The sequence below is a fragment of the Mobula birostris genome, chromosome 4 (assembly GCF_030028105.1).
Source record: "Mobula birostris isolate sMobBir1 chromosome 4, sMobBir1.hap1, whole genome shotgun sequence".
NCBI classification, from domain to species: domain Eukaryota; kingdom Metazoa; phylum Chordata; class Chondrichthyes; order Myliobatiformes; family Myliobatidae; genus Mobula; species Mobula birostris.
This window is the reverse complement of record NC_092373.1, coordinates 10141008-10213096: the sequence shown is the minus strand read 5'-3', so window position 1 is coordinate 10213096 and position 72089 is coordinate 10141008. Positions and strand designations below refer to the sequence as shown.

General features: G+C 43.9%; 2 protein-coding genes across 2 annotated transcripts; both read left to right on the top strand.

The window, feature by feature from the left end:
• The first annotated feature begins 14125 nt into the window (after nucleotides 1-14125).
• On the top strand, nucleotides 14126-36959 carry LOC140195837 (extracellular calcium-sensing receptor-like). Its single transcript, XM_072254474.1, has 5 exons — nucleotides 14126-14395; nucleotides 22917-23750; nucleotides 30112-30328; nucleotides 35816-35959; nucleotides 36052-36959. Exons 1-5 carry the CDS (start codon nucleotides 14138-14140, stop codon nucleotides 36957-36959), a joined length of 2361 nt encoding a protein of 786 aa, XP_072110575.1. The 5' UTR covers nucleotides 14126-14137.
• An 8988-nt stretch (nucleotides 36960-45947) lies between these two features.
• On the top strand, nucleotides 45948-70108 carry LOC140195836 (extracellular calcium-sensing receptor-like). The gene is made up of 6 exons (XM_072254472.1): nucleotides 45948-46060; nucleotides 54605-54896; nucleotides 56458-57291; nucleotides 65140-65367; nucleotides 68991-69114; nucleotides 69201-70108. The coding sequence occupies exons 2-6, from the start codon at nucleotides 54639-54641 to the stop codon at nucleotides 70106-70108; spliced, it is 2352 nt and encodes a 783-aa protein (XP_072110573.1). The 5' UTR covers nucleotides 45948-46060; nucleotides 54605-54638.
• The last annotated feature ends 1981 nt before the right edge of the window (nucleotides 70109-72089 follow it).

Below are 72089 nucleotides of genomic sequence, written 5' to 3'. Positions count from 1 at the left end.
TTCCGAGTACTGATAAGGAAGATACGGCGAGTTTGCATTTTAAGAATTTCAAAGTTCTATGTATTAAATTGCTCCAGAAGGCTAAGACGTGCTAAATCGGGGATAATACTGTGCACTAGTGCATATCAGAGATTTTTTTGAAGGGACAATTGGGTCTGTCCCTCGGTTCGCAAGCTTCAACTGGTACTGTGTAGACTAAGCTATGGACTACAGCTCTACCTCGTCTATATCAGTGCGGTGGCTGAAGGGAAGCAAATTTTATACTGCCAAATCTGATGCTGAATCAAGTGTATGGTTGGGTTGTCAGTAGGGAGCAGCTTCTCAAGACTGTTTGAGGCTCTGACAAGGTGAGTTCATAGGTACTGAAGTACCGGATGGAAAATAATGTTAAAAAGTGAAGAAACACACACAAAAATGTGCTGGTGAAGGCAGCAGGCCAGGCAGCATCTATAGGAAGAGGTACAGTCGACGTTTCTAGCCGAGACCCTTCGTCAGGACTAAATGAAACACCTATGCTGCGTCCGCCAGAGAAAGCAGGATCTCCCAGTGGCCATACATTTTAATTCCACGTCCCATTCCCATTCTTATATGTCTATCCATGGCTTCCTCTACTGTAAAGATGAAGCCACACTCAGGTTGGAGGAACAACAGCTTATATTTCGTCTGGGTAGCCTCCAACCTGATGGCATGACCATTGACTTCTCTGACTTCTGTTATTGCCCCACCTCCACTTCGTACCCTATCCCTTATTTATTTGTTTGTTTGTTTTTTGTTTGTTTTTCTTTCCCCCTTTTTCTCTCTTTTTTCTCCCTCTGTCTCACTCACTACAACTCCTTGCCCATCCTTTAGATTTCCCCACACCTTCCCCCTTTCTTTCTTCCTAGGCCTCTCGTCCCATGATCCTTCCCTTCTCCGGCCTCGTATCCCTTTTGCCAATCAACTTTCCAGCTCTTAGCTCCATCCCTTCCCCTCCTGTCTTCTCCTATCAGTTCGGATCTCACCCTTCCGCTCCCACTCTCAAATTTCTTACTATTTCTTCTTTCAGTTAGTCCTGACGAAGGGTCTCGGCCCGAAACGTCGACTGTACCTCTTCCTATAGATGCTACGTGGCCTGCTGCGTTCACCAGCATTTTTGTGTGTGTTGCTTGAATTTTCAGCATCTGCAGATTTCCTCGTTTTGCTTTAGAAACTGAATAGTCATAATCATAGTCATCGTCATACTTTATTGATCCCGAGGGAAGACACCAGTTTCAAAGAAGATGGAAGATTTGATTATTAGAGTCACATTCACAAAATGCTTCGGAACTCTATAGGTCAGGCAGCATCTAGAGAAATTGTAAAGAGACGACTTTTGGGCCGGGACCTTTCATCAAGACTGGAAAGAAAGGGAAAAGAAGCCAGAATAAGCAGATGGGTGAGGGGAAGGCGTGCAACCTAGAAGTTTATATGTAGGCCAGCTGGATAGGGAGGTGACAGGTGGAAAGAGTAAAGGGCTGTATAGCAAAGAATTTGGTAGGAGTGGCGAGACGACAATGGGAGAAAAAGAAAGAGGAGAAGCACCAGGGAATATCATAGCTAAGTAAGGCCAAGAGTAGAAGTGGGGAGGGCGGAGTGTAGATACTAGATGGGAAAGTGGAATGGACGTTGGAAGAATCGATGCTCATGGAAGCAACCCAGAAGAAATACGAAGTGTTTCTCCTCCGGTTTGAGGCTGATCCAATCATGACACCTTTGGAGCAACTGGACCGAAATATCATAAGGAGAATGTGGACTGGATTTTAAATAGTTGGCCACTGGACAATCATGCTTTTTGTGCATGAAGAGAAGGTGTTCCTCAAAGCGGACACAGACCTATCTATCGTCTCACCGAATGTAAAAGACATCCATAAGTCGATAAGAGCATAAAGCATTGGAGTTGTATTGGGCGATTCAGCACACCGAGTCTGCTCTGACCTTCCATCAATGTTGATCCCGGATTCCATTCAAACCCCTACACCTGCCTTCTTGTCAATACGCTGAAGCAGGAACCCAATCACAGAACACGTACTGTGCGGACTAAGATATTTACTGAGTAGCAAGTCCGTGGGTGTGGGGGTGGGGGGCGGTTGCGGATGGGGGAGGGCAACAGAGTCCGCGTCAAAGTTCAGGCGGAGATCAAAATTTCCAGCGAAATCCAAAAACCAGAATCGGGAAACAGCAGAGTCGATATTAAGACGGACAGATTTCAGATGCGAATGCTGGAAAGGTTCGGGAGATCTCACTGGCACAATCTGGCAACAAACAGGAGAAAGCACAGGACTAAAATACACTGAGCAATAAACAGAGAGGCAAATGATAGTTGGAAAGCAATGAGACATAAGTGGCAGCAAAACAGGTAATAATAGACACAGGTGAGAGACAGAGTATCAGTAATACCGGGGCCGGAGTAAAACAGGAGCGGGGACAGGAGCACATGGGGTAAGAGAACAAACAATAGCACATGGCAATACAAAACCACAGACTGACGGCTCGGGGGAAACGCACACAAAAACAGAGTTTTACTGGAGGTAGTGAAAGTACCCCACCCTCTCTATGGACGCCTCCTAGCGTCACTGCAGGTAGAGCTGGGTGCTGGCGATGAAAGTCCCTGATGTGAGAGGGGTACAAGATGTTACGGAAGGGAACCCAGCACCTCTCCTCAGGACTTCACCCATCGCAGTCTAAAGGTACTGGGCGTCACGGCCCCGGTGACGAACGTCCAGCAGTCGACGCACTGTGAAGGCCTCTGACCCATCGATGAGCGGTGGGGCGGGGGTGGGGGGGGGTTTGGGGACAGAACATAGGGGGTGACTGATGAAAAGCTTGATGCGGGAACAGGGAAGTTGGGATAAATGCGGCGGGGAATGGAGGGGAGCTTGCGACGTACGGCAGCAGGACTGATGACTTTATCAATGGGAAGAGGGCCGATGAAGCAAGGGGCGAGCTTGCAGGAATCCACCTTGAGGGGCACGTCTCGGGTTGTAAGCCACTCACGCTTTCCCTGGCGGTAACGTGGGGCCTTGGAGCGATGGCGGGCAGCTTGACGCTTGATCCTAGCAGAGGCACGAAGAAGGGAAGAGCGAGTGCGCCTCCACGTCCGCTGGCAAAGGCGGAAGGGTGCCTCGGCAGATGGAAGGCCAACCACCGCCTCCTGGGCAGGAATACCGGAGTTTGGTAGCCAGGGCAGCACTCGAAGGAGGGCAGAACTGTGGGTGAGGACGGATGAGAGTTAATGGCGTACTCGGCTCTGGGTAGCTGCTGACGCCTCGCGGAGGGATTCTGGGAGACCAGTTACCGCAATACAGTGCCTAGCTGTTCATTGGCCCGCTCGGTATTGCCATTGGTCTGTGGATGGAATCGTGAAGACAGATTTAAGGAGGCACCGTGAAAGTTACAGAATGCCCTCCAGAAGTTGAATGTGATTTGAGAGCCCCTGTCTGACACAATATCTACACGTAAACCATGTAATTTAAAAACGTGCAAAACTAGTAATCTGGCTGTTTCTTTGGCAGAGGGGATCTTAGGTAAAAGAATAAAGAGTACAGACTTGGAGAAACGATCAACTACTGTTAAAATGGTGGTATTACCATCTGATGGAGGAAGGCCGGTGACAAAATCCGAAGCAATGTGGGACTAGGGTCTCCTGGGGATAGACAGGGGTTGTAACAGACCAGCAGGTGAACGGTTAGAGTTCTTGTCATGACAACAGACCGAGCAGGCTGAGCCAAGTTGCGGATGTCATCTCCTATGGAGGGCCACGAGAACCGCTGCCTGATGATGGACTGAGTACTCGTGGTTCCAGGGTGGCAGGATAATCGGGAAGAATGACCCCACTGCAAAGCAGACAGAGCTGGGAACATAAACACGGTCAGTGGGGCATTGACTGTGGGCCGCCTCGCTCTGTTGTGCAGCTTGCACGATAGTTTCAATATCCCATTGCGTGCAGCCACGAGACAGTGTGCAGGGAGGATGATCGGGTACCTCATGTTTTCCATTCTTGGAACCGGGGCGGAAGGATGGAGTGAAATTGAATCTTGAGAAAAACAGGGACCAACGATCTTAACAGGAGCTGAGACGCTTGGCAGTACGGATATATTCCAGATTCTTGTGATCAGGCCAGACGAAGCATGGATTGGATCCCTCCAGCCAATGCCTCTATTCCTGCAGAGCTAGCTTCACAGCCAGAAGCTCCCGATTTCCGACATCGTAATTTCGTTCCATGGGATTGAGGCGGTGACAGAAGGCGGTTCAGGGGTGTAGGTTCTCATCCTTGGCCAGTCGCTGAGAGAGAACAGCTCCTACACCAATATCAGACGCATCCACCTCCACAGTGAACAGCCGGTCGGTCTCGGGTTGAATAAGGACGAGGGCAGAGGTGAAACGTTGCTTCAGGTCAGAGAATGCTTTTTCAGCAGCAGAGGACTAGGAGAATCTGACAGCAGATGAGGTAAGAGCAGTGAGTGGTGCAGCCAGCGTACTGTAATTTCTGATGAAGCGGCAATCGAAGTTGGCAAAGGCCAAAAAGCCTTGACGGGTCGAAGGTTGGCGCCACTCGACCACTGCCTTGACGTTCCTTGGTCTATCTGAATGGAATCGCATGAAATTGCATACACCAGCAAGGAGACTGTATTGCGATGAAACTCACATTTCTCAGTCTGCACAAAGAGCTGGTTCTCCAGAAGGCGCTGGAGAACTCTGTATGTTCTGCAAGCGACTTAGAAAAAGTGGAAGTGTCGTCCAGATAAGCAAAAACAAATTGGTTCAGCATGTCCCTAAGGACTTCATTTACCAGGGCTTGGAAGACGGCAGGCATGACCAGATACTCGTAATCGGCTGAGGTGGTGTTGAAGGCCGTCTTCCACTCATCCCCTTCGCGGATGCGGAAATATGGTCGCCGTTACGGTGATGAAGCTTGGTGACAACTGAAACTCCTTGCAGCAGTTCAAGTGCCGAGGTCATGAGCGGAAGAGGGTAACGGTTTTTAACAGTGACTCATTCAGTACCCGGTAATCAATGCATGGTCGTAAGGAGCCGTCCTTCTTTTCAGCAAAGACAATACCTACACCAGCAGGGGAGGAAGACGGCCGGATGACGCCTGCAGCCAGAGACTCTTGAATGTTCTGATTCATGGCTTCTGTTTCAGGTACGGACAGGGAATACAGGTGACCCCTTGGGGGAGATGTGCCAGACAACAGGTCATTGCCGCAATCATATGGACGATGAGGTGCTGGGAAATTGGCTCGGGAGTTGCTGAACACAGCCTTGAGGTCCATGTATTCAGGACGGATGGCAATAAGCTCCGGAAATTCCTCGGGGTGTCTGGGCTTGGAGACAAAGGGAACTGAACATGGCGGAGGTAGTGGGAGTGACATAACGAGCTCCAGCCTACAACCTTCCGACTAAGTCAGCCAAAGTGGGGGTTGTGTCTGACTAACCAGGGATAGCCCAGGACAATGGGAGCTTGAGGAGAGTCAATAACACAATGGTTAACTGCTCATGATGGTTGCCCGATAAACTGAGACTCACCGGGGCCGTGACGTGGGTGATATTAGCCAGTCTCTGACCGTTCAAGGCTTTGGCCGTCATTGCTGACTGGAGAGCAGACGTGGTTAATTCACACTGTGCAGCCAAGCAGGAATTGACCAAGACGGAGACTGCTCGCCGTTGGATGCCCCACTCCAGATAAGCAGGTATGGCATTAAGTGGCGTCGAGGAGGGCCGGACAGGGGTCACGCTCGCCATTACTCCTCGACCTACTGGTGAGCGCTTGGCTTTTACTGGGCAGGTGGAGATGAAATGGTCTGGTTGGCCACTGTACATACAGGATCGGGTGCTCATTCTCCTTTGTCTTTCAGTCGTCGTCAGGCGGGTACGGTCAACATGCATTGGAACGGGAATTGTATATAGGGGCAAACGGCAGGGCAATGTAGACCGACGAGGAGCTTGGAACTCACCCATTGCCCCAGGGACGCTCTGGAACCCTTCCCTCTGCGGCGCTGCTGAAGACGAACATCAATACGGATGGCCAAATCAACCAGGAAGGTCCTGGGTGACTAGTTCATCTTTGATATCTTCGGAGAGGCCATTCAGGAAGGTGTCGCACTGTGCCTCCGAGTTCCAGCCGCTGGAGGTGGCTACGGTCCGGAACCCTATGGCATAATCCGACCCAGATTTGCGCCCCTGTTGCATGTGCGGCATTTCACGCGCAGACTCTCTCCCATGTTGGAACGATCAAGCACGTTTCTCATCTCCTCAGAAAATAACGGACAACTAATGAACCTGCCTCCCAGAAGGTTGTTCCCCATTCCCATGCCCGACCGGACAGTTGGGTAATGACGTAGGTTATCTTGGCTCCATCAGTTGGAAACGTTGTTGGGTAATTCCAAAATAAGGGCGCACTGGGAAAGAAAAAAGCGGCAGTCACCGGGCTCACCTGAGTACTTTTCTGAAGGAGGCAGACGGGGCGCAGGGACGGAAGGAGTAAGCAAGAACGCGGAGGGTGGGACAGAAGTTGCATTCGCAGAATGTTGATGGGCATTCTGGGACTGCTTGATTACTGAGTCTGGGCCACAAGATCGGCTACATTGGCAGAAAGCGACTCCACACCCCTCGACACGGAGTCCAACTGGTTCTGGTGTCTCCGCAGCATCTCTTCCTGTTGTTTCAGGACAACTCTTAGACGACCGGGGTCTGCTGGATCCACTCCGGCCAGTTTAAACCGTCAGGACGCTGAAACAGGAACCCAGTCGCAGACCACGTTCTGTGTTTACAATGATATTTACTGAGTAGCAAATCCAGAGGGGGTCAACAAAGTCGGTGTGAAATTTCAGCCAGAGATTAAAAATTCCAGCGAGATCCAAAATCCAGAATCGGGAAACAGGCAGAGTCGATATTCAGACGGATAGAGTTCAGATACGAATGCTGGAAAGGTTCAGGAAAACTCACTGGCACAATCTGACAACAAACAGGTGAAAACGCAGGACTAAAATACACTGAGCAATAAACAGAGAGGCAGATAAATAGAGGTGGAGAACAATGAGACAAAAATGGCAGCAAAACAGGTAATAATGAGAAACAGGTGAGAGACAGAGTACTCAGTAATACAGGGGCTGGAGTAGAGCAGGAGCAGGGATAGGATCACATGGGGCATAAACCACAGACGAACCACAGACTGACGGCTAGGGGGAAACACACAAAAATACAGTTCAGCCAGAGGTACTGACACTTCTCGCCACATCTTTTGATGCTATGACCAATCAGGAAACGATCAACTTCCGCTTTAAATATACTAACGGACTTGTCCGTTACTACAGTCTGTGGCAGAGCACTCTACAGATTCACTACTCTCTGGCTAGAAGCATTGCTTTTTACCTCTCTAACAATCACTCAGAAATGAGATGAGGAAAAGATTTCCTCACTAACAGCTTAATCAAGTTCTAGATGGTAAGGAAAATATGGATTACGAGGATAGTGCAGGAAAATGTGCAATCATAGAATATTAAACATGATGTAGACGAATGACAAAGGTAAATTATTTGGACATATTTTCATTTGTTTTATATAAAATTTGCAATGTTATTTAGTTATAGCTTCTGATATGTAATATATATATATATAAGCAGTTACAAAGATCACTGCAACCGAAGGCCAACAGACAGCTGTGGAAATTGAAACGCCTTATGTCTCAAAATAAAGACATATTTGTCTTTATGAAAGACAAATGGATCAACAAATGTATCAGAAATTTACACGATGTAACCCACAAGGTTATTAAATGGGTGTCAGTAGATATAACGTATTAGAATTTCCTAGTGGAGTCGCGTGTCGAATGTGTAGACTTGTGCGGCACCAGTGTTGAGAATAATCGTGGTAGAATTGTTGCTGCCTCTCAGGCCTTATTCTTTCTCGATATCGAACTACTGATCCAGTTCCTCAACTTGTCATTATGGTTTAATATTTTCCAAATGAGTGTCTTCCATGAATGTGCCGGGTGACTGAATTGTGTGTGAAGTCATAGACGCCAATGCTAGCATCTGGATTGGATGTTGCCTCGACTCCTTTGCCTTTTGGGAGCGAAGAGACTGAAAGAAACTTGAACGTGCAAGAGAAAATGCTAGTGAGAACCTGTGTTGTGAAAAGGACTTGCAAGTGGATCTGTAGGTCGTGGAATCAGCTCAGAATTGTGAGCAAAGCCGATACAAGAGCCTTATGTTTGCAAGATAATACATGTTCCTGAAGCTGAAGGCATGGGGCCTAATGTTTCTGTAGCTTCTGACCAATGGAATTAGCGAGAAGGGGACATGGTCTCGATGGTGGGGTTCTTTAATGACGGATGCTGCTTTCTTGTGGCAGTACTCAATGTCAAGGTGGAGAGGGTTTTCGCTGTGGTTGACTGTGATGAATCTAGAGCTTTCTGAGGTCTTTTGCATTCCTGACCATTGATGTCTGCAGATATAGTTGTTTTTTGCAGTTGTTTGTAACTTAGAATTAATTACATTAATTCACGGCTGGATTGTTTGTCTAATGACTAAATTACATCTAAGGTACGAATTACAAGAAGCATGAAACCTTTATACACTCTGGGTTTCTTCTTAATTCATTGGAAAGTCTTTACACCCTGCTGGGAGTGGAGATTTACCTGCATCGAATAAATGTTATTTCATATTTCGCTAAAGTTCCTCAGGCATTAGTCAGATATACCTAAAATAATACAAGTGTCCCTAATGTACCATATCATCATGGGGAACGTAATACACTGTGGCTGCACTTTTAAACCTCTGTGAGACATCATTTATAATTATAGACAATATAAATATACGACAATCTGACCGTGACAGGTCCCTGTAACAGGACAATGTCTCAGTTTCTGCTTTTCGTGCTCCTCGCCGCTGCGCCAGAAACGCATGGAATCCTCTGCAAGCGTCGACAGAAAGACAGTTTACCGGACTTCGCCAAGGATGGCGATATCATTCTTGGCGGGATATTCGCAATACATTTGGATCCGATCCATGACTTCCATACATTTACCTTTACACCGAAGAGTACTGGGTGCAAAAGGTGAGCTTACCTCTTGTAGACCGACATTTCGACATCGCACCGTCTAAGAGAAACTGTTTTCACCTATTGAATTGATCTTTAAATTGAGGGCCAATTATAAGCCTATAATTTCATATACCGTTGATATTGTCCTTTATTGCTATTCGGCAGCGTGTTGAACATTAACTTAACCTGGTACTTCAACTGGAAATAGTTAAATTAACGTACTCTTGTGTCTTACAAGTATAAGTGTTGCTATTCAGTATTTTCATTGCCACTATAAGATTAATGCAAAGTCATGCACAAAGAAAAAAAAAACAGTTTTGAAGTATGCCTTCCTTTTCTTCGTCGTATGGTTGTAGTGAACAGCAGAATTTCATCTGGTTTCCAGCACAGAAATCAGAGTAAATCACGTCTGACGGTGCACCTTCACTGAGGAATGTGCTTGCTGAGGTATCGCTACGCCTCGTTTAGGAATTGAGTATTCACCTAAAAGTGTGTGCCCATTAAAAACGAACTCCAATGGTCCGCTCTGCACCAGTTCATGGTTTTCCCCTATGATGCTGCAAACTATATGTTGCGAATTCTATGATAGATGTTCGGTAATCCATGTTGGAGATATAATCAGTGCAGACGCAAAAGCCGGCAGTGATGGAGTGAGCAGTTAATGTGAACAGTCAGCTGAAAAAACTCAGCGGGTCAGGCAGAATCTGTGGATAAAAATACACAGGCGATGTTTCGACGCGACGAGTTCACCAAGACTACATACTGTCTGACCCGTTGAGTTTCTCCAATACATCATATATTTGTTTCTCTTCGTATTAACACTGTCAGTCATCAAGGCATTAGACAGCCTGACTTCGATTCTAACATACGATCACGACTGTACTGGTTTTATTCAGGAAGGCAAAATTTTAATGTAAAAGAAATACCGATTTTATGTGCAATGCCGTGACGTAAAATCAGGTTGTCATAAGACCACATAACAATGACATTTGGCTCATCGAGTCTGCTCCGCCAAGCAATCATGGCTGATCCTGTTTCCCCTTTCTCAATCACATTCCCGGTCTTCATCCCATAACATTTGATGCCGTGTGCAATCAAGAACCTATCAATCTCTGCCTTAAATACACCCTGCACCTCGCTTCCACAGATGCCTGTAGGAGAAATTCCACAAATTCACCACGCTCTGTCTAACGAAATTTCTCCACATGTCTGTTTGAAATAGAGCTCCCTCTATCCTGAAGCTGCACCAACTTGTCCTGGATCCACCCCACCGCCCTAGGAAGTATCCTTTCCATATCTACTCTGTCTCGAACTTTCAACAGTCCAAAGGTTTGGATGGGATCCCACCTAATCCTTCTAAATCCCAGCGAGTGCAGACACAGATCTATCGAAAGTTCTTCGTATAATAATCCTTTCATTTCCGGAATCATCCTTGGGAACCGCCTCTGAAAGCTTTCCATTGCCACCATACCTTTGCTCAGTTGAAGAGTCCAAAGCTGTTCAAAACGTTCAAGGTGAGGCCTCGTCCGGGTCTTATACAGCCTCGGCATCACATCCCTTCTCTTGTATTTTAGACCTCTTGAAATATTGCGAACATTGCATTTGCCTTCCTCACCACCGACTCAATCTGTTAATTAGGTTGTTCTGCAGAAGGACACCCAGTACTGCATATCCCAATACCTTGTCAGTATTTTGGACTTCGCCCCGTTTAGAAAATAGTTTATAGATTTATTTCTAAACCAACGTGCATGACTATGCATTTCCCACATTGTATTTCATTTACCACGTTCTTGCCCTTTCTCCTAATTTATTTGTCCTTCTGCATCCTACCTGTTTCTTCAACCCAGCCTGCAGCTCCATTAAATGTATCATCTACAAACATGAAAACAAAGACATCTATTTTATCACCTAAATCATAATATATACAGAATATAAAGAAGCAGTCCCGACACAGTCCCCTGTGGAAGAGTACAAGTCACCGGCAGACAACCAGACAGGATCCTTATATTCCCACTTTCTGCATCCTACTAATCAGCCAATGTTCTAATCATCTTCGTAACGTTCCTGTAATAAATTGGGCTTCAACTTGGTAAGCTGTCTCATGTTTGGCACCTTGTCAAAGAGCTTCTGAAAGACCAAATATATAACATCCACTGCATCCTGTTTATCTATCATACCTGTAATCTCTTCAAAGAATTCGACACTGGTTCGTCAGACAAGATTTTCCCTTAAGGAAACCATGCTGACTTTGTGCTATCTTGTCCTGTATCTGCAAGTACTCCATGACCTCGTCCTTAACAATTGACTCCAACATCTTCCCAAGCACAAAGGACCCGCTAACTGCTCTATAATTTCTTTCTGCTCCCTTCCTCCTTTCTTAAAGAGTGGAGTAATATTTGCAAACTTTCTTACTCCTACGGCACTATTACAGAGTCTAATTGTTTTGGAAGATCTTTTCTACAATCTTTTCTGCCTCCACAATCACTTTCAGAGCACTCAGTTACAGTTCATCTGGTCTGCGTGACGAATATGTCCTTAGGTGTTACAGCTTTTCTAGCACCTCTGCCTTGTAATATTAACTGCACTCATTTCGATTTCTTCACACGGTACGAGACCAGGCGCACTTCTCATGTCTTACACAGTGAAGAGTCATTCAAAGTATTTATTTCACCTGCCATAACCTTGCCTCCGTTATTATTACTCTATTTCTCCAGCCACATTTTCTTGCAGTCCTATATCCACTCTCATATCTCACTTATTTTTTTACATGCTTGAAAAACCTTTGACTATCCACTTTCATACTTTTTGCTACTTTGCTTTCATATTTCATTATTCCTGTTTAATGATTCTTTTCGTTGCTCTTTGTAGGTCTTTTAAAGCTTCCCAATCCCTATCGTCTGTCTTGCCGCTAAAATTTGATTTGCTGCGTGGCCCCTTTTTTGTTTTTACATTATCTTTGACTTCCTTGACTGCCACGGTTAAAAAATATTACCATTTGAATAATATGTTTCGTTTTTGGAATACAACTGTCCTGCCCCTTCCTTATTTGCCCAGGAGCTTCTTTACTGTCATTTCTGCCAGCAGCTCCGTCCAACTTCTGTCCCATACCAATGTAATCAATTTTGGCAGTCACAGTATCATAAGTCAGAGGAGCTCGAAGCTGCTTCTTTCAACCCACCTTGACTATGCCGACCGTCTTGCCTGTCTACGTTAATCAGATACGCCGCATTAGCACCGTCTGCACTATCCGAGTAACTTCCCGAAAGTCTTTCAAACTTTGTAATTGCTTGTGTACAATGTAACTGCAACTTCGCGAAAGAAAGGAAATTTCAGCAGCTATGAGCATTGAGAGTCATTGAAATGGGCCTATCTACGATGTTATTAAGTTGAACAGTTAGCTACTTTAAGGCGTGACACTATTTAAGGAATACAGAAACATTTGCCTGATTTTTATGTTGTCATTAAAGCTCTAGTTCGGCCATATCTGTAGAATTTCTTTCATTTCGGGTCGTCCGGTTATCGGAAAGATAAGGAGGCTTTGGATATGGTGCAAAAAAGGTTTATCAAGATAATGCCTAGATTAGAGGGTATGTGTTATAAGAATAGGTTGCACAAACTTGGCTCGTTTTCTGTAGAGAAGCGGATTTTGAGGAGATGCCTAAGAGAAGTTTGTAAAATTATGAGAGTCATACGTAGAATAGACAACCAGCATAATTGTCCAAGGATTCAAATGTGTAATACTCGAGGACATAGGTGAGAGGAGCTAAATTGAAAGGAGATGACCGGTTAATTTTTTAATCCGAGATTGGTGCGTCTCTGAAACGCGCTGCTAGGGGTGTAGGAGGCAAAGCAAATAAAAACCTTTAAAATTTTATTGTGTAAATAATGACAGTGGTAGGGCTAGGGACATTGTATAAGCATAAAGAATTAATTTAATTTCTGCACGTATAATTCAGACAAAGATTTTGTTCCTGGAAATCCAAGGAACACACCCAAAATGCTGGAGGAACTCAGCAGACCAGGCAGCATCAATGGGAAAGTGTAATCTGTCGACATTTCAAACCAAGACACTTCATCCGGACCTGCCTGCACTGCTGAGTTCCTCCAACATTTTGTGTGTGTTACCAGTATCAGTGGTTCGTCAAAACATCGTTGACAGATGATCTTTGTCCTCTAATGAACTGTTCAATAGTCTATCTGCATTTTTATTAAAGTAAAATCACGCAGATCTAATTTCAGAAATATCGACAGAAATTGCGGAAGATGGCGATATACATTTATATTATGAATTATTATGCGTCCACTCCACTCCACCCACACTTTAAGTCACTACACGTTGGAACCATATGTGTTCCAGTCAATGCCACCAGAATTTAAAATCTCTGAAGGAAGTTTCCGATCAGTCTCTGTCAATAAACTGACAAAACGACCACGGAAATCGCATTCCCGGAGGCAGAATTATGACAGTCTGCAGGAGATCTTGAGCAGCACAAACTGAATTCTGGAGGAACTCAGTGTGAGAACAGCCTCTATGGAGGAGAATAAAATGGTCGATATTTCGGGGGAAACCATTCCCCACGTCTGGAAAGGCTACTCGGTTCCAGTCGGGCTTCGCTTCTTCAACTATGTGAAACATTGCATGCATCCTTCCCAGTCCGGATGAAAGGACTCGGTCCAAAGCGTGACCATCCATTTCCCTCTGTAGATATTTCCCGAACTGTTAAACTTCTCCAGCATCATTTGTTTGTTGCGTTGTTCCAGTTATCCGAGCGCTATGTATTACTAAGGTTATGATTCGTCTCGTGCACTCTCGTGTGGCATGCATTGACTACTAGTTTTCTTTTGTGAAATGGGGCGGTGTGGTTATCTTGAGTTGGTGAAATAATGAAGAACCAGCGTGCCTCCCGAGCCAAGGTCAGTACTGCAAACATCCTTTATAGACAACAAGAGAAAATATATATATATGTTAAGTCACTGGCGTGACATCTGATTACATTCGGAATCTAAGCACTTTTATCATCTCATCTTATATTTATCCCACAGTATTGATTTTGAAATCTTCCGACTGGTGCAGACAATGATTTTTGCCATTGACGAAATAAACCAGAATGAAAATCTCCTCCCGGGAATCACACTTGGGTATCAGATACACGATGACTGCTCGTCCCCCGAGATCGCCTCGAAAGCAGCGCTCGCTATGATCAATGGAGAAGAGGAATCAATTGAATTCCCTCAATGTAGAGGTTCCTCCAACGTCGCTGCCATTGTTGGTTGCGATATATCTACAAATTCCATCGTAACCGCAAGGACAATGGGATCCTTCGGGATTCCGCTGGTAATGTGTCAAATATTTTACTTCATTTCTACTCTGGCGGTACCGTATCCTTATTCGCAGGGACACAAACACGATCCTCACACGCTTTAATTTAGGATAGAAACACCATAATATCGTTACAAAATATTACTGAGATTTTAGGGCGGTTGATATCCATCGTATACAATATTCTATAGAGCTGATATCTAGCAGAGATTCCCTAAGGTGTTATAGACCAGGGATGTAGTACAGATAAGATCACATTAACTCTTAAGTGCTCCCAATAGCATGTGTATTAAATAACCCACAATTGCCAAATGTAGCTCCTTGCCTTCACGTATGAATTAATTACTACGCCCGGCGGAACCATTTCTACTGTCAGGAGAGAGGACAAAGGCGAATTTTTAGGAGCTTTAAATCAGTCGCCTCCAGCAGACGCCTACAGCAGTGGCCTACAGCTCATCTAAATAAAAGGAAAACTCTTGACCTCAGACTTACCCTGTCTTGCGGATATACCCACTCCATGGGGAAGGCTTCAGGAAGAAACCCCGAGGAAAATTCCGGAGGTTAGGTCCGACATTGAGTTCAACACGGACGAGCAACTCCTGTAAAGCTGCTGCTGTCAAACACTGTCATTCTTCGCTAATCCTTTGAATTCATCAGCTGTGTGTGTGTGTGTGGTGGGGGGGGGGGTGGCTGCTCCATGCGTAACTGTTAACTCTCCGCATCCTGCAGCCCTGTTTTTCGTATCATGTAGAGAACTGGGACGCAATTTCCGTGGTCAACCTGGACGAACGGATCGCCTCTTATTTCCACCAGAACACGATATGAGGCATTCCCAGTAATTAACTGTAAAAAATAATATAGCCCTTGTTAAACCTCACATAATGGAATTTATGACAAAAACTCAAGATCAGAGCCATTGGCCCAGTTGTTTTCTGCCAAAATAATTAATTAAGCTCATAACTAAACTGGTCCCTTTTGTATATGCACTGCCCTCAGTACTTCGTTGTGTACACATTTGTGTGACTAAGGGTCTCTTAAACAGGTCCGTCCGATTTGATTACACAATAAACCCTGCCAGCTTAATACAGGAACTCCACCATCTGAGTAAAATATTTTGCTTGGAAAATCTATATGAAGCATAATACAATCACTTTAAATACATGTTCTGTGCTTCAGACATTTTAAACATGGAAGAAAGAGACCACTAATCCACTCAGTTGATGCCTTTCATAAACCTCTGTCAGATCATTCCTCAGACTATCCGCTCCGGTGAAAAGAACACAAAGATATCACAACTCTCCTTATAAGATATACCATATAATCCGGGAAGAAAGCTAATAAATCTCTTACGAACCTCATTCAAAGCTTTCATGCCGTTCCTGTAATGCAGCGACCAGAAACGAATGTAATTATCGTTATTTGTCTTATCAGAGTTTTACTACCAGAATGAGAAGTCTGTATTTTAAGGTACAATGCAAATTATTTCAGGAGTTCCGGTTTTATATTTTTCACATTCTTCATGTTGTATATAAAATGTCATAGTTATTGTCAAGGATTTTACAAAATTACCATGAACCGCAAGAAGTACATCAGTCACTTTCAATTAAAAACATCAGACAGGTATGTATCAATGTATCTCCTTCTCTACAGCCACTGCACCACCTGCTCCTGTCTCAGCGATAAGAGACAACACCCCACTTTTTTTAGAATTATTCCCGGCGACCAGTACCAGTCCAAGCTCCTCGCTGAACTAGTGAGAATCTTTGGCTGGACTTGAACAGGAACAATTCAAAGTTACACTGAATACGATAACTTCGGAATGCAAGAATTTGTGGAGCATGTGGAAAATTTTGGCGTCTGCATTGCCTACTCTGAGTCATTTTACAGCACCGACCCGGCAGAGAAAATCAGTAGAGTTGTCCAGGTGATTAAACAGGCGTCTACTAAAGTGGTAGGGGCCTTGTTCACCCTGGTGAAATACGAATTTTATTGAATGAGGTTTGGCTGCAAAATGTAAGCGGAATACAATGGATTGGAAGTGAATCCTGGATAACAAGACACTTTCTTCCACCTGAACAAAGAGCAATTGGTCCAGCCACGCAAAGGACAGAGATAGCTGACCTCAGAGATTATCTTCATAACGTCCATCCTTCCAACTTTTCTGATAATTTTCAGAGGGCATTTGACAAGGTGCCACACATGAGGCTACTTAACAAGATTACAGCCCATGGAATTACGGGTAAGTTACGTACGTCGATGGAGCGTTGGCTGATTGGCAGGAAACAGAGAGTGGGAATAAAGGGATCCTATTCTGGTTGGCTGCCGGTTACCAGTGGTGTTCCACAGGGGTCCGTGTTGGGGCTGCTTCTTTTTACATTGCAAAACAACAATTTTGATTATAGAGTAGATGGCTTTGTGGCTAAGTTTGCTGATGATACGAAGATAGGTGAAGGGGCCGGTAGTGCTGAGGAAACTGAGAGAGACTTGGATAGATTGGATGAATGGGTAAAGAAGTGGCAAATGAAATACAATGTTTGAAAGTGTATGGTTCTGCACTTTGGCAGAAGAAATAAAACGGGCAGACTATTATTTAAATAGGGGGAGAATTCAAAGTTCTGAGATGCAATGGGACTTGGGAGTCCTCGTGCTGGATACCCTTAAGGTTAACCTCCAGGTTGTGTCGGTGGTGTAGAAGGCGAAGGCAATGTTGGAATTCATTTCTAGAGAAATAGGGTTTAGGAGCAGGCATGAGATGTTGAGGCTCTAGAAGGCGCTGGTGAGACCTCACTTGGAGTACTGTGGGCAGTTTTAGTCTCCTTATTTAAGTAAGGATGTGCTGACTTTGGAGAGGGTACAGAGAAGATTCACTAGAATGATTCCGGGAATGAGAGGGTTAACATATGAGGAACGTTTGTCCGCTCTTAGACTGTATTCTTTGGAGTTTAGAAGAATGAGGGGGAACCTCATAGAAACATTTCGAATGTGGAATGGCATGGACAGGATGCCTGAACGCTGAGAGTGATGCCATAGACGCAAATGCTGGCATCTGGAATAGTTTTAACCTGGTTCCTTGTCTTTTGGGAGCGAAGAAAAGGTTTTAAGTTTAACGTGCAAAAGAAAATACTACTGGGAATCTGTGTTGTAAAAGGGACTTGCAAATGGATCTGCAGGTCGTGAAGTCAGTTTAGAATAGACAGCAACCCCGGTGCAGGAGCCTTATGTGTGCAGGGTAATACATGTACCTAAAGCTGGAGGCATAGGGTCTAATTTTTCTATATCTTCTCTCCAATGGTATTAGTGAGAAAGGGACATGGTTTCGATGGTGGTGTTCTTCAATGACAAATACTGCTTTCTTGTGGCAGTACTCCGTGTAAATGTACTCTGTGATGGAAAAGGTTTTTGCTGTGATTGACTGTGGTGTATCCGGAGCTTCATGATGTCTTCTGCATTCGTGAGCATTGATATGTCCAGCTATGGTTGTTTTTGCAGTTGTTTTTAACTTAGACTTAATTCAATTTATTCATCACCAGATCGTTTGTCTAATGACTAAGTTACCTCTAAGGTGCGAATTATAAGAAGCATGAAACCTGTTTACACTCCGGGTTTCTTCTTAATTCACTGGAAATCCTTTGCACCCTGCTGGGAGTACAGATTTACCTGCATCGAATAAATGTATTTATGAAATCATATTTCTCTAAAATTCCTCAGGCAGTAATCAGATGTACCTAGAATAATACATGCCCCTAAGGTACCATATCATCATGGGAACATAACACATTACAACAGTGGTTGCAACTTTAAACCGCTTTGGGACTTTATTTTGTATTAGAGACAATATAAATAGACGATGTTCTGACCGTGACAGGTTCATGTGACAGAACAATGTCTCAGTTTCTGATTTTCATGTTCCTCGCCGCCGCGCCAGAAACCCATGGAATACTCTACAAGCGTCGATCTAAAGACAATTTACCGGATTTAGCCAAGGATGGTGATGTCATTCTTGGCGGAATATTCGCAATACATGATCCAATTCATGACTTCCATACATTTACCTTCACACCGAAAAGTACTGAGTGCAAAAGGTGAGCTTACCTCTTGTAGACCGACATTTCCTTATCACGCCGTCTAAGAGAAACCGTTTTCACTCATTGAGTCAATCTTTCAAATTTAGAGCTAATTATGAGTCGATAATTTCGTGTACCGTTGATATTGTCCTTTATTGTTCTTCGGCAGCGTGGCGAATTGTTAATTTTACCATGGTACCTCAAGCGGAAATGGATGAATTAACGTTTTTTTGTGTCTTAAAAACATAAATGTTGTTATTCAGTATTGACACTGCCACTCTGAGATTAAAGCAAAATCAGGCACAAAAATACAGCTTTGACGGGAATAGTATGCCTTACGTTTCTTCATCGTACGGTTGTATTGAACAGCGCAATTGCGTCTGGCTTCCAGCTCAGAGATCCTAGTGAAACACGTCTGACGGTGCATCTTCACTGAGGAAGGTGCTTGATGAGGTATCGCTACGCTTCGTTTGGGAATTGAGTATTCACCTAAAGGAGTGTGTCCATTGAAACCAAACTGCCATCGTCGGCGCTGCACCAGCCTTTGGTTTTCCACTGTGATACTGCAAACTATGTGTTACGAATTCTATAATAGATGTTAGAGCACGTGGCCAAGTGGTTAAGGCAGTGGACTAGCGACCTGAAGATTGTGAGTTCGAGCCCCTGCCGAGGGAACATGTTGTGTCCTTGAGCAAGGCACTTAATCACACATTGCTCAACGACGACATTGGTGCCAAGCTGTATGGGTCCCAATGCCCTTCCCTTGGACAACATTGGTGTCGTGGAGAGGGAAGACTTGCAGCATGGGCAACTGCTGGTCTTCCATACAGCCCTGCCTAGGCCTGTGCCCTGGAGAGTGAAGACTGTCCAGGCGCAGATCCATGGTCTCGCAAGTCTAACGGAGGCCTTAATAGATGTTCGGTAATACATGTGGGAGGATATAATCAGTGGAAACGCAAAAGTTGGCGGTGATGGAGTCAGCAGTTAATGTAAACAGACAGCCGAATGAACTCAGCGAGTCAGGTAGGATCTGTAGATGGAAATACACAGGCAATGTTTCAACGCGACGCGTTTACCAAGACTACATACTGTTTGACCCCTTGAGTTACTTCCGTTGAGTTACTTCAGTAGTTCGCATATTTGTTTTTCTTTGTATTAACACTGTCCGTTATCAAGGTATTCGACAGTAGTTTCAAAACCTGACTTCGACTGCAGATAGGATCAGGATTGTACTGATGTTATTCAGGCATGCAAAATTTTAATGTTAAGCAAATACCGATTTTACGTGCAATGCTGTGACGAATAATCAGGTTGTCATAAGAACATGTGACCATAAGACGTAGGGGCAGAATTAGGTGATTTGGCCCATCGAGTCTGCTCCGCCAAGCAATCATGACTTATCCTGTTTTCTCTTTCTCGATTCCATTCCTGGCCTTCACCCCGTAAATTTTGATGCCATGTCCAATCAAGAAACTATCAATCCCTGCCTTAAAAACACCCAGCAACCTCGCCTCCACATACGCCTGCAGTAAGAAATTCCACAAATCACCATGCTCTGTCTAACGAAATTTCTGTGCATGTCTGTTTGAAATTGTGGGCCCTCTATCTTGAGACTGTACCCTCTTGTCCTAGACCACACCTAACCCACATCCGTCAGAAACATCTTTTTCACATCTACTCTGTCTAGGTCTTTCAACATTCCAAAGTTTTGGATGGAATCCTACCTAATCCTTCCAAATGTCAGCTAGTGCAAACACAGAGCTATCGAAATTTCTTCTTATAATAACCCTTTCATTCCCGGGGTCATTCTTGGAAACCGCCCCAGGACCCTCTCCTAAGCCACCACATCATTGCTCAGATGAAGAGCCTAAAACTGTTCAAAATACGCAAGGTGAGGCCTCGCTAGTGCCTTATGAAGCCTCGGCATCACACCCTTTTCTTGTTTTCTAGACCTCTTGGAAGTAATGCTGACATCACATTTGTCTTAATCACACCGACTCAATCTGCAAGTTAACCTTTACGTTGTTCTGCATAACTGAATGCTGGAGGAACTCAGCGGGTGAACGGCCTCTATGGAGGAGAATAAAGGGTAGATATTTCATGCGGAAACCATTCATCATGACTGTAGAGGCTGATCGGCTCCGCTCAGGCTCCGCTTCTTCAACTCTCTGAAATACTCCACGCGTCCTTTCCAGTCCTAATGAAAGGACTAGGCACAAAGAGTGACTATCCATTTCCCTCTGGAGATAATTCCCGACCTGTTAAGTTCCTCCAGCATTATTTATGTGCTGCTTTGATCTAGTTATCCGAGTACTGTGTATTACTAGAATTATAGTTCCTCTCGTGTACTCTCATTTGGCATGCAATGACTCCTGCTTTTTTGTGAAGTGGAGCGGGTTTGGTATCTTGAGCTGGTGAAATAAACAAGAACCACTGTGCCCCCAGATTCGAGATCAGTACTGCAAACATCCTTTATTGACAACAAGAAAATATTTACATTTTAAGTCGTTGTCGTGACATCTGATTAAATTCGGAATCTAAGCACTTTAATCATCTCATCTTATATATATCCCACAGTTTTTATTTTGAAATCTTCCAACTGGTGCAGACAATGATTTTTGCCATTGAAGAAATAAACCAGAATGAGAATCTCCTCCCGGGGATCACACTCGGGTATCAGATACACGATGACTGTTCATCCCCCACGATCGCCTGGAAAGCAGCTCTTGCTTTGTTCGATGGAGAAGAGGAATCGATTGAATTCCCTCAATGTAGAGGTTCCTCCAACGTCGTTGCCATTGTTTGTTGCGATATGTCTACAAATTCCATCGTAACCGCAAGGACAATGGGATCCTTCGGGATTCCGCTGGTAATGTGTCGTATATTTTACTTCCTTTTTACTCTGGCGGTACAAGTATCCTTATTCGAAAGGACACAAACATATGATCTCCACGCGCCTTAATTTAGGATAGTAACACAATAAAAATCGTTACTAGATATATTGAGATTTCTAGAGTGCTTGATATCCATCATATATAATATTCTATCGACCTGCTATCCAGCTGAGGTTCCATCAGGCGTTATAGATCAGGGAGGTATGTGCAGATAAGCTCACACTAACTTTAAGTACTCCCAATACCGTGTGTCTTAAATAGCCCTTAATAACCCAGAGTAGCTCTTTGCCTTCACGTTTGAGTTAACTACTCGGCCCGGTGGAACCGTTTCTATGGACGGGAGAGAGGGGAAAGGCGAATTATCCGGAGCTTTAAACCAGTCACTTCCAGTAGATGGGGCACGTTAACCGTGGTCTACAGCTCATCTAAGAAAAGGAAAACTCTGACCTCAGACCTACCCTGTCTTGCGGATATACCACTCGTGGGGAAGGCTTCAAGATGCATCCCCGCGGAAAATTCCCGAGGTGAGCTTCCTAAGGCAGTCAACGTTGAGTTTAACGCTGGCGAGCAACTCCAGTAAAGCTGCTGCTGTCAAACACTGTCGGACATCGCTGTTTCTTTGGATTCATCAGCTGCGTGGGGTGGGATGGGGGCTGGGGGGTCTGCTACATGCGTAATTGTTAACTCTCTACATCCTACTGTCCTGTCTTCCGTATCATGCAGACAGTTGGGAGGCAATTTCTATGGTCGACCTCCACAAACGGAGGGCCTCTTATTTCCACCATAATAAGTTATGAGCCATTGCCAGCAATTAACTGTAAAAAATAACGTAGCCCTTGTTAAATATCGCGTAATAGAACAAATATCAATCAGCTCAACATCAAAGCATTCGACACAGTTGTGTTCTGCCAAAATAATTAACTAAATTCAGAACTAAACTGGTCCCTTTTGTTTATGCACTACCCTCAGTACTTCGTCCGTGTGCCTAAGGGTCTCTTAAACAGGTCACTCCTATTTGCTGGTACCTCCATCCTCTGGGTAAAAGTTATGTTTGGCACATCGAAATTAAACATAACCACTTCACTTTAAATGCACGTTCTCTGTTTCAGACATTTAAACCTTGAAGAAAGATACCGGTAATCTGTCGATGCCTCTCATAAACCTCTGTCAGATCCCTCCTCGGACTCAACCATTCTGGTTAAAAGAATACAAATATATCAGAGCTCTGTTGATAGAAAATAACATATAATCCAGGCAGAAATCTAGTAAATATCTTATGCACCTCATTCAACGCTTCCACATCGTTCCTGTAATGCAGCGACCAGAAACGAATGTAATTATCGTGAATTGTCTTATCAGAATTTTACTACCAGAAAAATAAGTTAGTATTTTAAGGTACAATGTAAATTATTTCAGTAATTCCGGTTTTATATTTTTCACATTCTTCATGTTGTATGTAAAATGTCATAGTTATTGCCGAAGATTTTAAAAAATCACCGTGAACCGCAAAATGTACATCAGTCAATTTCATTTAAAAACACAGAGCAGGTATTAATCAATTTAACTCCTTCTCTACAGGTTAGTCACTACTCCACCTGCTCCTGTCTCAGCGATAAGAGAGAATATCCCACCTTTTTCAGAACTATCCCTAGCGACCAGTACCAGTCCAAACTCCTCGCTGAACTGGTGAGAACCTTCGGCTGGACTTGGATTGGAACCATTCGAAGTAACACTGATTATGGTAATTTCGGTATGCAAGGATTTGTGGAATACGTGGAAAAATTTGGCGTCTGCATTGCCTACTCTGAGTCATTTTATAGGACGGACACGGCAGAGAAAATCAGTAGAGTTGTCCGGATCATTAAACAGGCGTCTACTAAAGTGGTAGTGGCCTTTGCTCACCCTGGTGAAATGCGAATTTTATTGAATGAGATTTGGCGGCAAAATGTAACCGGAATACAATGGATTGGAAGTGAATCTTGGGTGACAAGACACTTTCTTCCACCTGAACAAAGAACAATTTATCTCACCGGGACAATTGGTCCAGCCACGCAAAGGACAGAGGTAGATGACCTCAGAGATTATCTTCATAACGTTCATCCTTCCAATTTCCCTGACAATATTTTGGTGATGGAGTTTTGGGAAAATTTATTCACCTGCTCCTTTAGCATAGACAACGGGACAATTCCAGATAACTCTCGAGATCAAGTTCGGCAATGCACTGGAACGGAACAGATAGAAGGAATAGAAAATAGCTATCTTCCAGCGATAATGGATGGTAGTTCATACCACGTGTATAAAGCGGTCTACTCCATTGCTCACGCACTGCACGACATGTTCACCTGTGTGGAAGGAGACGGACCCTTTGTGAATAACTCTTGCGCGCATATTGCAAACCTCGAGCCTTGGCAGGTACGCCTATATCATTACGCAACAAAGCACCAAATGGCTATCACCGACCGGTACGATTGTGGTTTGTGGCTTATACCTTTCAATTTTCATATGCGGGTAATCAACCACCTACGGCTATATTTTAGCAAAGAATTGTACTTGTGGCGATCAAACAGTAATTCTACGAAAATGACTTAGACCATAAAATCATAAGATATAGGAGCTGATTTAGTCCATTCGACCCTTAGAGTCTGTGCGCCTTTACTTCATCGCTGATCGATTTTCTTCTCAATACATTCTCTTGCTTGTTCCCATAATATCTCAAACCGTGACCAATCAAGATCCGATCAAGCTCGGCCTGAGCTGCACCAGATTACCTGCCTCCACAGCCTCCTACAGCAACAAACTCCACAGGTCCCCTCTTTTGGCTAAATAAACGCCTTCTCAACTCTACCAAATAGACATCGCTCTATATTGAGGCTCTAGGCCTTGGTGCTAGAATTCCCCACCAAGCAAAATACCTCTTCACATTAACTCCGTTAGGCCTTTCAACATTCAATAGGATTGAGTACTATTCCTCTCTCATTCTACTTAATTCTAGAGAGAAGAAGCCTAGAACCTTCCACCGTTGCAAATATGATAACCATTTCATTGCCGGAATCATTTCGTTGATCTCTTCTGAACCCTCTCCAACGAGAGCACATCCTTTCTTAAACTCCTCACAATATTCCAGGTGTTACCTAACCGGTGCCTTACAGCACATTAGATCCTTGCTTTTGTATCCTAATCCTCTTGAAAGGATCGCAAAGATTTCATTCATCTACCTCACCACGGATTGAAACTGCAAATTAAATTTTCGGGAGCCCTGCAAATAATCTATAGTTTATTCCTTCTACGAAATTGCATGATCACACACTTAGCGACACTGTAGTCCGTCTGCCACCTATTTGTCCATTCCCGTAAATCCTTCTGCAGACACTCATCTTCCTCAATACTACCCTCCCCTCCACCTGTCTTCGTATCATTACCTAACTTGGCCACAATTCCATCAATTTCATAGTACAAATCATTAACAAACAAAGTAAAACACGACCGCTGTGGAAAATCTCTAGTCACCTGCAGCCTTGTCCGAAAAGTTTCACGTTATTCCGTCTCTTTGCCTCGTGCCAATCAGTCGCTGCTCGATCTATTCCTGGAAAACCTCGGGCTCTTATTTTGTTTAGCAGCCTTAGGTGCAGCACCATCTCAACGGTCTTCTGAAAATCGAAGTACACGACATCCATCGATTCTTCTTTGTTTATTATTCTTGTTGTTTCTTCAAAGAATTTCAACTGAATTATCAGGCACGATTTTCCCTTAAGAAAGCCATAATTACTTTGGCTTAATTTATCATGTTACTCCAAATACCCGGAAACAACATCCTTAACCAATCGACTCCAAAATTGTGTCAACCACTGTGGTCAGGGTGACTGGCCTATAATTTTCTTGCTTCTGGTCCTGCTCCCTTCTCTATGAGTGGAGTGACATTTACAATTTCCAGTACTCCCGAACCATGCAGAATCTACTGATCATTATTAAATCCTCCACAATCTCTCAGTTACGACTTGTAGAACCATGGGGACCAGTCCAGCAGATTTTTTTGTTTCCCAAGTACCAACTCCATAGTAATCGTAGTAGCACGCACTTCTGCCGATATATCTGACTTTGGCTTCTCCCTTTCCAATTGCCCGGTGAAACCTATCATATTATGATTGTTGTTTCCCAAGGGTTCTATAACTTGAACTCCCTCATCATATCCGGTTTATTACGGAACACCTCCATCCTCCTAGTGGGCTCAACGACAACCCTGCTCCAGAAATTTCACAAATTCTCGCTCTTAGGATCCTGCATCAGCTTGCTTTTCCCAATCTATCTGCATATTGAAATACCCCATGACTAAGCTAACATTGGCTATTTGACATACTCTTTCTGTCGCCCACAGGAATTTTTAGACCACATCCTGGCTACTGATAGAAGGCTTGTAAAGCTTGTAGTTTTATTACCCTTGAGTTTTTTTTTATATATCTACTCACAAGGATCCTGTATCTCTCGGTCCTATGTCACCTGTTTCTATAGTTTTGATTTTATTGTTTACCAGTACCGACAATCCGCCTTCTCTGCCTACCTGTCTGTCAGGTAAATAGATTATGTATCCTTGGATATTAATCTCCCGATTTCAAACGTATTTCAGTGATGACTCTGTGATATCAAAAACATCATAGTTGCGAATTCCTAACTGGCTACTTGATGATCTACCCTGTTTCGTATACCGTGTGCAATCAAACTTAACACGTTCTATCCTGTTTTAGTCAAACTTTACAAATTTGTCCCCCTTTCATTTTGCAAACCCCCGGACTGACTGCAGTTTTCCCTATCATCTACCCATTCTTGCTGAGAGCCTCACCATACACTACCTCCATTTGTGAACCAACATGGGTATCCTCAGTCCCACCACTCTGGTTCCCATCACCCTGCAAAATTTGCTTAATGCCCAAGAAAATATCCCAATCAATCATAACTCTGAAACCCTGTCCTCTCAGTTTCTCAGTTTCTCAGCCACCCATTGATCTGCCGACTCTCTCCCTTTTCTTGCCCTCAATGGCGCGTTGAACAGGTAGAGATTATTACTCTGGAGGGACTGTTTTCCACCATATTAAAAAAAAAACAGGCTTCTTCAAGCCTAGCGGTAAATGGATGCAGTCTTAGGATGATAGGTAAAGTTCAGTTCAGTTCGTGGTATTGAGTTGAGTACTGATGGAGAGGGAAAGGTGTTGTGTTTGTCCGAGTAAGCCGATGGCGTTGGTTCTTCCTGTTGTCCTCTGGAAACATTTAAAAGTCAGCAAATGTGACCACAACAAGGGGACCGTTTTCCGTGGTGGAGTTATCAACCCAGGCGAGGATTGGACACACTAATAATTTCCCACCGGTCACAACTTTTCCACACTGCAAGAGCCACTGAGCGATCCTCTAAAAACCCACCTTTCTGTGCGCACAACAAAGCGCATCCAGTATCCAAAACCATGTGTGTCCAACAACCAGTTGACCTTGTATTTATCTCAGCATGTTGAACACCAGCTGTCCATCACGTAGCTCCTCCCTTCTCTCTCTGTAGGAACTCAGAAGCTGGCAGTGTCCTTGCAGAAATTCCAAGCAAACTGTGAGCAGTTTTCACCTCTCTCTCTCTCTCTCTCTCTCTCTCTCTCTCTCTCTCTCTCTCTCTCTCTCTCTCTCTCTCTCTCTCTCTCTCTCAATAACAAGGTGTTTCTGCTGTACACCTCTCTTTCTCTTTTTAAAAGCACAGTTCATAGGGATAATTCAGGATCCGGTCACATTAGGGCCTTCCCAAAGGTTTCAAAGGGGCATTTAATGTCAGAAAAATGCATACAATGTACATCCTATTTTTTTTCTTGACAAACATTCACGAATACAGTGGGGTGACCCAAAGTATGAATAACAGTTAAATGTTAGAACCCCAAAGTCTCCCTCAGCTCCCCCCACCAACGTATAAGCGCAGCAAAGCTCTGACCATCTCTCTCCCCCACCAGCAATAAAAATACATCGGTGCGCTCCACCGAGTTCTCAAGCGTGCATCAAAGTATTCTTAAAGACACAGACATGTAGTACCCCAAAGACTATTCTTCCACCTGCTATTCGAGATACCACAAGCTAGCTTTCTCTCTCTCTCTCTCTCTCTCTCTCTCTCTCTCTCTCTCTCTCTCTCATAAGAGAAAAAAGAGGTGTCCTCTTCAAAGCTAGAGGGGAGGGATAACAAACAATTCGCTGATTCACGATGCTAAAAGTCTGTTGTGTCACGTCTCCCAAGCTTTCTGCCCAAAGAACGGGTCTCTCGGCACACAGCCAGCAGCCAGCTTGCTGCATTGCATCTTCCGTCTCCCACGACCCACACGTTTCCTGCAGCGACACCGACCTCGAGTCCGCCCGCCTCCAGAGCCACGAAATCGCGGAACCCTGAAGGCGCACTGGTCTCCTCGGCCGCATGTTCGGCATATCAAATAGCGGCGAGTCCTGAGATCACCAGGGCATGTCCCATTACCGTAAAGAACTGAAGTCAGCGTGTAACTCCAGGTCGGAGTTTTCAAAAGAACCCTGTAAAGGAAAAATAGAGGTATTAAAGATCGAAATAGAGGTGTTTCCGAAGATCCAAGCAAAGGCATCATCATTCTCCTAAGTCCCTCCCAATTCTTATGATATTATTACCAATATGTACCAAAATGTCAGGCTGCTCACTCTCCCCTCTAGAATATCATGTACCGTATCCGAGATGTAGCTGGCTCTGGCACCTGTGAGACAACGTGCTATCAGGGCTTCTCTACCCCGTCTACAGACACTCCTAGCTAATCCTCGAACTATGGAATCACGTATCACCAATGCATTCCTCCTCTACCACTTTCCCTTCTGCGACAAAGCGCCAGATTCAGTTCCAGGCAACCGGTCGCAGTGCTTCCCGCGAGAAGTATCGAAAACTGTACACTTGCAATTTAGAGGAACAGCCACACGGGTACACTGTTCTGGCATCCTATTCCCTTTCCCTTGCCTGACAGTCAACTATTCACCTACCTCCTTCATCCTTAGGGTTCAACCTCCAAGTATCTGCTATCTATCATTTGCTTAGTTTGTCTTATGAGTCAATGATCATCAAGTTTCACCATAATACCATGAGACAGAGGGGCTGAATTAAACTATTCAGCATATTAATTCCGTTCCGCCATTTCATCACGGCTGATCCCATATCCCATTCAACCTTATACCCGATCCGAGACGTGATTGACCCTGGCCCCTGGGAGGTAACATGACATGTAGGCCTCTATCCGACATCCACAGCCTCTCCTAACTACTAATATATCTCTGGAGACACATTTCACCGCTACAATCCTCCTCTTCCACGTTTCCCTGTGACCCACTTCGCCAGACTCAGTACCAGAAACTCGGTCGCTATGGTTCCCCTGAACTGTATCAAAAATCTTATAAATTTTAGAGGGAAACGGCCACAGGAGCACTCAGTAACGACTGCCTAGTTCTCTTCCCTTTACTCTCAGTCACCCATTCAGATGCCTACTGCAACCTTGGTGTGACCACCTTTCTGTGGCAAATGATTATCATTTCCTCTATTTCCCTGATGAGCCAAAAGTATTTTGGTATGCAGCTCTAGTTCTTTAGTACGTTCTCTGAGAGGCTGTAGCTCGGTGAATGTGGTACAGATATGGTTATTCTGGAGTTTGGAGGTCTTTCGGAACTCACGCACCCATTGCACAGTACAAACGCAGCCATTGGAACCATTTTCACAACCCTGACTATATGCTAACAGATGACGAACGAGCAAGAAAAAGCTTACCACATACTTGTGTCGCCCACGATGGATATAGGAGAAGCCTGCTTAGCCAAAGACAAACTACTGCCTTAAATAACACTGTCCCACTCCAACAATAGTCCCTGCACTTGCTCCAGTATCGTTTTTATTCGTCCTTGCTAATGAAATCCAGTACTCCCTTTGGCCGCTGTTACGGCTATGCAGCACTGACTTGTAAAGCTCTCCCCTTCACCTGGATGAAGATATCTTTACACTTTGCTTCTGAGGCCTAACTTCCCATGCACATAGCACGCTAAACTGTAAGTGTGGAATGGAGTAGCTAATGTATAGGGGTACAAACTCCACCAATGTCTGTAATTCACGTATCGATCATTAACAGAGGACATTAACTGAAGTGTGAAGGTTGGCGAGGGCAATGGTACGCATTTTCTGCTTTTCGGAGATTAGATCCGCATGGAATTTACTCCTCTGTATTAACTGGTGGTGAAGAGGCATCTTCCAACAGACTAGTTCGAAAAGGGCTGCACTATTTCGCCTGAGCAGCGGCGTGCATTCGCAGAGGACGATTTGAAATAAATACGTACCTTGGATCTACAACCCACACCTTCTTATTCAGTGGTTATACCTGGGGATCCATGGCAAACTGTATTATTCCTTGAAGAACCTCTACCCTCCCAAAAATATCTACGTTATACCTCTGACACGTCTGTAATATCAACGCTGAAAATCAAACTGCTGCAGGGAATTACCGGGTCAGGTACCATTTCCGTAGGTAAATTGATAGTATAGTCGACCAGTTCCAGCCACAGCTGAAGCCTGGTCCGCTGAGTTTCACTAGCAGTACCTTTTTGCATCAGCTATTTTATGCCAGATTCAACTTCGACAGTCTTAAATAAGCGGCTCTTTTCTACTTGCAGGGCAGCGCATTTCATTCATTTACGTTTACGGTAAATTTGAATGTCAGTGCTTATGTGGACCAAATCAATTCACCTCCATTGCCTCCTTCCACCCTAGTTGCTGCACTACCTCCGCTCCGTGAATTTCACAGCGAAAGAGGGAGAAACCGTATATTTTGATGAAAATGGTGACTCGGTGCCAAGATACGAATTCGTGAACTTACAAACGAATTTCAAGGGCAGCGTCGACATTGTAAATGTCGGATATTATGATGGATCGGCTCCGGCCGGGCAGGAGCTAACGCTGAATATCGAGAAAATCATGTGGAGCACGGGTGGAAAAGCGGTATGGCTTCCTTTACCATGTATTTACACTGGCGAAATGAAAAAGAGTTGCATGCCTGTGATATGGGTGATATTGTAGAAATATATATTGCCGATTATGCTCTAGCTTAATGCAATCGAAGGTTCAGTCTCGACAGTTCAGCCTGTTTTGGTACTAGCTTAGAAGAATGAGGGTTGACCTTATTCAAAGGTTGCAGGTCGTAAGGGTCGATGTTGAGATCAGTTGATCGGCTGGAGACATAGAATAATGGGAAAAAATCACGAGGTACGGTTTTCATCATTTCATTCTGAGGTACGTAGACATTTGCTTCCAAGATGTTCGTGCATCTCCGGGATTATCTGCCTCCTTCGTGTGGTGAAGGCCAGATCATGAATTATGTTTAAGATGGAAACAGATAAATATTCGAAAGGAACTGAGCTACGAAATGTGAGTTGATGCCAGCCATGAATTGAATGGTACATCGAAGAATCGAATAGGCTACTCTTATATCAGTGTGGCCTTCTGAGAAAATAATTCTGATTCTTCTTCCCACAGTAACATTTACTCACCATAAGATACTATTGGTTAACTCCAGTTTGTTTTTTCAGAGTCGTAAGATTACTGTGTCACAGAACACATCAGCACAGAAACAGGCCCTTTCGCCCATCTAGTCTGTTCTGTGCGGAACTATTACAAACCTTAGTCCCATACACCTGCACACGCACAATAGACCTACAAACATGTCCCATCCTTGTACTTACCAAAACTTATTTTAAACAGGACTTCTGTCACCCTTAACAATAAGTACTCCTGTGTGAGTACTGTTGGGGAGGGGCGGCATACCTGGGGGAAGCAACAGTGGCAGCGCCTCTGGCACAGAGTCTGGCCCTCTGGCTCAGAAGGGTAGGGAAAGGAAGAAGGCGGCAGTAATAGGGGACTCTATAGTTAGGGATGAGACAGACAATTCTGTGGTCTCAAGAAAGAAACGCAGATGGTAGTTTACCTCCCAGGTGGCAGGGTCTGGAATGTTTCTGATCGCGTCCCCGATAATCTGAATTGGGAATATAAACAGCCGGACGTCATGGTAGGAAAAAGGAGGACGTCCTGAAAACAGACGATAGGGAGTTAGGAAGGAAGTTGAAAAGCATGACCTCAATGGAAGACACCTCGGGGTTGCTGCATGTGCCATGCGACTGCGAGTATAGGAATAGAGTGTGGTGGAGGGATTGGAGCAGAGGGCAGGGATTCAGATTTCAAGATCATTAGGACTTATTTTGGGACAGGCGTAAGCTTAAGAAAAAGCATGAGTTGCACTTGAATCCGAGGGGGACAAATATCCTGGCACGAAAAAGTTTGCTATTTGGTCAGAGCTTAAACTAGAATTGCTGGGAGTGGGAACTAAACTGAAGAGACGGTGGAAAGGGCGGTTGGCTCACAAATAGAGACGCTTAGAGACAGTGCGAGAGGGAAGATTTATATGACATCAACATAACTTGCCACTTCCTGTATTCAATACATTGACTTATGAACGCCAATGTGCCAAAGGTTTTCTGAACAAACCTGTCCACCCGTAACTTCACATTCAATGAATTATAGATCTCTAGTTTTATGAACTATTCCCAGATCCCTTTACTCATAGGAACTACTCAGTGCCCTGCCGCTCACAGTGGCAAGTCCTAACCTGGATTTCTTCCCCGAGTGCAACACCTCAAACCTATCTGCATTAAGTTCCATCTGTCATTATTCAGCCCATTTTTTCAACTGTTATATGGCCCATCTTAAGTTTTGACAGTCAAATTCGAGTTCCACTACAGGCCCCGTACTGCAGTCATCGGTTACCTGCTGATCTGGTTTACCACATTATCATTCAGATGGTTAACATAGATGACAAGCTACAAAGGACCCAGCACACACTAGTCACAGATATCTCGTCAGACGTGCAATCATCAACTGCAGCTCCATGGCTTCTTCAGTGAAGACAATTCTTCTTCTAGAATACCAACCGACAGTAACTTCTTGACCAGCCATTGTTGAGGGATCTTGCTGATGTCCCTACCCGGCAGAGAACATCCTTAGATTTCATCACCTTCCCTGGTAACTTCCTCGAAAATACTCAATGCTGCTGTTTAAATACAAGCTCCCATGTATCAAACCATGTTGATTATCGCTATCAGTCGAAATAGTTCTGTATTCGGTCCCTTCAAATACTTTAAAATACCTTATCCATTATTAATGACAACACTTTACCCGTTATTAATGTCAGTAGCACCTTCCTTTATTTTACATCACATATCTTACTCCGGACCAGATTTTCGGTCATCTCAAATATACGACTTTACTTTATGTGGTACTTATTATGCAGCACATCTCAATCGCGGCAAATGTGAACGTCTGTGTTTTCCATGCTCCGAATTGACGTCCCTCTTACGGAATACCGTGACATAAAATGTGGTATGCCACTTTTCTACTTTCAGGAAATGTATAATAGTTGCTAGGAGAGGGATTGGAGAAGGATGGTTTGCTTTGATTATTGGTAACCTTAAAAGAAGCGAGCAGGAGCAGTCGGCACATCTTGCGCGCCGATGTTCCGGGAAACATTGGAATTTGCATAACGATGCACTTGGCAAGATCCAATAAAAGGAGCGGTCATTAATTGAGTGGATCACTGTAAGAGTGGGGAATTGACCGTGGGTTCTTCGAAACTTGCCACAAGAACGTGTTGGAATTCTTTGAGCAACTTTAAGTGAGTAAAAACGGACTTGTAGGTTTTGACATTGAGAAGGCCATTGGTATCGTAATACAATGAAGTTACTGGCAATGGTTAGAGCATTCGTTGAATGGTAGGGTGCAGTGATTGGGAAGAAAAGGATAATTTTCTGGTTGATCGGAAGTGACTAGAGGTGTTCCACAAGGGGTGGTGTGGGGACCATTTCCTTTTATGCTGAAGATCAATGATTTAGATTATGCAATAGATGCGTAAGCGGCAGCAAGCAGCAATCCTCCCACCACCCACCAGCAAAAAATGATTGGCACCCACCAACAAGTACTCCAGCGTGAGAAAAGCAACACCAAAGACACAGACCTGAAGTACTACAAAGACTACATTCATCACCCGGCATTCGACATACCACAGGCTCTCTCTCTCCCTAATAAAGGAGAAAAATTTTCTCAGTTTCACAGCAAACGGGGAGACAGAACAAGCAACTCGCTGTTTTATGATGTTAAAAGTCCGTTGCGTCGTTTTTTCCGAGCTCTCTGCCCAAAGATCTGGATTCTCTGGACACACAACCTTAGATCTTTCATCTCCTACGACACTCCGGCCTTCTGCTCGGACACCGAACTCCGATGCCCCCCGTCTCCATATCCACGAAAAGTTGATCCCCCGAAGGCGAGCCGAGCTCTTAGGCAGAGCTCTTGACGTGCCGAACAACGGCCAGTTATGAAACCCCGAGATGGTGTTCCATTCCCGCAAAGAATGTCGGTCAGCGTGTAACTCCAGGTCAGGGTCTTCAAAAGAACCCTCAAAGGAAAAAAAATAGAGATATTAAAGATGGAAATATAGCGGTTTCTGAAGATGCAAGCAAAAGAGCCGCCATTAGGCCATTAACCCTCCTAAGCTCCGCCTTCTTTTCCTTGGCATGCATTTTGATAGTTGAAATAAATGTGCAGCCTATTTTCTAAGCTGCGAGAACGTCCAAAAATCTGAGATCCAAAGCGACTTGGGACTCCATGGGAAGAACATCCGAAAGGCTAACTTACAAGTTGCGACGGTAGCGTGGAAGGCCAATACAACCTTGGCATTCTTTTCAAGAGGTAGGGAATACAAGATCAGGGTGTGATACTGAGGCTTTTTAAGGCACTGGTGAGACCTCGTCTTGAGTATTCTGAACAGCTTTGAACTTCCCGGCTAAGAAAATCTGAGCTGCTATTGGAGAGGGTTCAGAGGAGGTTCACAAGAATGATTCCTGAAATGAAATGGTTTATCGTACGAGGAATGCTTGATGGGTCTGTACTTGTACTCGCTGAGTTAGAAGGATAGGATGGTGGATCTCTTTGAAAACTTTCGAATGTTTCAAGGCCAATACAGAGTAGATGTGGAAGGAGTTTGTTCATCGTTCGGGAGTCTAGGACAAGAGGATACCGACTCAGGATACAAAGGCGTCCATTTAAAGCAAAGATGCAAAGAAATTTCTTCAGCCAGTAGGTGGTGAATTTGTGGATTCGTTAGCACAGGCAACTTCAGAGGCCAGGTTATTGAGTGTATTTAAGGCAGAGGTTGATAGTTTCTTGATTGAACGCAGCATCAAAGATTACGGGAGAGGAGCGGTGTGCGGGGGTGGGGAGGGTAAGAAAGCATCAGCCATGATTGAAGAGTGCAACACACTTGATGAGCCAATGGCCACAATCTGCTCCAATGTCTGTGGTTTTATGGAGATTTTCGATGGATGTTTTTCATCTGTATTCAGTCGGAAGATTGACACCGAGTCTTTAGAATTGAGGCATGGAGGTTGCGAAATCATGGACACTATTCAGACCACAGGTCAAGCAGATATTTGTTGGGGGAGATTAGAGTAGGTAAACCCCAGGATTTGGCAAAATGTTTTCTGTTCGAGGCCAATGCTGAAATTACAGGGGACCTCGCAGTGATAGATAAAACATGCCTTGCTTCGAGGGATATGCTGGAGGATTGGAGGATAACTAATGTTGTTCTGTTATTTTAAAAGGGTTCTAGTATCTTTCAGAAACTTCTTGACTGAAGAGCCTGAAATCAGTAGTGGTAAAGTTATTGGATGGTATTTTAAGGGACCGGATACACAAGTATTTGGTTAGACAAGGACAGTTGAGGGATAATCAACATAGCTTTGTGGGTCGAATGCCGTGTCTCATCAGTTTTATAGGTTTTCCAGGAATTTACCAGGCAATGTCGTCCATGACTTCGGCAACGCTTTGACAATCTCCCACATGAAAGTTTGTTCAGGAAGTGTCAGCCGCTTGCAGTGTACAGCAAGGAGACGAGCAAATGGATCTGGAGCAGCTTGAAAAACGGGCTGAAAATGCAAATGGGATTTAATGCACATCAATGTGGTATATTGCACCTTTGGAAGAGCAACCGAAGTAGTTCTTACGCAATGAGAGACAGAGCACTGAAGAGTATGGCACAACAGAGAAACCTGTGATGTGTTAGGAATGTGTTCAGACGCAATCATTTACCACTTCTTACTAGCTTATTTCAGGCGAACCGCGATTTTGAAATCCGGATTTTATCAGCTCTAAATGAGGCAAAATACCTTCACTTCCAAAGTCTGAAAGTAGTCGTTTCAGCATCTACCATGTGTATCTTCTCATTCTTTATTTATAATATTGCCCATAATTTAGTTATTTCAAATTTCTTTGGTTATTTAGTTTCTTCCACCTTCTCAAGCTCAATTATAAGGCTTTCTGTCAGTTATTCAGCATGCTTAGCTGCATTATTTACAAATCCAATTAATACCATCAGGACATGTTCCGCTTTTACAGATCCCACGAGCTGCTTGCTCAGAACCATGTCGACCTGGAACAAGAAAAGTCACTCGGAAAGGGCAGCCGATATGTTGTTTTAACTGTGTCGAGTGCGCCAATGGTGAGATCAGCAACGTCACTGGTAAGTGCTGAGATGTGCAGCAATTTCACACATTTCCACGGTTCGAGGTCCGAGCTCCCACACATTATAATATTAAGTGCTCATTTTCCCAGATTCCACGGATTGTATCAAGTGTCCATCGGAATACTGGTCCAATTACGCAAGAACCCAATGTGTTCTCAAGAAGGTTGAGTTTCTGTCGTTTGGAGAAGTCCTGGGGTTTGTATTATTGACCCTTTCTGTCGTTGGAGTGTGTTTTACATTGGTCACGGCTGCAATTTTCTATCGGTATCGACACACCCCTATGGTCAAAGCGAACAACTCCGAGCTCAGCTTCCTGCTCCTATTCGCCCTCCTGCTTTGCTTCATTTGCTCCCTCGCCTTCATTGGAGAACCATCCCGCTGGTCTTGCATGTTGCGCCGCACGGCTTTCGGGATTGTGTTCGTTCTCTGCATTTCCTGCATCTTAGGCAAAACAATCCTTGTAGTGGTTGCCTTTAAAGCAACTCTTCCTAACAGCAACGTGATGAACTGGTTCGGACCGGCGCAGCAACGCTTGGGTGTATTCGTCCTTACTTTTTTGCAAGGTTTAGTTTGCGTTGTCTGGCTAAGTGTGACACCTCCCTACCCCCTGAAAAACATGAGTTATTACAGAGACATCATTATTCTGGAATGTAACGTGGGCTCATTGATCGCCTTTTACTTGGTGTCGGCCTATATTGCGCTGTTGTCCATTGTGTGTATAGTGCTTGCTTTCCTTGCCAGAAAACTCCCGGACAGTTTCAATGACGCCAAGTACATCACCTTCAGCATGCTGATTTTTTGCGCTGTTTGGATAACTTTTATTCCAGCTTATGTGAGCTCTCCGGGAAAATACACCGTCGCTGTGGAAATGTTCGCTATCTGGGCATCAAGTTTCGGTCTGCTTGTCTGTATTTTTGCACCGAAATGTTACATTATCTTACTGAAACCAGAGAGTAATACAAAGAAAAATATAATGACGAAAGAGGCTTCACTGTAGCTACCAATTTGTAATCCCTTTGCATCATTACCTCAACAGCGTGTGTAATCCTCGTCCATTAAATGTAGTTTTGAGCCTTTTTTATGTGTCAACCGGTTAATTTTGTGAAAATTTAACTCAGATGTTTAAAATGTATTTACATCTGCTGGGAGTAGTTTCGATTCGATTTTGAGAATGTTTAACAACGGGTATGACCAAGAAGTAATGTCATGTCCGATTTCTGTATACGGTTACTTCATGATTCACTGTCTCTCCTTTATCCAACATGCTTATTACTTCTTCGAAGAACTCTTAACAGATTTGAAGGGGGAGCATCATAGGACTGAGGGCCTTAGAAGAAAGAAAGGGGGAGGGGAGAACCAGAAGAAGATGGACAACAGGCAAGCAGTGAATTTGAGAGGGAAAGAGAGAGAAAAAAAATACATACATAAATTAGGTATGGGGTAAAACAGGGAGGAGGGGCATTAACAGAAGTTAGAGAAATCAATCTTCATGCCATCAGGTTGGAGACTACCCAGACGGAATACAAGGTGCTGTTCCTCCAACCTCAGTGTGGCTTCATCTCGACAGTAGATGCGGCCATGGATTGACATATTGGAATGCGAATGGCACGTTTAATTAAAACGTGTGGCCACTGGGAGATCCTCCTTCCTCTGACGGACAGAACGTAGGTGTTCAGCGAAGTGGTCTACCAATCTGCGTCGGGTCTCAACAATCTATAGAATGCCACACCGGGAGCACCGCACACAGTATATCACACCTGCAGACTCACAGGTGAAGTGTCGCCTCACCTGGGAGGACTGTCTGGGACCCTGAATGCCGGTGATGGAGGTAGTGTAAGGGCAGGTGTAGCACTTGTTCCGCTTACAAGAATAAGTGCCAGGAAGGAGATCGGTGGGAAGGGATGGCGGGGGGCGGGGGTGGGGGGTGGAGGTGACGAATGGACGAATGGATCGCCTAGGGAGCGATCCTTGCAGAAGGTTGAAAGTGGGAGGGAAGGAAAGATGTGCTTGGTGGTGGGATCTTGTTGCAGATGCGCCTCTGATGTTTGACACTTCTCCCCATTTCGATAATATTCCGCACTGCTGCTGTTTTTACCCAAATTTATTATCATTATCATACATCTCCCAACACTGGGTTAGATCTGCCAAATTTTGCCTATTTTTCCAATTTCACTCCTTTCTGCTGCAATCGCATTACATCCTCATCACTACCTATCCCTCCACCTCGCTATGTATCATAGAAACATAGAAAACCTACAGCACAATATAGGCCCTTCAGCCCACAAAGCTGTGAGCAACATGTACTTAACTCGGGTTACCCATAGCACTCTATTTTTCTGAGCTCCATGTACCAGTCCAGGAGTCTCTGAAAAGAACCTATCGTAATCACCACGCATTCACCACTCTCTGCATTAAAATTACATACCCCTAACATCCGCTCTGTACCTACGTCCAAGCACCTTAAAACTCGTTCTAACCATTTCAGCCCTGGGAAAAAGCCTGTGACTATCAACACGATCAATGCCTTTCATCATCTTATACTCCTCCATCAGGTCACCTCGCATCCTCCGTCGCTCCAAGGAAAAAAGGCCGTCTTAAGGACGCGTTCACTCAATTTATTCTCATAACGTATGCTCCACAATCCAGGCAACATCCTTGCAAATCTCCTCTGCACCCTTTCTATGGTTTTCACATCCTTCCTGTAGTGACGCGACCAGAACTGAGCACAGTACTCCAAGAGGGACCTGACAGGGGTCCTATATAGCTGAAAAATTACCTCTCGTCTCCTAAACTCAGTCCCACGGTTGATGAAGTCCAATGCACCGTCTGTTTTCTTAACCACAGAGTCAACCTGCGCAGCTTTGCCACAAATCCATCAACACCATTATCAAAATCATAGACAAACAATGTGAAAAGTAGTTGTCCCAATACTGACCTCTGAGGAAAACCGCTAGTCACTGGTATCCAATCGTAAAAGCCCCCTTTAATCCCATTCGCTACCTCCTGCCTAAGAACCATTCCTCTATCCATGATGTGGTAAGTTTAGATCTTCTGAAGGATTTCAGTGTGTTTCCATAAAGAGGTTGTTCGACAAGACTACAACATACAGATTTACGGATAATTCACTGTCACAGACTACATACCAGGCAGAATGCAACAAAAATGGATAAATTGGTCTTTCACTAAAATTAGTACGTTGCAACATTCAGTTTGTGACAAGGGTCAGAGCTTGGACTGCAGCTGTTCTTGATCTATATCAGTGATGTGGCTAAAGGGAAGCAAATTCTATACTTCCAAAACTGATGGAGACGCGAGAGTAGGTTGTGTTGTTTGTATAGAGGATCACGTTAATAGTGTTCAAGAGTAGATAAGAAGGTGCCAGTTAAATTCTAATGTAAAATAAGTGACCCTTTTTTCCATTTCATTGCAGAGGGAAGATTTGTTTTTAGGAATAATGATACATTACTTCAATTACTGAGAGCTCGAGTGAATATTGTGCTCTGGATTAGTCCCTTTCCCAAAAGGAAGTTATATTTATTACAGAAAATGAATAGGTAGGATTTAACAGGATTATTCTGGAATGGCAGGTACACACAATATCAGAGGAGACTGAATGGAGTAGGTCTATATTTTCTTGTGTTTATGTGGAAGTGAGGGAATTTAATGGAAACTTGCAAAATAAGAGTGTAGACATATGAATATTTCAGCAGACAGAGAACAATTCAGAACTGAGATGAGGAGAAGCTTCTTCACTAAAAGACAAAGAATTTTTGGAATACTTAACAAATATTTAATACCTACTTCTGCAGAATAAAATGTAAAAATAAATATAAAGAGCAAGGTAAGCAAACGCCAACAGACAGTGCGTAAATTAAAATTCTCGATACCACCAAAGAAAAATATTTGGCAAAGGTACGAGATGAAGTCTTGTGAAACACTTTGCCGACTTATATTTTCTTAGCGTGTTTGAGCGCCATCAGTTCTCGTTGTTAGCAGTCTTTCACAATCCTGAAACACTCTAAGGAAATTAAGGAGCAGTGAGTCTGACGCAATTCACAGTGAAAGCGAGAAAGGAACTATGGAAACACGAGGAAATCTGCAGATGCTGGAATTTCAAGCAACACACATCAAAGTTGCTGGTGAATGCAGCAGGCCAGGCAGCATGTCTAGGAAGAGGTACAGTCGATGTTTCTGGCCGAGACCCTTCGTCAGGACTAACTGAAGGAAGAGTTAGTAAGAGATTTGAAAGTGAGAGGGGGAGGGGGAGATCTAAAATTCCACAATGATAGGAGAAGACAGGAGGGGGAGGGATGGAGCCAAGAGCTGGACGGTTGATTTGCAAAAGGGATATGAGATGATCATAGGACTGGAAGCCTAGGGAGAAAGAAAAGTGGGAGGGGGGAAAAACCCAGAGGGTGTGCAAGGGGTATAGTGAGAGGGACAGAGGGAGAAAAAGGAGAGAGAAAATGAATTTGTGTATATAAATAAATAACGGATGGGGTACGAGGGGGAGGTGGGGCCTTAGCGGAAGTCTGAGAAGTCAATGTTCATGCCATCAGGTTGGAGGCTACCCAGATGGAATAAATATTTTTGCGATTGTCCCTGTCAGTTGTTTTGACTACCTGACATCATTTACTTATAATTTGTGCTTGTTTCTTGTCAATATTACAGAAATAAAACTTGGCACGCAATTATCAATGTACAAATGTCCTGCTCAGAACAATGAGTGATCTGCACAGCTGTAAAAGAAAATTAGAGGGAACACTGTTTATCACGATTCTGCCTGGATTAGAGAGCATGTTTGATAAGGATAGTTGAGTAAGCTAGGGCTTTTCTCTTTGGATAGGAGGTGACTTGATAGGGGTGTTCAAGATTATGTTGCACCAACTGAGTCAGCGGAGCCATAATATTAAGGTAATTGGAGAAATGTATAGGGGATGTCAGAGGCAGCTTTCTACACAAAGAGTGGTGGGCGCTTGGAACGCCCTGCCAGGGGTGGTGATAGAGACAGATACAATAGGTCATTTAACAGATTCTTAGATAGGCACATGGATGATAGAAATTTAGAGGTCTTTGTGGAAGGGAAGGATTACAATCTTGGAGTAAGATAACATAGAACATAGAACATAGAACATAGAACATAGAACATAGAATAGTACAGCACAGTACAGGCCCTTCGGCCCACAATGATGGTCCGACACTCAATACCTGCCTCTCAAATAACACTCCCCACCTTAAATTCCTCCATATACCTCTCTAGTAAATTTCTCTAGAGTATCTGCCTCCACCACTGACTCAGGCAGTGCATCCCACGCACCAACCGCCCTCTGAGTAAAAAAAAACTTCCTCTAATATCCCCCTTGAACTTCCCACCCCTTACCTTAAAGCCATGTCCTCTTGTATTGAGCAATAGTACCCTGGGGAAGAGGTGATGGCTATTCACTCTATCTATTCCTCTTATTATTTGTACACCTATATCATGTCGCCTCTCATCCTCCTTCTCTCCAAAGAGTAAAGCCCTAGCTCCCTTCATCTCTGATCATAATGCACACTCTCTAAATCAGGCAGCATCCTGATAAATCTCCTCTGTACCCTTTCCAATGCTTCCACATCCTTCCCATAGTGAGACGGCCAAAACTGGACACAGTACTCCAAGTGTGGAATAACCACAGTTTTATAGAGCTGCATCATTACCTCACGACTAGTGCGGACTATTACCGAAATTTCTCCCCATTTCGGTAATAGTCCGCACTATTGCAAAATATATTATCATACATTTCCCAACTGTTAATTCCATCTGCCACTTTTTACTCATTCTTCTAATCTGTCCAATGCAATCACATTGGTTCCCAGCACTACCTACCCATCTACCTATCTTCGTATCATTAGAAAGCTTTGCCACAAAGCAATCAATTCCACTATCGAAATCATTGACAAACAATGTGAAAAGTAACGGTCCCAACACCGACATCTGAGGAACAGCACAAGTCACTGGCAGCCAAACAGGAAAGACCCCCTTTATACCCACTCGCGGAGGAAATGGTGCACTTTCCTTTTCAACTCGTCGCTCAACACCATTCAGGTAGCATCATGGGCACCAGATACAGTAGTCGACTCCTGTAGATTCTCAAGTGAAGTGGTGCCTTATTGGATGGGTTATATGTGGCAAAGAATCCAGTTGAGGCACGACGTGAATAGGAAGGTGCAACATTTCTTCCCACTTGCCATGTGAGTTCCAGGAGCAAGATTAGTGGGTATGAACCAATGGGCAAAGGAATGACAACGGGACGTATCTCTGCAGAAAGCGAATGGTGGAGGGTGGAGGTAAACATTTGTCTGATGGTGGGCACCGTTGAAGATGACAGAAGTTGTGAAGAATTATAACAACTGGTGGACAAATGGAACACTATGCTTTTCTGGTCGCGGGAAGATAGTGTTGGGGCGGATAGTGTTTTGAGAAGTAAAACCATTTCAGGATGGATGTTGTATATATTTATCTGACGTTAAGTGTACTCTTGAAACCTTTGATATATGGGAAATATGGGAGATGCGGGTGATTACAGCATCAATAGTGGAAGAAGTAACACCCCTTTCTTTGAAGAAGGAGAACCTCTGTTATGTCCTGAAAATTTAAGCCTCATTCTGCAAACAGGTGCGGTGGAGACGAAGGGAGTTGAAAAAGGGGAATGCCATTTTTACAGGGGACAGGCTGGCAAGAGATACAGCCAGGATAGCCGTCGGATTGGGTAGGTTTATAAAGGATATCGTAATACATTTGTCCCCAGAAATGGAGACAGGAATAGAGAAATGGAAGAAAGGTGTGAGAAATGGAGCAAGTAATTTTCAGGGCAGGGTAAAGGTTGGAATCAAAGGTTATTAAATTGATGTCCTCAGCACGAGTACATGAATAGTAGGGTCCCGTTGAAAGTTGCTTCCTTCCTGTCCTTAAACTGTTTTATCAATTTTGCCTCAAACTTCCACCCTGCGCTTATAGTCTTGATAATTCTCTCAACACTTCCTGCGCTACATTGACGTCTTCCAAATCGTTGCCGCGTTATAAACACCTGCTAAACTTGTGAATTTGATTACAACTTCTGTAGGCTATTTGACGATACCTCTTCCTAGTCTGTCTCCTGTAAACCTCCCTTTCCCTTTTGTCAGTTCTTACGTCTCCGCATCATCTGTTCCCAGACTGAGGATTGTCATACTGTTTCTCTTCTGGTTCCTCTGTTACCACTGTCTTCTCCTCAACTGTCCATTTATTGCTTTCTGGTGTCTCCCTTTATTCCCTTTCTCACATGATCCACTCTCTTATTTTATCGGATTCCTTCTTCACCAACTCTTTTACATGTTCCACCTACACCTCCCCGTTTTTTGCCATCTCCCTTCCCAACCCTCCTGGCTTCACCCATAACCTTCTAGCTTGTACTGAGTCCGCTTCTTCCACTTTCTTAATCTCACTACTTCCCTTATCTTTTCAGTCTTGATTAAGGGACTAAGCCCGAAATGTCGACTCTTCTGTCAATTCTTTAGATGCTGCCTGACCTGTTGAGTTCCTACAACAATTGCGTGGGTTGTTCTACATTTTTGATATCTGCAGTATCATTTGTCTTTGTTTGTTATAAAAATAAAAATGAGGTACATCACTGCAGTTATAGAGGGCACAAATGAGTACTGTGGTCCGCATTACCCTCTTATTAGAAAGAAGATGTATAGCAAGGATTCAACAGAATTGTCCTGGGATGGCAGATTTACTGTATCAGCAGAGGTTGATTGGATGACGTCGCTATTTTCCTGTGTTTGCAGAAAAAAATGAGATGACAGGACGGAAATTCACATAACTTGAATATAAGCAGAGGAACGATTCACTTGGCTGAGGTGTCTAGAACAACCACACAGAACTGAGATGAGGAGAAATTTCCACACTAATAGGATAATGAATCTTTGGTACTCTTTCCCACACAAAACAGAGGTTTATGAAGTTCCACATATGAATGAAAACAAGGAATATGAGGATATTGCAGGAAAATGTGAAATCATAGAATATTAAACATGATATAGATGAATGACAAAGGTAAATTATTCGGACACATTTTCATTCTTTCAGAGATCTGCATAACTTCGATCTAAATGAAATTTGCCCTGTTACTTACTCACTGCTTCTGATATGTAACATACAGTGGTATGCAAAAGTTTGGGCACCCCTGGTCAAAATTTCTGTTACTGTAAATAGCTTAGCGACAAAAAGATGAACTAATTTCCAAAAGGCAAAAAGTTAAATATGACACATTCCTTTAATATTTTAAGCAAGAAAACTTTTTATTTCCATCTTTTACAGTTTCAAAATAACAAAAAAAGAAAAGGGCCGGAAGAAAAAGTTTGGGCAGCCTGCTTGGCAGTACGTAGTAACACTCTTTATATCACAAAAAAAGACATTTTGCAAAAAGACAGCACAAACTCTTTTGGTGTTTTGGTGTTTTTTAAGGGTTTAAACGGGGACAGCAATTTCGTTGTTCTCGCTGTTTCAAAAGTAAAAGACTACGAAAACGTCTGAGTGGATAAGGGAGCAGTAAACATGACACAGCTCACAGCGAGATTAAGGAAGAATATAGGGAACTGCGGATCAGTTCACCAAACACAAGTTGGTGTGAAAAAACTGAAATATCTTGTATAAAGCAATATCGTAACAGCAAACCAATACATAATTCGGCAGAGTCAATTTGTATTTATGAAACAGAAATGGATCAACAAATGCATTGGCAATTTTCACAATGTAACCAACAAGGTAACTAAACGAGTGCAGTAGATATAACGTACTAGGATTTTCTAGTAGAGTAGCGTATCAAATGCGCAGAGTTGGGCGGCACCAGCGTTGAGAATAATTGTGGTGGAAATGTTGCTGCCTCTCAGGCATCATTCTTTCTCAGTATCGGACTGCTGATCCAGTTTCTCAACCCGTCATTAATGTTTGATATTTTCGAAATTAGTGTCTTATAGTAATGTGTCAGGATGCCTGAATTCTGAAAGTGAAGCCATAGACGCAAATGCTGGCATCGGGATTGGTTGTGAGCTGGTTTACCCTGTGTTTTAGGAGCGAAGAGACCGAAAGAACTAGATTTTATGTTGAACGTGCAAAAGAAACTACTACTTAGAATCTGTGTTGTAAAAGTGACTTGCAAGTGGATCTATTGATTGTGGAATCAGTTCAGAATAGTCTGCATCGCCAGTGCAGGAGCCTTATGTTTGCAGGGTAATACATGTACCCGAAGCTGGAGGCATTGGGCCTAATTTTTCTCGCGTCTGTCCAATGGTATCAGTGAGAAGAGGACATGGTCTCGATGGTGGGCTTCTCTAATGACAAATTCTGCTTTCTTGCGACAGTACTGCGTGTAAATGTGCTCAGTGGTGGAGAGGGTTTCCGCTGTGATTGATTGTGGTGTATCCAGAGCTTTATGAGGTCTTTTGCATTCCTGAGCATTGCTGTGTCCAGCGATGGTTGTTTTTGCAGTTGTTTTTAACTTAGATATAATTCCATTTATTCATGACCGGATCGTTTGTCTGATGACTAAATTGCATCTAAGGTGCGAATTATAAGAAGCGTGAAACCCTTATACACTCCAGGTTTCTTCTTAATTCATTGGAAAATCTTTACACCCTGCTGGGAGAGCAGACTTACATGCATCGAATAAACGTTATTTCATATTTCTAAAAAATTCCCCAGGCATTAATCAGATGTACCTAGAATAATACAGGTGTCCCTAAGGTACCATATCATCACGGGGAACATAATACATTATAACTATGGTTGCACTTTTGAACCTCTTTGGGACTTCATTTCGTATTAGAGACAATATAAATACACGATGATCTGACCGTGACAGGTCCATGTAACAGAACAATGTCTCAATTTCTGCTTTTCATGTTCCTCGCCGCCGCGCCAGAAACGCATGGGATCCTCTGTAAGCGTCGATCAAAAGACAGTTTGCCGGACTTAGTCAAGGATGGTGATGTCATTCTTGGCGGAATATTCGCAATACACGATCCGATTCATGACTTCCATACGTTTACCTTTACACCGAAAAGTACTGAGTGCATAAGGTGAGCTTACGTCTTGTAGACCGACATTTCCTTATCACGCCGTCTAAGAGAAACTGTTTTCACTCATTGAGTCAATCTTTCAAATTTAGAGCTAATTATGAGTCGATAATTTCGTGTACCGTTGACATTGTCCTTTATTGTTCTTCGGCAGCGTGGTGAATTGTTAATTTTACCATGGTACCTCAAGCGCAAATAGTTGAATTAACGTCTTCTTGTGTCTTAAAAACATAAATGTTGTTATTCAGTATTTCCACTGCCACTCTGAGATTAAAGCAAAATCATGCAGAAAAATACAGCTTTGAAGGTAATAATATGCCTTACGTTTCTTCATCGTGCGGTTGTATTGAACAGCGCAATTGCGTCTGGCTTCCAGCTCAGAGATCCTAGTAAAACACGTCTGACGGTGCATCTTCACTGAGGAAGGTGCTTGATGAGGTATCGCTACGCTTCGTTTGGGAATTGAGTATTCACCTAAAGGAGTGTGTCCATTAAATCCGAACTACCAGGATCCGATCTCATCAGTCAATGGTTTTCCAATATGATGCTGCAAACGATGTGCTGTGAACGGATAGGGGAGAGCCAGTGGATGTGGTATATTTGGATTTTCAAAAGGCTTTTGACAAGGTCCCACACAGGAGATTAGTGTGCAAACTTAAAGAACACGGTATTGGGGGTAAGGTATTGATGTGGATAGAGAATTGGTTGCAGACAGGAAGTAAAGAGTGGGAATAAACGGGACCTTTTCAGAATGGCAGGAGGTGACTAGTGCGGTACGGCAAGGCTCAGTGCTGGGACCCCAGTTGTTTACAATATATATTAATGACTTAGATGGGGGAATTAAATGCACCATCTCCAAGATTCCGGATGACACGAAGCTGGGCAGCAGTGTTAGCTGTGAGGAGGATGCTAAGAGGATGCAGGGTGACTTGGACAGGTTAGATGAGTGGGCAAATTCATGGCAGATGCAATTTAATGTGGTAAATGTGAGGTTATCCACTTTGGTGGCAAAAACAGGAAAACTTTATTATCTGAATGGTGGCCGATTAGGAAAAGGGGAGGTGCAACGAGACCTGGGTGTCATTATATACCAGTCATTGAAAGTGGGCATGCAGGTACAGCAGGCACTGGAAAAGGCGAATGGTATGCTGGCATTCATAGCAAGAGGATTCGAGTACAGGAGCAGGGAGGTACTACTGCAATTGTTAAAGGCCTTGGTGAGACCACATCTGGAGTATTGTGTGCAGTTTTGGTTCCCTAATCTGAGTAAAGACATTCTTGCCATAGAGGGAGTACAAAGAAGATTCAACAGATTGATTCCTGGGATGGCAGGACTTTCATATGATGAAAGACTGGATCGACTAAGCTTATACTCGTTGGAATTTAGAAGACTGAGGGGGGATCTTATTGAAACGTATAAAATCCTAAAGGGATTGGACAGGCTAGATGCAGGAAGATTGTTCCTGATGTTGAGGAAGTCCAGAACGAGGGCTCACAGTTTGAGGATAAAGGGGAAGCTTTTTAGGACCGAGATTAGGAAAAACGTCTTCACACAGAGTGGTGAATCTGTGGAATTCTCTGCCACAGGAAACAGTTGAGGCCAGTTCATTGGCTATATTTAAGAGGGAGTTAGATATGACCTCTGTGGCTAAAGGGCTCGGGGATATGGAGGGAAGGCTGGTACAGGGTTCTAAGTTGGATGATCAGCCATGATCATACTGAATGGCGGTGCAGGCTCGAAGGGCCGAATGGCCTACTCCTGCACCTATTCTCTATGTTTCTATGTTTCTAGTTCTATGATAGATGTTCAGTAATCCACTTGGGAGATATAATCGATGCAGACGCAAAAGCCGGCAGTGCTGGAGTCAGCAGTTAATGTAAACAGTCAGCTGAAAAATCTCAGCGAGTTGGGCAGGATCTGTAGATGGAAATATACAGGCAATGTTTCGACTCGACGCGTTCACCAAGTCTACATACTGTCTGACCCGTTCAGTTTCTCCAGTAGCTCGTATATTTGTTTTTTTCTTAGTATGAACACTATCCGTCACCAAGGCATTAGGCCGTAGATTCAGAGTCTGACTTCGATCACGATTGTACTGATTTTATTCAGGAATGCAAAATTTTAATGTTAAGGAAATGCTGATTTTACGTGCAATGTTGTGACGTATAATCGGGTTGTCATAAGACCATATAACCATCAGAATTAGGGGCAGAATTAAGCCATTTGGCCCATCCAGTCTGCTCCGCCAAGCAATCATGCCTGACACCAGGAAATCTGCAGATGCTGGAAATTCAAGCAACCGATATAAAATGCTGGTGGAACACAGCAGGCCAGACAGCATCCGTAGGAAGAAGCACAGTCGACGTTCTGGGCCGACACCCTTCGAGGGTTTGGCCTGCTGCGTTCCAGCAGGATTTTGTGTGCGTTGCATTCACGGCTGATGCTGTTTTCCCCATCTCGATTCCATTCCCGGCTTTCATCCCGTAACCTTTGATGCCTTGTCCAATCAAGAAGCTATCAATCCCTGCCTTAAATACAATGTCAGCATTACTAGCGACCACGCCTCCAGAGATGCCTGTAGTAAGAAATTCCTCAAATTCACCACGCTCTGTCTAACGAAATTTCTTCGTATGTCTATTGGAAATGCAGGCCCCCGATCCTGAGGCTTAATCCTCTTGTCCTAGACATCCCTCACCCCACCACCATCTCTCTAGGAAACATCCTTTCCACATTTACTCTGTCTAGGTCTTTCAACATTCCAAAGATTTGGATGCAATCCCACATAATCCTTGTAAATCTCAGCGAGGCCAAACTTAGAGCTATTGTAATTTCTTCATATAAGAACCCTTTCATTCCAGGAATGATCCTTGGGAACGCCCTCTGGACTATCTCTAATACCACCACATCTTTGCTCAGATGAAGAGCCCAAAACTGTTTAAAATACTCAAGGTGAGGCCTTGCCAGTGCCTTATAAAGCCTCAGAATCACATCCCTTTTCTTGTTTTCTAGACCTCCTGAGAGTAATGCTGACATTGCATTTGTCTTCCTCACCACCGACTCAATCTGCACGTTGACCTTTAGGTTGTTCTGCACAAGGACTCCTAAGTCCCATTTTATCTCAGTATTTTGGATTTTCTCCCCGTTTAGAAAATAGTTTGTCCATTTATTTCCACTAACAACGTGCATGTCCATGCATTTCCGACATTGTATTTCATTTGCCACTTTCTTGCACTTTCTCCTAATTTATCTGGCCTTCTGCAGCCTACCTGTTTCCTCAACCCAACCTGCCCCTTCACTAAACGTCGTATCATCTGCAAACTTGAAAACAAAGACACATTTTATCACCTGAATCATAATATACATAGGTTAACCAGCAGCAATCCCGACACAGACTCCTGCGGAACACTAACAAGTTACTAGCAGACAACCAGACAGGATCCTTTCAATCTCACTCTACCTTCTACCAATCAATCAATGTTCTAATCATCTTACTAACTTTCCTGTAATACATTGGACTTTTAACGTGGTAAGCTGTATCATGTTTGGCACCAAGTCAAAGACCTACTGAATGTCCAAATAAACATCGTCCACTGCATCCCCTTTATCTATCAAATTTGTAATCTCCTCAAAGAATTTGAACAGGTTCGTCAGGCAAGATTTTCCCTTAAGGAAACCATGTTAACTTTGTCCTATCTTGTCCTATGTCTGCAAGTACTCCCTAACCTCGTCCTTGCCAGTAGACTCCAACATCTTCCCAACCACCGAGGACGGACTGACTGCTCTATAATTTTTCTTCTGCTGCCTTCGTCCTTTCTGAAAGAGTGGAGTACTATTTGCAATTTTTCACTTCCCTGGCACCAGGACAGAGTCCAATGACTTTTGAAAGATCTTTTCTAATGACTCCACAACCTCCTTCAGAACCCAGAATTGCAGTTCATCTGGTACGGGTGACTGATGTACCCCTAGATCTTTCAGCTTTTCTAGCACCTTCTGCCTTGTAATATTAACTGCACTCATTTCTCTAATTTCACACATTACATGAACTGGCACACTTCTCGTGTCTTGCACTGTGAAGAGTGATGAAAGTATTCATTTCGCCTGCCATATCTTTGTCTCCCGTTATTATTACTCTATTTACCCAGCCACATTTTACTGTTGTCCTATATGCACCCTCATTTCTGATTTTTCTTTACATACTTGAAAAAGCTTTTACTATCTACTTTGATACATTGTGCAACCTTGCCTTTATACTTCATTTTTTTCCTTCGAATGATTCTTTTAGTTGCTCTTTGCAGGTTTTTAAAAGCTTCCCAATCCTAATACCCTGCCTTGCCGCTAATTTGTGATTTGTTGTGTGCCCTCTCTTTTGTTTTTGTGTTAGAGTTGACTTCCTTGCCTCCCACGGTTGATAAATTTTACCATTTGAGTATTTTTTTTCATTTTTGGAATACAACCGTCCTGCCCCTTACTTATTTTCCCAGAATCGATTCCCAGAAGCTTCTCCACTGTCATTTCTGCCAGCAGCTTGTTCCAACATCTCTCCCATACCACTGTAAATTCCTTTACTCCTCTGAAATATTGATATGTCAGATTTTGCTTTCTCCCGATGAAATTTCAAGTTGATTTCGATATGTCACATATTTCCACTGATTTGATGCCATTCTTAACCAGCAGAGAAAGATCATGTGCATCTGTTGCGGTGTCACAAAGTATGTACCACAATCGGGTGAAATTTATACAGAATTTCTCCCCGTTTTTGTTGTCGAAGCATCTGACGTTCTCACCTTGTTACACTGACACCTCCTGCAGTTCATTTAACATAAAAACGCATATATTATTTCCTTAAAACGGTGTGTTGAGGAATGCAACAACAAAATTCAGCATATATCGTGACAGTTAAAGAGAAAATGCGGTGCAAATTGTCAATAAAGTGCCAAACGGGGTCGATTGATACTGTTTAGACATTCCCCATCTTATTGCAATTCGGGAGCATTCGATATTATTATTACAGCGGGGTAGAAAAATTACTTGTGCATAATTGTATGTGTGCTGTAGCTCTATCTTCTGCGCAATGGAAGCAAGAAAGTCTGGGTGTGTGGGGCCTTCGGTTATGCTGGCCGCTTTACTGAGAAAGTACGGATATGGCGGTCGTGGTGAGGTGCGTTCCATAATGGGCGGCTCAGTGCCCACAACTCTCCGAAGTTGCCATTCCAAGCTGTGGTGCATCTGAATTGGATGGTTTCTCTGCTGGATCGATAACAAAAGATCGTACTTTCAGTGGGAACTGCCAAATAGTGTCAGTTTCTAAATATAGTTTCTGATAGTGTTCTACCTTCTATTTTAATTGGCAAACAACCTGAACGATGTTGGCAGTCACAGTATCATGAATCAGAGAAGCTCGCAGCTGGTCCTTTCAACCCACATTGACTATGCCGACCGTCCTGCCTCCCGACATTAATCAGATACCCCGCATTATCTCCGTATGTACTATCCAAGTATCTTCCCGAAAGCCTTTGAAGCTTTGTAATTGCGTGGGTACAATGTAACTGCAACTATGCTAATGAAAGGAGGTTTCAGCATCTATGAACATTGAAATCTTGGAAATGGGTTTTTCTACGATGTTATTAATGTAATGGCTTCTTTGTAATGATTCACTGCTAAGGCTAATGTAATGGCGTCTCTGTAGCATTCACTGCTGAGCTAACGTTTTTCTGTAGCAGCAATATTAGGGTTATGGCTGGAGATAACAGGACTGTAGTATGCATGTTAACCAATCCGAGATTGTTGCTTTGTCTTGTGTACCTGGAAAGTTGTTTTTTTCGCGGTCTTTTATCGAGGAGAGATCAATAGGGAAGACGCGTGCGGAGAGGGCTGGTAGACCACCGGACGGAGTGGACGGGGATCTGAGGGTCCGAAGGTCGGCGACGTTCGGAGGAGACCAATGGTGGAAGAATGACTACTGAGTGAGCTCCAACATGAACTTTTGACTTGACTTAGGCCGCTTTTTTTAATTTCTTTACTAAGCCTATATTCAGATTAAGATTCATAAAGTTCAATCATTTAATTGCATATGGTGCACTATCTGACATTTTGCGTTGTGGGTTTGTAACTGGGGGTACATTACATAGCGTCCACACAAACTTGATCACCCAATCTGGCGGGACCGAACGCTGTTTCCCCTAGATGAACACAAGCTGGAAGAGCCTGAGAGTTAAAATAGGTTTGAACAGTTAGCTACTTTAACGGTGTGACACGATTTAAGGACTAGCAAAGCGTTGATCTGATTTTTATGTTGTTATTAACACTCTAGTTCGGCCGTACCTGTAGTATTTCATTCATTCGGGGTCATCAGAGGGCATGAGCTATAAGAGTAGGTCGCACAAACTTGGCTCGCTTTCTGCAGAGAAGCGGATTTTGAGGGGAAGCCTGAGAGAAGTTTATAAAATTATGAGAGATATGGGTAGAATAGACAGCCAGCATAATTATCCAAGGATTAAAATGTCTAAAACTCGAGGACATAGGTGAGAAGAGCCAAGTTGAAAGGAAATGCCCGGATAATTTTATAAGCCGAGATTGGTGGGTCTCTGAAACACACTGCTGGGGGTGTAGGAGACAAAGCAAATATAAAACATTTAAAATGTTATCGGCATATGAATGTGTAGATAATGACAGTGGTGGGGATAGGGACATGGTATATGCAGAAAGAATTACTTTTATTCCCACATGTAAGAGCCAAAATAATTAAGGCAAATTCTTTGTTCCTGGAAATCCAAGGAGCACACACGAAATGCTTGAGGAACTCAGCAGGCCTGGCAGCATCGATGGAAAAGAGTAATTCTTGTAAGAGTAATTCTCGGCGGGAGGAGAAGATGGCCGCGCTACGCAGCTCACAGCGGCCACTCCGGTGGTGATGTCTGTTATCTGCCAAGTAGGGTGCCGTGCACAATCCTGATTTGATGGAGACAGACGTGAGAGCACGCAGGAACATCTGGTGAAACTTCTGAAATGCCTGGTTCGCTGCTGCTTCTGCTACTGTATGATCCAGAGTCTCCGGAGGGGAAGGCCCCGCCTCCTGGATTTGCTTGCTGCTGGACGGCCGGGGCGGAGTCGAAGCGCTTGGCAGATGATGGTGCTTGGTGCTCGGTGTCGGAGGCTCGAAGTTTTCGGACGGACTCAGAGACGGCTGCAGTCGGGAGCTTCCAATGGTGCGGCATCGGCAAGTTTGCGGCGCTTGGAGGTTCATGGCAGGGAGAGTTTCTCCCTTCTACCATCTGCGTGAGATGATGAGGCTATCGGAAATTTGAGACTTTTTTTTTACCGTGCCCATTGTCTGCTCTTTATCAAATTACAGTATTGCTTTGCACTGTTGTAACTATATGTGATAATTATGTGGTTTTGTCAGTTTTAGTCTTGGTTTGTCCTGTGTTTCTTGTGATATCATTCTGGAAGAACATTGTATCATTTTTAATGCATGCATTTCTAAATGACAATAAACGAGGACTGAGTGTCCTCATAATCTAATCTAATCAGTCGACGTTTCAGGCCGAGACCCTTCATCGGAACCTACCTGGACTGTAGAGTTACTCCAGTATTTTGTGTGTTAGTAGTATAAATGGTTCGGCACAACATCGTTGGCCGATAGTCTTCTTCCCTCTCCAGAACTGTTCAATGGTCTGTTCAATTGTCTATTTGCATTTTCATTAAAGTAAAATCACTCAGATGTATTTTCAGAAATATCGTAATTGCAGAAGAAGCGGATACACTTTATATTATGAGTTATTATGTGTCCACTCCACCCAAATTTTATGTCAATATACGTTGGATCCATATTAGTTCCAGCAACGCCACCGGAATTTAAAACGTCTGAAGGAATCTTCTAATCATTCTCTGTGAATAACCTGACAGAACAACCATTAGAAATCGCTTTGCCAGAGCGGAATCAGTCCTCGTAACGCAGGATTAAGCCGGTCTGCAGAAGCTGAACATCTTAAGCAGCACAAACTGAATTCTGGAGGAACTCAGTGGGTGAACAGTCTCTATGGAGGGGAATAAAGGGTCGATATTTCATGAAGAAACCATTCAGCATGACTGGAGAGGCTGCTGTGCTTCGGCCAGGCTCCGCTTCTTCAACTATGTGAAATACTCCACGCGTCCTTTCCAGTCCTGATGAAAGGACTAGGCACAAAGAGTGACTATCCATTTCCCTCTGTAGATACCTCCCGACCTGTTAAGTTCCTCCGGCATTATCTATGTGCTGTTTTGATCTGGTTATCCGAGCGCTGTGTATTACTGAAATTATGGTTCCTCTCGTGTATTCTCCTTTGGCATGCATTGGCTCCTGTTTTGCTTTTGTGAAGTGGAGCGGGTTTGGTATCTTGAGTTGGTGAAATAAACAAGATCCACTGTGCCTCCCGAGCCCAGGTCAGTACTGTGAATATCCTTTATTGACAACAAGAAAACATTTATATTTTAAGACATTGACGTGACATCTGATTAAATTCGGAATCTGGGCACTTTTATTATCTCATCTAACATTTATCCCACAGCTTTGATTTTGAAATCTTCCGACTGGTGCAAACAATGATTTTTGCCATTGAAGAAATAAACCAGAATGAGATTCTCCTCCCGGGGATTACACTCGGGTATCAGATACACGATGACTGCTCCTCCCCCGCAATTGCCTCGAAAGCAGTGCTCGCTTTGATCAACGGAGAAGAGGAATCGATTGAATTCCCTCAATGTAGAGGTTCCTCCAACGTCGCTGCCATTGTTGGTTGCGATTTATCTACAAATTCCATCGTAGCCGCAAGGACAATGGGATCCTTCGGGATTCCGCTGGTAATGTGTCAAATATTTTATTTCATTTTTACTCTGGAGGTATCGTATCATTATTCGCAGGAACACAAACATATGATCTTCACGCGCCTTAATTTAGGACTATAGTAACACAATAAAATCGTTACTAGAGGTATTTAGATTTTAGAGTGCTTGATATCCATCATATACAATATTCTATCGACCTGATATCCAGCAGAGATTCCGGAAGGTGTTATAGATCAGGGAATTAGTGCAGATAAGCTCACACTAATTATTAAGTGCTCCCAATACCGTGTGTCTTAAATAGCCTTTTATACCAAGTGTAGCTCCTTGCCTTCTCCTATGACTGAACTACTAGGCCCGGATGAATCGTTTCCACTGACGGGAGAGAGGGGAAATGCGAATTTTCTGGAGCTTTAAACCAGTCGCTTCCAGTGGATGGGGCTCGTTAGCCGTAGTCTACAACTTATCCAAAGAAAAGGAAAACTCTGCCCTTAGATTTATCCTGTCTTGCTGATATACCCACTCATGGGGAAAGCTCCAGGATGAATCCCAGAGGAAAATTCCTAAGGTGAGCTTCCTAAGGCAGTCGAAGCTGAGTTCAACGCGGACGAGCAACTCCAGTAAAGCTTCTGCTGTCAAACACTGTCGGTCTACGCTGTTTCTTCGAATTCATCAGCTGAGTAGATAGGTGGGGGGCCTGCAGCACGCGTAGTTGTTCACTCTCCACATCCTACTGCCCTGTCTTCCGCATCATGCAGAGAGGTGGGCCGCAATTTCTATGGTCGGCCTCGACAAACGGAGGGTCACTTATTTCCACCAGAATAAGTTATGAACCATTGCTAGTAATTAACTGTAAAAGAAAATATATTTAGCCCTTTTTAAACAACAGCTCAAGATCGGAGCCTTCGGCCAAAGTAATTAATCAAAATCATAATTAAACTGGTGCCTTTGTGTATGCACTGCCCTCATCACTTCGTTCGGTCTCATAAAGAGGTCCCTCTTATTTGCTTACACAATTCACCCTGCCAGCGTAATGCAGGCACCTTCACCCTCTGGGTAAAACATTTGCTTGGCAAATCTATATTAAGCATAACCACTTTCACTTTAAATACACGTTCTCTGCTTTAAACATTTAAACATTGAAGAAAGATACCGGTAATCCACACTGTCAATGCCTCTCATGAACCTCTGTCAGTTCTCTCCTGAGGCTCAGACATTCTGGTGAAAAGAATATAAATATATCACAACTCTCCTTATAGAATATACCATATAATCCAGTCAGAAATCCAGTAAATCTCTTCTGCACCTCTTTCAACGCTTCAACTTCGCTCCTGTAATGCAGTGACCAGAAACGAATGTAATTATCGTGATTTGTCTTATCAAGTTTTAGTACCAGAAAAATAAGTAGTTTATGGTAGAATGCAAATTATTTCAGTAATTCCGGTTTTATATTTTTCACATTCTTCATAGTTATTGCAGAGGATTTTAAAAATATCACCACGAACCAAAAAAAGTACATCAGTCAATTTCATTTAAAAACACAAGCCGGGGATTTATCAATTTATCTCCTTCTCTACAGGTTAGTCACTACTCCACCTGCTCCTGTCTCAGCGATAAGGGAGAATATCCCACTTTTTTCAGAACTATCCCTAGCGACCAGTACCAGTCTAAAATCCTCGCTGAACTGGTGAGAACCTTTGGCTGGACTTGGATTGGAACCATTAGAAGTAACACTGATTACGGTAATTTGGCAATGCAAGAATTTGTGGAGCATGTGGAAAACTTTGGTGTCTGCATTGCCTACTCAGAATCATTTTACAGGACCGACCCAGCAGAGAAAATCAGTAGAGTTGTCCGGATCATTAAACAGGCGTCTACTAAAGTGGTAGTGGCCTTTGTTCACCCTGGTGAAATGCGAATTTTATTGAGTGAGATTTGGCAGCAAAATGTAACCGGAATCCAATGGATTGGAAGTGAATCCTGGGTAACAAGACACTTTCTTCCACCTGAACAAAGAGCAATTTATCTCACCGGGACAATTGGTCTAGCCACGCAAAGGACAGAGATAGATGACCTCAGAGATTATCTTCATAACGTCCGTCCTTCCAATTTCCCTGACAATATTTTGGTGATGGAGTTTTGGGAAAATTTATTCACCTGCTCCTTTAGCATAGACAACGGGACAATTCCAGATAACTCTCAAGATCAAGTTCGGCAATGCACTGGAACGGAACAGATAGAAGGGATAGAAAATAGCTATCTTCCAGCGATAATGGATGGTAGTTCATACCACGTGTATAAAGCGGTCTACTCCATTGCTCACGCACTGCACGACATGTTCACCTGTGTGGAAGGAGACGGACCCTTTGTGAATAACTCATGTGCTCATATTGCAAATTTCGAGCCTTGGCAGGTAGGTCTATATCATTATCAAACAAAGCAGCAAATAGACATCACCGACAGGTATGATTGTAGTTTGTGGCTTATATCTTTCAATTTTCATATGCGGGTAATCAAACACTGACGGCTATATTTTAGCAAACAATTCTATTTGTGCCGATCAAAAATTAATTCTAAGAAAGCGGTTTAGACCATAAGAAAATAAGACATAGGAGCTGATTTAGGCCATTCGACCCTTCGATTCTGCCCCGCCAATTCTGTATGGCTGATCGATTTTCATCTCAATATATGCTCTTGCTTGTTCCCATAACTTTTCACACCGTGACTAATCAAGAAACTACCAAGCTCGGCCTGAACTGCACCATATTACCTCGCTCCACAGCTCCTATAGCAGCGAACTCTACAGGTTCACCTCCTTTTGGTAAAGAACATTCTTCCAAACTCTATACCAAATGGACATCGCTTTGTATTGCGGTTGTAGTCCTTGGTGCTACAATCTCCCACCAAATGACCAAATGAAACACCTCTTCATATCAATTCTATTAGGCTTTTCAACATTCAATAGGATTCAGTAATATTCCCCACTCATTCTATTTAATTCTAGAGAAAACAAGCTTAGAACCTTCAACCGCTGCAAATATGATAACCATTTCATTACCGGAATCATTCTTGTTGATCTCTTCTGAAACCTCTCCAACGAAAGCACATCCCTTCTTAAACTCCTCACAATATTCCAGGTGCCACCTAACCGGTGCCTTACAGTACATTACATCCCTGCTTTTGTATCCGAGTCCTCTTGAAAGGAACGCAGAAATTTCATTCTTCTACCTCACCACGGATTAAACTGCAAATTAAACTTTCCGGAGCTCTGCAAATAATCTATAGTTTATTCCTGCTAACAAAGTGCATGATCACACACTTAGCGACACTGTCGTGCATCTGCCACATATTTGTCCATTCTCATAATCTGCCTAAGTCCTTCTACAGCCAACCGTCTTCCTCAATAATACCCTCTTCTCCACTTGTCTTCGTATCCTCAGCAAACTTGACCACAATGCCATCAATTTCATAGTACAGATCATTTGCATATAACTTAAAACACCACTGCTGTGGAACATCACTAGTCACCAGCAGACATTCCGAACAGTTTCACGTTATTCCCACTCTTTGCCTCGTGCCAGTCAGTCGTTGCTCGATCTATTTCTGGAAAACCATGGACTCTTATTTTGTTTAACAGCCTTAGGTGCGGCACACTCTCAAAGGTCTTCTGAAAATCGAAGTACACGACATCCATTGATTCTGCTTTGTCTATTATTCTTGTTATTTCTTCAAAGAATTTCAAGTGATTTGTCAGGCATGATTTTCCCTTAAGAAAACCACGATTACTTTGGCTTAGTTTGTCATGTTACTCCAAATACCAGGAAACAGCATCCTTAACAATCGATTCCAAAATAGTCCCAAGCACTGTGGTCAGGGTAACTAGCCAATAACTTTCTAGCTTCTGGTCTCGCTCCCTTCTTAAAGAGTGAAGTGACAGTCCTTCCGAGCTAAGCAGAATCTACTGATTCTTGAAAGATCATTATTAAATCCCACACCATCTCTCAGTTACGACGTGTAGAATCCTGGGGGTCAGTCTATCAGATCCAGGTGACTTATCTACCTTCAAACTTTTTTGTTTCCCAAGCACCAACTCCGTAGTAATCGCAGCAGCACGCACTTCTGCCCCTTGACACTCCGGAACTTCCAACATACTACTCATGTCTTCTTCTGCGAAACTGATGCAAGATACTCATTCCGTTGGTCTGCCTTTTGCTTGCCCCTGTTACTGTTTCTTCTCCACCTTTTTTCCAGCCGCCTGATACTTAGTCCTAACTTTTTTACTCTTTATATATCTGGGAAAGAAAGTTTTTGTGTCAATTTTTGGATATTTTTGGCTGCTTGCCTTTATATTTCAGCTTTCCCACTTATGTTTTTAGTGGTCTTCTGTAGCTTTTTTTATAATTCCCCTTTTCTAAATTCCCTTTAATTTGTGCTTTACTTATATGCGCTCCTTTTCTACATTTATGTTGACTTTGACTTCCTTTGTCAGCTAGTTGCATCATGAGGCAGGCCTTTAGAATACTTCGCCTCATTTGGCATTTATCTCCCCTACGCCTTCCGATTTTTTTCCCAGAAGCTCAAGCAACTGTTACTCTACCTTCCCCTTGTTAGGGTCCCCTTCCACACGCTTCTATCTCGTGCCTGTGTAGTTCCCTTTACAGCACTGACTTTGGCTTCTCCCTCTCCAATCGCCCGGTGAAACCTATCGTTTTATGATTGCTGTTTCCCAAAGCTTCTATAACTTGATCTCCCTATCATATCCGGTTTATTACAGGACACCCCCATCCCCCTAGTGGGCTCAACGACAACTCTGCTCCAGAAAAATCCATCGAGGATCCAGTTCACTAATTCTCTCTCTTAGGAGCCAGCATCAGCTTGATTTTTCAATCTATCTGCGTATTGAAATACCTTGTGGCTAAGCTAACATAGGCTATTTGACATGCTCATTCTATCGCCCGCTGTAATTTTTAGACCATATCCTGGCTACTGTTCGAAGGCTTGTAAATAACTCCTATCTTCGTAGTTTTCTTACTTTTGAGATTTTTTAAATCTACTCACAAGGATTCTATGTCACCTGTTTCTATAGATTAGATTTAATTGTTTACCAATACAGACAATCTGCCTCCTCAGATTATGTATCCTTGGATATTAAGCTGCCAATTAGAAACGTATTTCCATATAACATATAACCGTATAACAATTACAGCACGGAAACAGGCCATCTCGGCCCTTCTAGTCCGTGCCGAACTCTTACTCTCACCTAGTCCCACCGACCTGCACTCAGCCCACAACCCTCCATTACTTTCCTATCCATATTTCTATCGAATTTAACTTTAAACGACAACATCGAGCCTGACTCAACCACTTCTGCTGGAAGCAAATTTCAGCAATGACTCCGTGATACCAAAACATCACAGCTGCGAATTTCAGACTGGCTGCAAGATGATCTATCCTGCTTCGTAGACTGCGTGCTATCAAACTTAAGACGTTCTATCCCATTTTAGTCAAACTTTTCAAATTTGTCCTCCTTTCACATTGCAAACTGTCGGACTGACTGCAATTCTGTCAGAAGTGCGGAGCAAGGGTGGACCCAAATGCCGGACATAAACACGTTTTGTGGGGTTAACTAAATTGAGTTTATTACTCGTTGCAAGGAGAGCAAAGCGGAAACGGAAAAAGCGTAATGGACAGGGATTCAGGTCCTGGACTAGGCTGGGCTCAGGGTCTGGGCCAGGACAACGAGCATGGATCTCGGAGCCAGGACTTTATACATGGAACCCCAGAGCCAGGACTTGATACTTGCCACCACGGAGCCAGGACTTGATACTTGAACCTCGGGACCCAGACATGGACTTGGTACTTGGAACTCGGGACCCAGACATAGACTTGGTACTTGGAACTCGGAACCCAGACATGGACTTGGTACTTGGAACTCGGGACCCAGACATGGACTTGGTACTTGCAACTCGGGACCCAGACATGGACTTGGTACTTGCAACTCGGGACCCAGACGTGGACTTGGTACTTGCAACTCGGGACCCAGACATGGACTTGGTACTTGGAACTCAAAGACGAGACAAGGAACATTGAGCCGGGACTCCTCCTTTGACACAGGATATGGCGCCGGGACTCCTCCTTTGACACAGGATATGGAGCCGGGACTCTTCTTGTTCATTTAACGGACTCAGACACAGGACATAAAACACTGAGCCGGGAATCCACCTTAGACACAGGACTGAGTCGGGACTCTTCTTGACACAGGGTCAGGACCCTTCTAGGGTACGGGGCAAGGACCCCTTTTAGACACAGGACATGGGTACGGAAACCACGCAACGATATACAGTACTATAACGGGGCAAAATTGAGCTGCAATTAGCGGCGAGCTCTTGACTCACACCGGCGGGTTAACTTTGACGGACCCGCTCTGGCTAGGGACGGCGGTTTGCTGGCGTTTGCTTCGGGAGGAGACTAGGCTTGCTCTGGCAAGAAATTTAGTTGGCTCCGACCAGATGACATTGGCTCGCTCTAGCTTCGGTGACTTCATTAACGCTCTCGCGCCAAACGGCTGAAGCCGCAGTCTTATAAATGCTGGTTCATTCGAGAGTAATCGCCAAGCCCGAGGAACACGGAAAAACAAGGAATTAAAGGGAAACAGGGAGTCAACGGTCCGGATCGTAACACAAACAAAGTAAATTTAAATGGAACCTGATCCGACCCTTGACAAATTCTCCCTATCATCTACCTGTTCTTGCTGACAGCCTCACTATACACTACCGCCGTTTGTGAACGAAAAGTCCTATTCTCAGCCCATCATTCCGGTTCCCATCACCCTGCAAAATTCTTCTAATCCACCAGAAGATAGCCCAATGATTTATAACTTTTAGACCCTGTGCTCTCAGTTTGTCAGCCACGCATTAACTGCCAACTCTTTCCCTATTCCTGCCCTCAATGGTGCGATGAGCAGGTATAGATTTTTACGCTGGAGGTTCTGTTTTCCAGCATTCGATCTGGTTCTCCCTTTCGGATCTTCTCTCTTTGCTTTCTCAAAGGTTTCAAAGGTGCATTTAATGTCACAGAAATGTACGCAATATACATCTTGAATTTTTTTTCTTCACAAACGTCCAAGAATACAGAGTGCCCTAAAAAATGAATGACAGTTAAATGTTAGATCCCTAAAGTACCTCTAGTTCCCCCCATCAACGAATAAGCAGCAGCAAAGCAACGACCATACACCCTACCCCACTTGCAAAAAAAATACATCGTTGCCCCCACAGAGCACTCAAAATTGCAGCAACGCATCAGTAAAGACACGGAGTTGCAGTACCCCAAAGACTATTCGTTCACCTGGTATTCGAGATACCTCGGGCTCTCTCTCCCTAATACAGAGCTAGAGGGAAGACATAGCAAACAACTCGCTGCTTACGATGTTAAAAGCCTGTTGCGTCACTTCTCCCGAGCTCTGTGCCCAAAGAACGGGTCTCTGGGCACACAGCCAGCAGCCAGCTTGCTGCATTTGATCTTCCGTTCCCACGACACACCCGTTTCCTACAGCGACACCGTTCTCGAGTCCGCCCGTCTCCAGAGCCACGAAATCCCAGAACTCTGAAGGCGTACTAGTCTAATAGGCCGTGTGCTTGGCATATCGAATAGCGGCCAGTCGTGAGATCCAGAGAGCGGGTCCCATTCCAGCAAAGAACCGAAGTCAGCATGTAACTCCAATCAGCGTCTTCAAAAGAACCTTGAAATACAAAAAATAGAGATATTGAAGATAGAAGTAGAGCTGTTTCCGAAGATGCAACCAAAGGCGCCATTGTTCTCCTAAGTTCCTCCCAATTCCTATGACATTATTACCAACGTATTTTGGCGCATGGCCAAGTGGTTAAGGTGTCGGCCTAGTGATCTAAAGGTCGCTAGTTCGTGCATCAGCTGAGGCAGCGTCTTGTGTCCTTGAGCAAGGTACACAACCACACATTACTCTGCGACGACACCGGTGCCAAGCTGTATCGGCCCTAGTGCCCTTCCCTAGGACAACATTGGTGGCAGGGAGAGGGGCGACTTGCAGCATGGGCGACTGCCGGTCTTACATAAAACTTTGCCCTGGCCTGCGCCCTGGAAACCTTGCAAGGCGCATATTCATGGTCTCGCGAGACTAACGGATGCCTAAAAAGTTACCAATATGTACCAAAATGTCAGGCTGCTCACTCTCCCTTTTAGAATGTCATGTACCATATCCAATATGTAGAGTATCTGACCCTGGCACCCGTGAGACAGTGTGCCACAGTCTCTCCAAGCTACTCCTCTAACTATGGAATCACATATGACCACTGCATTCCTCCTCTGCCACCATGCCTTCTACGACACATCGCCAGATTCAGTACCAGACAAACGGTTGTAGTGGCTCCCCTAAAAGTGTCGAAAACTATAAACTTTCGATTTAGGAGAACGGCCACAAGGGTACTCTGTTCTGGCTTCCTATTCGCTTTTCCTTGCCTGACAATTAACCATTCACCTACCTCCTTCATCCTTGGGGTTCAGCCTCCAAGTAGCTGCTATTTATCATTTGCTTAGTTTGTCTTATGAGTCGATGGTCATTGAGTTTGACCATAAGACCATAAGACAGAGGAGTTGAATTAAGCTATTCAACCCATCGATTCCGCTCTGCCATTTCATCACGCCTGATGAAAAACCATATTCCATTCACCCCCATACCCGATCAGAGACGGGGCTGACACTGGCCTCTGGAAGGCAACATGCCATCTAGGCCTCTATCTCACGTCCACAGCCTCTCCTATCCACAACTCTCTCTCTGGAGGCACATAACACCGCTACAATCCTCCTCTACCACGTTTCCTTGTGAACCACACCGCCAGTCTCAGTCCCAGAAACTCGGTCGCTATGGTATAAATTATAGAGGGGAACGGCCACAGGAGCGCTCTGTAACGACTCCCTAGTTTCCTTCCCGTTACTCTCAGTCGCCCATTCAGATGCCTCCAGCAACCTTGGAGTGGCCACCTGTCTGTGACAGATGACGATCAATTCCTCCGTTTCCCTGATGAGGCAAAAGCATTTCGGGACGCAGCTCCAGTTCTTCAGTACGTTCTCTGAGGGGCTGTAGCTCGGTGAATGTGGTACAGATATGGTTATTCTGGACTTTGGAGGCCTTTCGGAAATCACGTATCGCTTGCACAGACCACACGCCGTCACTGGAGCCATTTTCACTGCGCTGACTATGTACTAAGAGATGATGAATGAGCAAGAAAAAGCTTACCACATACTTGTGTCGCCCACGGCGGTTATAGGAGAAGCCTACTGAGGCAAAACCAAAAGGCTGCCTTTTCTAACACTGACCCACTCCAACGATAATCCCTGCACTTGCCCCTATATTGTTTTTATTCGACCTTGCTAATGAACACCGCACTCCCTTTGGCCTCCGTTACAGCTACGAAACGGTGATTTGTAAATCCCTCCCCTTCGCCTGGGTGAGATTACCTTTACTTTTTGCTCCTGAGGCCTAATTTCCCCACATTGAGCACGCTAACCTGTAATTGTGGAATGGAGTAGCTAATCTATGGAGGTGCAAACTCCACCAATATCTGTAATTCACGCTTCGATCATTAGCCAAGGACATTAGCTAGCACGAAGGTTGGCGAGGGCACTGGTACAAATTTCCTGCTTTCCAGTGATTAGATCCGTATGGAACTTTCTCCACTGTATTAATTAGTGGTGATGAGGCATCTTCCAACAGACTGGTTCGAAAAGGGCTGCACTGTTTCGGCTTTCCAGTGGCGTGCAATCGCAGAGGACAATTTTAAATAAATACCTAAGATATACAACCCACACCTTCTTATTGAGTGGCTATACCTGGGGATCCACGGCAAACTGTATTATTCCTCGAACACCCTCTACTCTCCCCAAAATATCTGCGTTATACTTCTGACCCGCCTCCAATATTAATGCTGAAAGTCCAGCTGCGGCAGGGAATTACTGGGTCAGGCAACAGTTCAGGAGGTAAATTGACAGTTGATCCAATTCCAGCCACAACTGAAGCCTGGTCCGTCGAGTTTCACTAGCAGTATTTTTTGCATCAACCATTGATGAAAGATTAGATCATCGGCAGTCTCAAATATGCAGCTCTTTTTTTACTTACAAGGTAACAAATTGCAATCATTTACGTTTTCTGCAAATTTGCATGACAGTACTTATGTGGACCAAATCCATGCACCAGTTCAAGAATAGCCTCCATTCATTCCTTCCTCCCTAGTTGCTGCACTACCTCCGCACCGTGAATTTCACGGCGAAAACGGGAGAAACCGTATATTTTGATGAAAATGGTGACTCGGTGCCAAGATACGAATTCGTGAACGTACAAACGAATTTCAAGGGGAGCGTCGACATTGCAAATGTCGGATATTATGATGGCTCGGCTCCGGCAGGGCACGAACTAACGCTGAATGTCGAGAAAATCAGGTGGAGCACGGCTGGAAATATGGTATGGCTTCTTTTATTATGCATTTACACTGGCAAATGAAAAAGAGTTGCATGCCTGTGATATAGGTGATATTGTAGAAATAGATATTGTCGATTCTGCTCTAGCTTAATGTAAGGTGCAGTCTCGACAGTTCAGCCTGTTTTGTTACGAGCTTAGAAGAATGAGGGATCGCCTTATTCAAAGGTTACAGGTCGTGTAACAGATCTTCAGCCATCTGAAATATATGACACTACTTTATGTGGTACTTATAATGCATCATTTCTCAATCGTTTGAGCTTATGGCAAATGTGAACGTCTGTGTTTTACGTGTTCCGAATTGACGTCCTCCTTACGGAATACCGTAAGACGTAATGCGGTATGGCACTTTTCTACATTGATGAAATGTATAATAGTTGCATGGCTAGGAGAGGGATGGTTTGCTTTGACTGCTGGTAACACTAAAAGAGGCGAGCAGGGACAGACGGCACATTTTGCGCGCCGATGTTCCGAGGAGACATTGGATTTTGTATTAGCAAGATCCAATAAAAGGAGCAGCCATTATTTGAGTGGGTCACTGTCAAAACATTGGGGAATTGACCGTGGGTTCTTCTAAGCTTGCCTGAAGAACGTGTTGGAATTCTTTGAGGAAGTTAAAGTGGGATAACGCGGACTCAGTAGCTGTAGATTTGGACTTTAAGAAGGCCTTCGATATCGTAATACAGGGAAGTTACTGCCGAAAGTTAGAGCAGTCGTTGATTGGTAGGGGGCAGTGAATGGGAATAAAGAGATAATTTTCCGGTTGATTGGGAGTGACTAGTAGTGTTCCACAAGGGGTGGTGTGGGGATGCTTACTTTTATGCTGGATATCAATAATTTAGAAGAGGCAATAGATGACTTTGTTGCCAAGTTTGCAAATAACATGATGATTGATGATGCGGCGAGTAATTTTGAGCAAACAAGTAGGCTGCAGAGGACTTAGCCAAATTAGGAGAATAGGCAAGAAAATGGAAAATGAAATGTAATGTTGGCAAGTGCCTTCAAATGTTTTCAAAGTTTTCAAAAGTACGTTTAATGTCAGAGCAATGCATTTTCTTCGCAACAATCCACAAAAACAGACGAGTGCCCTCAAAAACTGAACGAATTACGCCAGCTCCCTCCCTCACGCGCGTAAGCAGCAGCAACCAACAATCACCCCTCCTCACCGGCACCCGCCACCGTGTACTCCAGCGTTAGCAAGGCAACAACAAAGACACAGACTCGCAGTACTCCAAAGATTACGTTGTTCACCCTGCATTCGACATAGTACAGGCTCTCTTCTCTCTGATAAGTAAGAAAGAGACGTCTCAGTTTCACAGCGAGACGGAGAGCATAACAAACAACTACCTGGTTTATGATATTAAAAGTCCGTTGCGTCGTTTTTTCCGAACTCTCTGCACATAAACCTGCGGTTTCTGTACATACAGTCTTAGATTTTCCATCTCTCAAGACACATCAGCCTTCTGCTCTGGCACTCACCTCCGATCCCCCACCGCATCCCCCCCCCCCCCACCCACCCCGCCACTGCCGTTTCCAGATCCACGAAAGCTCGCTCCTCCGAAGGCGAGTGAAGCACTTAGGTCTAGCCCTTGGAGTGCCGAACAATGGCCAGTTATGAAACCCCGAGAACGGGTCCTATTCCCGCAAAGAATCGCAGTCAGTGTGTAACTCCAGGTCAGAGTCTTCAAAAGAATTTTGAAAGGGAAAAAAATAGAAATATTAAAGATGGAAATAGAGCAGTTTCTGAAGATGCAAGCGAAAGAGTCGCCGTTAGGACATTTACTCTCCCAAGCTCCGCCTTCTTGTCGTTTTCATGCGTTTTAATAGTAGAAATAAATGTGCAGACTATTTTCTAAACGGGGAGAACTTCCGAAAATCTGAGATCCAAAGCGACTTGGGACTCCCTGGGAAGAACATCCTAAAGCCTAATTTGCAAGTTATGACAGTGGTGTGGAAGGCAAATACAATCTTGGCATTCATTTCAAGAGGTAGAGAGTACAAGAGCTCAAGGTGTGATGTTTAGGCTTTATAAGGCACTGGTGAAGCCTTGAGTATTCTGAACAGTTTTGAGCATCTCAGCTAAGAAAATATGAGCTGCTATTGAAGAGAGTCCAGGGGTGGTTCACAAGGATGATTCCTGAAATGAAATGGTTGATCATACGTGGAAAGTTTGATGGCTTTTGACTTGTACTCGCTGGAAGTTAGAAGGATGGAGATGGCGGATCTGTTTGAAAACATTCGATTATTTCAAGGCCAGTACAGAGTAGATGTGGAAAGAGTTTTCCCATCGTTCGGGAGTTTAGGACAAGAGGACACAGCCTCAGGATACACGGGCGTCCATTTAAAACAGATATGCGAAGAAATTGCTTTAGCCAGTGGGTGGTGAATTTGTGGATCCATTAGCACAGACACCTGCAAAGGCCAGAGTTGTTGAGTGTGTTTAAGGCAGAGTTTGATAGGTTCTTGATTAAATACAGAATCAGGGGTTACGGGAGAAGGGCGGGGTGCGGGGGTGAGGAGGGTAAGAAAGGATCAGCCATGATTGAACAGTGTATCAGACTTGATGAGCCAATGGCCTCATTCTGCTCCTATGTCTATGGTCTGATAGAGATTTTCGATGGATGTTTGCCATCTGTGCGTTTTGTCGGAAGATTGACTCGGAGTCTATAGAATTGAGACATAGAGGCAGTGAAATCATGGATACTATTCAGACCACAGGTCAAGCAGGTATTTGCTGAGGAAGATCAGCGTGGATAAACCCCAAGATTTGGCAAAGTGTTTTCTGTTCGAGTTGAGTGCAGAAAATAAAGGAGCCCTCGCAGAGATATATAAAACATGCCTTCCCTCGAGAGAAATGCAGGAGGACTGGAGGTTAGCTAATGTTCTTTTGTTACTTTAAAAAGTGCTCAAAGCATAGTTCAGTAAATTCTTGCCCGACGAGCCTGACATCAGCCGTGGTAAGGTTATTGGATGGTATTCCAAGGGGCCGGATATGTAAGTACTTGGTTAGACAGGGACAGATGAGGGATAATCAACATGGCTTTGTAGGTGGAATGCCATGTCTCATCAATTTCAGAGGCTCCCGGGAAATTAGTCCACAAATTCAGCAATGCCTTTGACAATCTTCCGCATGGGAGTTTGTTCAAGGAGTATCAGTCGCTTGTAATGTGCAGCAAGGAGACTAACAGCCGGATCTGGAGCAGCTTGAAAAATGGGTTGAAAATACAGATGGAATTTAATGCAGACCAGTGTGGTATATTGCACTTTGGGAGGAGCAACCGAGGTAGGTGTTACACCATGAGCGTCAGAGCACTGAAGAGTACGGTACAACAGAGAAACCTGGGATGTGTTAGGAATGTGTTCAGATGCAATCATTTACCTTCACTTCCCAAGTCTCAAAGTGGTCGTTTGAGCAACTGCCCTGTATAGCTTCTCATTCTTTATTTATATTATCCCCCATAATTAACTTATTTCAAAGTACATTGATTATTTAGTTTCTTCCTCCTTCTCAAGCTCAATTATAAGGCTTTCTGTCAGTTGTTCAGCATGCTTAGCTGCACTATTTTAAAATCCAATTAGTACCATCCGGACGTTTTCCTCTTCTGCAGATCCCACGAGCTGCTTGCTCGGAACCATGTCGACCTGGAACAAGAAAAGTCACTCGGAAAGGGCAGCCGATATGTTGTTTTAACTGTGTAGAGTGCGCCAGTGGTCAGATCAGCAACGTCACTGGTAAGTGCTGAGATATGCAGCAATTTCTCACATTTCCACAGTTCCGAGCTCCCACACACTATCATATTAAATGATCATTTTCGCAGATTCCACGGATTGTATCAAATGTCCGCTAGAATACTGGTCCAATCACGCAAAAACCCAATGTGTTCTCAAGAAGATTGAGTTTCTATCTTTTGGAGAAGTCCTGGGGATTGTACTGGTGACCCTTGCTCTCGTTGGAGTGTGTTTTACATTGGCCACGGCTGCAATTTTCTACCGGTATCGACATACTCCTATGGTCAAAGCGAACAACTCCGAGCTCAGCTTCCTGCTCCTCTTCGCCCTCCTGCTTTGTTTTATTTGCTCCCTCGCCTTCATTGGAGAACCATCCCGCTGGTCTTGCATGTTGCGACGCACAGCTTTCGGAATTGTATTCGTTCTCTGCATTTCCTGCATCTTAGGCAAAACAATCCTTGTAGTGGTTGCCTTTAAAGCAACTCTTCCTAACAGCAGCGTGATGAACTGGTTCGGACCCCTTCAGCAACGCTTGGGTGTAGTCGTCCTTACTTTTTTGCAAGTTATAGTTTGCGTTGTCTGGCTAGGTGTTTCACCTCCCTACCCCCTGAAAAACATGAGTTATTACAGAGACGTCATTATTCTGGAATGTAACGTGGGCTCATTGATCGCCTTTTACTTGGTGTCGACCTATATTGCTCTGTTATCCATTGTGTGTATGGTGCTTGCTTTCCTCGCCAGAAAACTCCCGGACAGTTTTAATGACGCCAAGTACATCACCTTCAGCATGTTGATCTTTTGCGCTGTTTGGATAACTTTTATTCCAGCTTATGTGAGCTCTCCGGGAAAATACACCGTCGCTGTGGAAATGTTCGCTATCTGGGCATCAAGTTTTGGTCTGCTAGTCTGCATTTTTGCACCTAAATGTTACATTATCTTACTGAAACCGGAGAGTAATACAAAGAAAAATATAATGACGAAAGAGACTTCATTGTAGCTACCAAAGTCCCTTCGTATTATTACATCAACTGCGTGTGTAATCCTCGTCCATTAAACGTATTTTGAATCTTTTTTACGTTTCAACCAGTTCATCGGTTCATTTTGACAGAATTGTTTAAAATGTATTACATCTGATGTGAATAGTTTAGGTTCGATTTTGAGAATGTTTAACAGCGAGTATGACCAGGAAGTAATGTGAGGTCTGATTTCTATGTACGTTTACTTCATCATTAAATGTCACTGGTCGGAACTTATCCTCCGCCAGTACTAATGCAAACTTGACACATTCCACTGTCACTCTGCCAGATTGCAAATTGGGTAAGTTTAAACATTGCAACGTTTCAAATTCATTTTATTATTCTAGTTAATTTAGAGGTATGTAATCGGATGTTTCTTAATAGGGTGCTGTTAATTTGAAGAATCGTAATAAGATAATCATCAAATTCTCCTGAAGCATTTGATATGCTAGAGTGTTGACAGTAGCCTGATAACTGACAGGATCTAAGACTCTGGTGGTCGTAAAACCAAGGGTTTTGTGACAGCGCACACACCTTTAATAACTTCTAAAACGATATAACTTCATATTTCTTTCGGTGGAGAGTAGGTGTGATGCAAATATTTAGTAGCCAATGGAAAGATAACACAGAAAACTACCAAAATGCTGGTTTGACATCAATAGTTGGGAAAAGAATCGTAAAGCGAAGGTGAGCAGGCAGGTAGTGCAGAGCACTAATGCAGCCATTCCCCTGAATAATAAGTTTACCGTCCTGGATACTGTTGGCGGGAACGACCGACCGGGTGTGAGCCACGGTGGCAGGGCCTCTGGCGCTGAGTCTGACCCTGTGGTGCAGAAGGGTGGGACGAAGAAGAGGAGAGTTGTCGTCAATTGAGACTCTATAGTCAGGGGAGCAGACAGGAGATTCTGTGGACGTGAGAAGGACACCCTCATGGTTTGTTGGCTCCCGGGTGCCAGGGTCCGGAATGTCTCTGACGGAGTGCACGACATCCTGGTACGATAGGGAAAGCAACCAGAAGTCCTTATAAATGTTGGTACCAACGACATAGGCAGGAAGAGGGATGAGGTCCTGAAGTGTGAGTTTCGGGAACTAGGCAGAAGGGTTTAGAACTGGACCTCAAGGGTGGCGTTCTCAGGATTGCTGCCAGTGCTACGTGTCAGTGATGGTAAGAATTGGAGGAGATGGCAGTTGAATGCGTGGCTGAGGAGTTGGTGCAGGGAGCAGAGTTTTGGATGGGTTACACCTGAACTCGAGGGGGGGGGGCAATATCCCTGCAGGTAGGTTTGCTAGCATGGTTCGGGAGGGTTTAAACTAATTTTCAAGGGGGATGGGACCCGCAGCGATAGAGCAGTGGAAGAAGTTCATGGAGTACAGCCAGATCTAACAGAGAGAGGCTTTGAGGAAAGAGAAGCAGAATAAACGGTGTAAAGGTAGTAAGGTAGTGGGGCCGAAGTGTATGTACCTCAATGCAAGAAGCATCCGGAACAAAGGTGATGAACTACGAGCTTGGATACACACATGGAATTATGATGTAGTGGCCATTACAGAGACTTGGCTGGCACCAGCGCAGGAATGGATTCTCAATATTCCTGGATTTCAGTGCTTTAAAAGGGATAGAGAGGGAGGAAAAAGGGGAGGAGGGGTGGCATTACTGATCAGGGATACTATTACAGCTACAGAAAGGGTGGGTAACGTAGCAGGATGCTCTTTTGAGTGAGTATGGGTGGACGTCAGGAACAGGAAGGGAGCAGTTACTCTATTGGGGGTATTCTATAGGCCCCCTGGTAGCAAAGGAGATACAGGGGAGCAGATTGGGAGGCAGATTTTGGAAAGGTGCTAAAATAACAGGGTTGTTATCATGGGTGACTATAACTTCCATGATATTGATTGGCACCTGATTAGTTCCAGGGGTTTAGATAGGGCAGAGTTTGTTAAGTATGTCCAGCAGGAATTCTTGTCAGA

Excerpts from the sequence above, each read along its gene's own strand:
- LOC140195837 (XM_072254474.1), top strand. The coding sequence starts at position 14,138 with ATGATTTTTGCCATTGACGAAATAAACCAGAATGAAAATCTCCTCCCG. Across the intron at positions 30,329-35,815 it reads GAAAATCATGTGGAGCACGG|GACATGTTCCGCTTTTACAG; the intron begins GTGGAAAAGCGG and ends TAATACCATCAG. Across the intron at positions 35,960-36,051 it reads TGAGATCAGCAACGTCACTG|ATTCCACGGATTGTATCAAG; the intron begins GTAAGTGCTGAG and ends TCATTTTCCCAG.
- LOC140195836 (XM_072254472.1), top strand. The coding sequence starts at position 54,639 with ATGATTTTTGCCATTGAAGAAATAAACCAGAATGAGATTCTCCTCCCG. Across the intron at positions 65,368-68,990 it reads GGAGCACGGCTGGAAATATG|ATCCCACGAGCTGCTTGCTC; the intron begins GTATGGCTTCTT and ends CCTCTTCTGCAG. Across the intron at positions 69,115-69,200 it reads TCAGATCAGCAACGTCACTG|ATTCCACGGATTGTATCAAA; the intron begins GTAAGTGCTGAG and ends TCATTTTCGCAG.